The sequence below is a fragment of the Rhopalosiphum maidis genome, chromosome 1, assembly GCF_003676215.2.
Source record: "Rhopalosiphum maidis isolate BTI-1 chromosome 1, ASM367621v3, whole genome shotgun sequence".
Classification (NCBI taxonomy): Eukaryota; Metazoa; Arthropoda; class Insecta; order Hemiptera; family Aphididae; genus Rhopalosiphum; species Rhopalosiphum maidis.
Genome location: NC_040877.1, coordinates 46677048 through 46749136, shown reverse-complemented (window position 1 = coordinate 46749136; position 72089 = coordinate 46677048). Strand labels below are relative to the sequence as shown.

Below are 72089 nucleotides of genomic sequence, written 5' to 3'. Positions count from 1 at the left end.
AATTGATAATAATATATTTAGTAAAAATAACAATAAAAAAAAAAATATGATTGAGACTAAATTTTAAACACGATAAGACTTCAGAATCATTGTTGTTATAGTACAGGTGCAAGGTTTGCATTCACACACCTATTTTTCGTGAAAAGCCTTCTTTAGACTAAATTAAAATTAAATTAAGTCATAAATGTGCTCTAAATCTGATACGGAGTCAGTATTTTATAATTTATATTTTTTAAATTCTGTACTGAGCAATGAAATGAAATTAGTTTCAAAATGATGTGTATTTATTTTTGTGTATCTAAAATTGCCTTGGAAGAGTATATAAATGCTTCAATCTTCAACTTTGAGAATGGTTTCTGCCTTTCTGGTACACAATTTAATCTAGTTGATACTTTGAGAATACAAAAGTAAAAATATCAGTTTTCAAAATTATCGAAAAAAAAAATTACGAGATAAAGGTAATATAAATTATAATTCATATGCAATATAGTCAAATCAGTCGATACACATATTATTTAAATACTAATTTTTTGATAAAAAATATAATTTTTTTATTTTACTGTAATTCAAAAATGAATAATTATAAATACTTAAAAATGTTTTCAAATATTTAGATACATGAGCATTTTCGGAAAGTTATACAATTTTGATTGGGATTTTTGTACATTATTATTATTTAGTCAAAAAGCTTGAAAATATAATAAAAAGTTCCTAGTAAATTTTTTTCATACAGCAGTTTAAAAAAATTTAAAATACTAGTCACTTTTGGTTAATTTTAAAGTTTAAATTTTGAAAACCTTAGGTAAAATCACAAAAATGTACAATTATTTTATAAGTTACATATACAATATACAATATTCTTATTGTATACATATACAATAAGTTACATTTTATAACCTACCTTTTTTCGATATTTTTCAAATAACGTATAATATTATGAACAATTTATGAAAGACATTGTATTAAAATCAAAATTTTGACTACAAAATAATTTCCAAATTTTAGTGATTTAAGAATTCGTTAAAATTTGAACATTAAACACTTACAAAAAAATCGTGCCTAATATAGTATAATATCTATGTATTTTAAATTGCTATAAGTATAACTCTAGAACTTATTATGAAGAACCTACTACATTTTTGATTTAGAAAAATAATTCAGCATTTTTAGGAAAAACTTAAATATTAAAAAAATTCAAATGCCTGAAAATAGCTTTAAAAAGAATCAAAATATTTTGAAATTATTTCCAGAAAATCCTAAAATATTATTCATTTTTTAATTGTAACAAATTAAGTATTTGATTTTGTCTAAAACTGCATTTTTACAGCATTACGTGAATACCTATATACCTATATTATTTTATTGAATATTACCATTTTTCATAATTCTTTTATAATTTTTCTTGATTATTTTGAAAAATCAAAATTTAATTTTTGAAAGTACCAACTAAATACAATTTGGTAATAAAACTAACCACCGTGGATATTGGAGAATTTGTATACCTCCAAAATGTGATGACAAATGTCACACACCATTCGTACCCACACGTTGTCTAATGCCATGCTTGTTTTGGGGTGGGTGGCATTGTAAATACTGATCGGTGGATTTTATATGTACTTACCGTAGAATAATAGCTAATTAGTATACCTTTGTCCTATAATGGCTAATTTTAATAATTAATTGCCAATATAGGTTACTTCTACATTTCTACAATAATGTATAAGTATTAAGTTCCATTGATAATTAAACCTAGGTGTCAGTAAATTTTAATACATACAAATGTACAAATGTAAAATGAACAATTTTTGGCGGTAAATATACCTATCAACCAGACGCTACATTACCAATATAAGCAATATAATATTATATATTATATAGGTCCTAGATAATGCACGGAGAGGAAGTGCTTATGGTCTTGTAGATAACAATAATATATTATTAATTATTATTATAAATGATGATAAACATATTTAAGTAATAATAATATTACTATGGATTATTTTTACAAAACAAAATTGTCAGTATTTTTATAGAATTAAAATAAAAATAAAATATTATGTGTGAGCTATTGTAATAAAATACGGATTATAAGTTATAATTAATAATAATTTATATCGAGTCCTTAATAACAGATGTATGTGTGGAGTAGTAAAAAGTATATTTAAAAAAAATATATGATTTTTTAATTAAGTTTGTATAAATTCATTTATAATATTAACTTTTATCACGATATAATTATGTAGGGTCATCTCTCTTCATTATTTAATACGGAGGTCGTAGGTAGGTATACAATTATACTAATATGACTTATAAAATATTATGGGTTTGTAAAACTATACATAACTATATTTAATTATTATTTATTATACACACATATATATATTATTATACCTATACATATAATATATAATATATATTATATACTAGTGTAAATATTGTATTATGTGTAGGTCCTTATGTTTTTTTAGACTTTACACTTGATACCGTTACAAACGCACATTCTGTGTATATATGGAGTATAAAACTATAAAGTACTAGGTATAGTAAATACGTTAAGCGTGATATAACGGTGTCTGAAAAAGATTTAAAGGTAATAGGTCTATAATACATTTATTTATAATATATTAATCAAACAATTAAATAGCTGAAACTGAAGCCGCATAATATAGTTAGGTACCTTATATGAATTATGAATAATTGTATTAAATAAAATTAAAACATGCACTTTATCGTCAAATTATATTATTTTATATTTTATTTAAACGACTTCGGGTGGCGCCAAAATTATTATTTAAAGGGCATAGGTTCATAATGTCTGCATGCAATTATATCAGAGCAGTAACAACCCTTCAAACAAATAGGTAGGTAATAAAAAAAATATTATTATATAGGTAGCTATTGTCTATTAGCCACATTATACAATGCATAGATGATATGTATATGTATTTTATAGGTACCCACATACTATTATTATGTCGACAATAATTGACTATATAAAAACTCACCTTGTAGTTATAATTAGTATTTTCATAAAACTGGGGAGCCATTTCACCCTAAAATAAAATATTGCATTACTGCCATTATATTATATTAAACTTAGATCGGCGCCGGTGATTCTATTTACGTGAACTTGCTTCGTCATATTATATCGATCTTACTAAACTTTTTTAGTTTATTAGATAGGTAGTCTTTTTTTTCGTAGTACCTAGGTAATTAATAAATAAATCAGATTGAATGTGCAAGTTTTCATAATTACTATAAAAAAAAATATCAGTATTGTATTAATTGCATTTAGTTAAATAAAAAATAAAGATGTTAATTTATATTATATAATAATTTTATTGTAGCCCGTAGGTATTATATACATATATATAGATATATAGGGTTACTTATTAACATAATATTATCCAGTTCATTCATAAAATCTCAAGATGAAAAATAATACTATAAGTAGGTGCCAACGAATAAGAATTTGACCTTGAAGTACTTGTATAGAAATAACCGAAGTAAGACCCAGTTGTGTCAATATTAAGTTTTTGTAATTTTATCGTAGGTAGAATTATGTATTTACGTTTATAATGCATATATATAAACATTACTATTAACTAGGTATAGGCGTATAGCTACTAAGATATTAATACATTTATTTAAGAGAAAGTCGAAGATTTTACAAAACTCAAATCCAATATGAACACAAACAAATAGTCAATCAAATTATGAACTAACTATGCATAATGCATGTGTGTAGTTTATAGGTAACAACTAAAAAGTATCTCACAGATGTTATGTCATTTGGACAATAAGCTATAGGAATGAACGTCATTTTTTTTGATATTTTTTTACCCGATTAAATAGGTAGGTTATAGCCGTTTATATAGGTAAAACTGATTCCGAGGTACTAAGGTATAGGATTTATATTTAACAGTCATTGTAAAAAAATAATTATGTAATAAGAATTATTCATCTGTCCAAATGAATTATATCGTTAATTATTGCTGTGCCTTACATACCTTTAACAATCATAAACAAAAGTTATTATTTTTTATCAGTTTCCTGTTTCACCCAAGTACTATAATATATAGGTATTTACAGATTAATTAAGACCGTTTGTTGTACTAGACAGTAGACATTGAACACCGTTAAATGTGATTGTTTACTTCTAAGTACCAACAATGACTGTATGTAAATATGTAATATAATCGTACAGATAAGATACATAAGTACACAATCATAACATTAATATCTGGTAATCACTACTAATCTTCAAAGTCGTCATGTTAAAAATACCGAAATAATGCCATGTAAGAAATAAAAATGTTATTTTTCTATGAAAAAGTTAACAGAATAGAGAGCAGCTGTGAGCAGAGAGAGGAAGAGTTACAGACGTTACAGTCGTTATTGAGAGAGAGAGAAAGAGAGTGAGAGAGAGAGAGAGAGAGAGAGAGAGAGAGAGTGAGAGAGAGAGCACTTATAACGATCGAATACGTTAAATTTCCGTTAAAGGATAGAGCGTAGGGGGAAGTAGACGGCGGGATCGGGGCAGACATCGTCATAAACAATCGTATTCAATGCGGTGCGCACTGCGCGGCGGTGGAGACGGTGCGTTGGCCGACGCCCAAAACGGCAAGCGGCACGCGATTAACGATTGGGTTATTCAAATTCAAAAACGACGGTACGTTGTGCGGAAGGTGGACGAAAAAAAAACCAAAGGAAATAACCAGAAAAATCGTTATTTCGAAGCGTTTGCGTTGGCACCACTGCGGTAACCGGCCAATCGGAACGCTACAAGGGCGTCGGCCGGAGCGGGGTTGCTGGTGCGTCGCCAACGCCACAAAACCGACAAAACCGTGCCGTAGCCATTTTATTTCTCTGTAGCGTTCGAGACGGTCGCTGTGCTGTACCTCAATAATCTCAAGCTTCTCACTCGAGCACTTTTAATTTTTTTAATTTTTTAATTTTCACTTCAACGTTTAATCATGAGGGAGATTGTACACATTCAAGCCGGTCAGTGCGGAAACCAAATTGGAGCCAAGGTAAATATTAAAAGCGACGCGGTGTTCGGTTGATCGCTCGCTCAAACATGGCGGTCGGGTCAAGATACTTGGCGGTATCTAACCGGCGTTTTTTTCCAAAACACATATACTCGCATGTTTGGTTATTGTTCAGATAACAAAAACATAAACGTAACAAAAATTTAAATTTTCGAATTCAGCGGTTTCCTACTCGCAATTGGTAGTTTTTATTTGTTAGTCCGTGTAGGTGGTATTATATATATATATTTATATATATATAATATGCGATCTTATCCTAACCAGTTTTCAGACCATAGCGTGGTCAAGTTTGAAAGTCAACAAAGGATGTGGTCTATGCATCTGACAAGCGAAAAAACCGTTATCGTGTGAATCACCTACTTATTCTTGTCTATTTTCGTTTACTTACTAGCGTTTTTAATATTTATTTTCTAGTACCTTAAAAAAAAAAAATCGTATTTTATGGTTCTATTTGTTTACAATTTATTTTTATCATCAAATTGTATTCCCTTTATGCTGAAATATTTTTAGTGTGTACTTGAGTTGTATTAAGGTTTTATATCATTTAATATATTTTCACTATTGTATGTTTGGCATTGGTCAATTAATGACGATTTTATTGCTTTATTAAATAGATACTTAACAAACTAGATAGAGTTAATGTATTCACTCTTAGATATAATTTTTATGACCCACTAAATTTATAAGATATTTAAATTGCTGTTCAAGGTAGTTAATTTCATTACTACTATAATATGTAATTTTTAAAGGTTGTATATGATATTAATTTATTTGGACTAGCTTGGTATTTTTTATGCATCATAAGTCAACCGTAACATAATAATTATTATACGTTTTTATTATTTAAAATTGGTTTTCAAATTAACTAATTTAATTTTTGATTATAATAATAATCTTAAAATCTTAATTGTATATTTATATTTATATTAAACATACTAAACTCTATTATAATGTCCTTTAAAATGTTTTAATTGTATTTTATAATTTTTTTAGTTCTGGGAAATCATTTCTGATGAACATGGCATTGACCCAACTGGAGCCTACCATGGAGACTCTGATCTTCAGTTGGAGCGTATCAATGTATACTACAATGAAGCATCAGGTAGTGTTTTCTTTCAATTTGATACTTTTTAAATTCCCAGTTAAATAATTATTTAACTAATAATAAAAAATAAATTAAAGGTGGAAAGTATGTACCTCGTGCCATTTTGGTTGATTTGGAACCCGGTACCATGGATTCTGTCAGATCTGGACCATTCGGTCAAATTTTCAGACCAGACAACTTTGTCTTTGGACAGTCAGGTGCTGGAAACAATTGGGCTAAAGGTCATTACACAGAGGGTGCTGAGCTTGTAGATTCAGTATTAGATGTTGTCAGGTAAATTTTCAATTATATTATTATTATTATTTTCAATTATATTATTTTTATTATCAGAGTATTAATGTAACTACTAATCTATTTAATTTATAATACTATAGTTATGCTAATTTCTTTCTTTTTTTATTGTATGTATATTTTAATATGTAATATAAAAGATTAATGGGTGATCAAAACCATTTATGTAAATTTTTTTATAATTAATGTAACCATAATTCATTTTAATCATAATATGAGTTAAAATGCAATCATTTTATTATTTTTTCATTATAATTTACCTTTACTTAATCTTCTCAGTGTTTGATATTATATTATGATATAGTTTATATATCATTATTCAAGAATAATTTTGGATTTTTGTTTTTACATTAAGTTATAAATTACTATATTTCAACTATTCTTTTTTTAATAGTTAAATTTTTTTTTTAGGAAAGAAGCCGAGAGCTGTGATTGTCTTCAAGGTTTCCAACTGACACATTCCTTAGGTGGTGGTACCGGTTCTGGTATGGGAACCTTATTGATCTCCAAAATCCGTGAAGAATACCCAGACAGAATTATGAATACATATTCTGTTGTACCTTCCCCCAAAGTGTCAGACACAGTTGTAGAACCCTACAATGCTACCCTTTCAGTTCACCAATTGGTTGAAAATACCGATGAAACCTATTGTATTGACAACGAAGCTTTATATGACATTTGCTTCCGTACATTAAAACTTACAACACCAACATATGGTGACTTAAACCACTTGGTCTCTTTGACCATGTCTGGAGTTACCACTTGTCTTAGGTTCCCTGGTCAACTTAACGCTGATCTCCGTAAACTCGCCGTCAACATGGTTCCTTTCCCCAGGTTACATTTCTTCATGCCTGGTTTTGCTCCTCTTACATCTCGTGGAAGCCAACAATACAGGGCACTAACTGTACCCGAACTTACCCAACAAATGTTTGATGCCAAAAACATGATGGCAGCATGTGACCCACGACATGGACGTTATTTAACTGTAGCCGCTGTATTCCGTGGCCGTATGTCCATGAAGGAAGTTGATGAACAAATGTTGAACATCCAGAACAAAAACTCGAGCTACTTCGTTGAATGGATTCCCAACAATGTTAAAACTGCAGTGTGTGATATTCCTCCAAGAGGTTTGAAAATGTCTGCCACATTCATCGGTAACTCTACAGCTATCCAAGAATTGTTCAAGAGAATCAGTGAACAGTTCACTGCTATGTTCAGGCGTAAGGCTTTCTTACATTGGTACACTGGTGAAGGTATGGATGAGATGGAATTCACTGAAGCCGAATCCAACATGAATGATTTAGTATCTGAATACCAACAATACCAAGAAGCTACTGCTGATGAAGAAGCTGAATTCGATGAAGAACAAGAACAAGAAGTTGATGAAAACTAGACTTCTTTTAAACAATTAGCTTATAATTTAATTTTTGTTACATTTTTTTTAAAAAAAAATTCTGTATATTAATCCATTATTTTTTTATACTTAATGCTTTTTCATTCCATGATACATTTCCCTCATACTAAAAAAACACTGCTTTTTTTATTTTGAATTATTATAATTGAACAATATAGCTTTACGAGATTAAAATTTAAAATTATTTTCAAGCACATGAATATTATTTGTATTTCATTGCATTGATACATTATATTTTTAGACCTTTCAGTTTTTTCATAAGTGGATGATGGAGCACCAAAACATTAATATAATAATTATTATGTGATAAATCTGTATATTGTTTATATTTATTTATCATTATAATTAATTATATTGTTTATTGGTATGTTAGGTATTGAAATATTTTTATGTTGGTAGCTAAATATTACTTGCAACTTAAATTTAATATCTGATGTGACTGTTGGTTGTTTAAAAGTCAAATTTGAGAACTTAGTATTCTAGTTGATAATCAAAATATTTGTTTGACCTTTATAATTCATCTGGTTTGATTCACTAGTTTATTAATTACAATTAAAAATTGTTATTTTAATTATTTGCTACTAATTTAGTTGGTAAAAATTATTCAATATCTATCTATATTCAGTTAGACACTGGGACTTGAGAATTGTACTTATTGGCTGACTTATATTCAGAGTAACTACATGTGGAATGTAATGTTTCATTTTCACCAAGTAGGTGTGTTTCGCAAAAGGGAAATGAAATTTTCATGCAAGTTTAATGTACCCAAACGATTTGAAGTAGAACAGAACATTGGGTATTAAATTTATAATCGTGCACTGTCAATATTTTAATGCAGATAGTAGTAAATGCCTATGTTTGCACTTTGTCACTGCGAGTGGCATTATAGTCTTGGTTAAACCATTATTATTTTTAAATACCTAATTAGTGATAGGTTTGGTATCAAAAGCACAGATAGGCTAGTATACTCGTAAATATATCGTAATATGAAACCATCATTTCACTCCTTTTTAAAAACAAAAACAAAAAAAGCTGAATAACAAACGAATAGGTATTTCTATTAATATTAATTTCAAATAGGTAATTAAGTTTTTTGATCATTATTTATTCATTACATACCTAATTGATGTTTGGTTACGTAATAAATTTAGGTTAAATAAGTTAGAATCAAAAAATTGTTATGGATTTGTTATTGGATTGTTTGCAATAGGTACCTAATGGTCTTAATGTATAGTGGTACCATTGATTATAAGTTATAATCAATAGTCAATGGTGTTACCTAGTACCTACCCTGCGTCTGGCGGACGATTGTAGTCGCGATAGTCTGTAGAATATAGATATAAAAGATATACACATACCTAGATATTAAGATCTAAGTACATTTATTGTATCCTGTATTTTAGTGCAACAAATTCACTGTTTACTGGTTACCTACCTTCTATCTTAGCTTTTATTTTTATGCAATACTATTTTAAACCAACATCAGTGCCACTGAGAGATGCAGCCGATGTAGCTATGCAGGAACTATTTTTCACCCCGGGAAAGGGCAAATATAAAGTGTTGGTTTATCTACTTTTTTTAAGTACCGTAATCCCTCACAAGGTGTATGGTGCATCAAGCATCAAGGGAAGTGCTTAACCTCCATGTTCGTACGTGTTGTTTTTTTTTTACTTTTAAGCCCAACGCCATCATAGGTTTTAATGTAATGTCTGAAATATAAAATTTACTACCTACCTAAACTACAAAACTACAGTCTACAACATATAATTTTTTTTAAATATACGTATTTACACAATGTATATACAACTATTTATTATAGGTACTTACTAATATACTATGTACAAATATATGTAATATGTATTTATGTTTATATAGGTAGGTAAACAAGAATTAGGTATTAACTTTTTTCCTTTGTGAACTGGATTTGTACAGCGGTTCATTCCTGAGTGTACGCAGACACTTTCAGCAAGATACCTAATCATAAATAATACGAGATCACTACGACGTTGAGCCGACAACTATAGTTACTATAGTACCTTTGCCGACAGCGTATCTAAAATTATTATTTATATGTTTAAAAATAAAGAATGTATTACTAAATTATAATTTATTTTTCATATTATTTATAATCGTCTAAAAAATATTTGTTTTAATAATTAAAAATTAAAAAATTGCATTTATAGATTTATATTATAAATTAAGTATACTTTTTAGAAACTCTATGGTGGTCCTATTAAATTTATCATTAATAATATTATTTAACCGTTTTTTATTTTTGACCATAACATAACCATTTATATCAAAAGTTGTTCAACAAAAAACACTCCATTATTATAAAATGAAATATGATGATAACACAAGCATCACTGATTCAAAATAACATTAGATTAGCCATTAGGTAACACAAATATATAATACTGGTTCGATATCTTATCCCAAATAATTGCTTTGATAAAAATATCGATATTATTATTATTATTATTTGGAAATTATGGATATAGGTACGCATAATATAATATCTTTATCGTAATAATAATATCCTACGTTGGCTTTTCGGTCGTCGGCTCACCGTCCTAGTCCCAAATAATACATATACATTCAAATTTATACTTAAGTTCTGTAGTTTTGTTCTGATAAATATTTGAGAGAGATTACTATTTTATTAACCACTAGTCACTATTAATTATTATTCCATAAAGTTTATTAACCAATAAATACATATAATATAAAACAACCGTATTTAGTATGTCCACATGGCATATGATATGATATTCACTGTAAAAAATAATATTATAGGTAGAAGCGCTATAGTGTACCTAGCTCTGGGTACTGATGCACTGGCAATTTATATACAAGTGAATATAATACTAATAGTACTAATAGTATTCAATACTCAATAGGTAATTTAAATAATTTAATTATCCTATTCTCCTATTCTCATCAATTCGTCATGGTCGGTTCCAAGGATGTAATACAAGATAAACTCATCTTATTATAAGTTTATTATGATGGTTTACGTACAACTGGTTAATTTTTGTCCAAATCAAATTAATTTATTATAGGCACCTACGTACCATATTACATAACTCGTATACTATAGATATAGTATTATGCAGTACTAGGGTTACTTACCAAGTCTGTAATTAAAAAAAAAAAACTTAACAAAAAGTAATAGAAATAGGTAGTAAATTAGTGACGCAATAATAAGTAGTTACAGTGGCAGCAGTGGCGCCGATGTTAGTTTATAATGGTATTGCATAGAAATACAATCTGAGATAGAAGGTATCAGTAAATATTGGAATTTGTCACACTAAAATAAGGGATAGAATTAATTAATTTCCTAACATCTATAACTTGTACAGTACAACTATTCTTACGGATTACCGTGGTCTGGGGACGTCCGTCACGACACAACCCACTTAAATTAAGTACACATAATACATCCGCAGTACTTATTACTTAATTAGTTACCTATTACATGTATATTGTATACTGTATACTCCGAATACTCGTATATATAATACAGTAACCAGCGGTTCAGCGCCACTGGCGTCTCTGCTGTGTGATGTATATTTTATTCAATATTGTCAACCTATCGTGTAAAAATTATACATTACAAACAACGATTTACCTAGGTACCCATTTAAAAATTATTTATTTTTATTTATTATTTTTTCTTATACCAGGGATACCATTTCGGGAGAGGTAAAGGCAGAAGGATTTGGACTAAATCACAGAATAAAAAATAGAATAGTTATTATTCTGTGCTTAAATCGTTTTTTCGGTCTAATTATAACATCGATGATTATAGACATATCACACATAGATAATAGATATTGCTATTGCTATTGGTATATTAGATTGCATTTATTTTATTGTTTCACTGTAATGAATTTATGATTCCATTATTATCGTCAGCAGCACAACAGTAAGTCGTAGGTATAGGTAGGTACATATCATTTTAGATACAGTATTAAAATACTAATAGCCCGTTTCGCACTAGTACGACATGACACGACAACATTTAATAAACATAGTATGTGATGGGGTTAATAAATAAATAAGTGGGTATGGACTCCGCTGTAGCAGATAGAGTTGACACATATCGCTTCGAGATATGTTTGATTCAAGATAACTAACTCGAATTTATATTAATTTATATTTTTAGGGGAATAAAAAAAATCGAGTTATCAAGTTTTTCGAGTTATCGCGACTCGACTGTACCTATATACTCATTTATTTTTAAAATAAACATAATATAATCGTTTATTATTCAATTATTCATATGATACATAATTAAATAAAAATTAAATTTACTACGGATTTATTCGTCGCAGGTCGGAGAAAAAATAATAATGATCTAAAAATTAAATTGTCTTCGTATTTAGGTACAAAAAGATTTTTGGGAATAATTTAACAACGTCTCGGGATGGTAGAACGACTGTGACGAAAAAGAATATATGACTCGTTCCGAGAATCGCTGCTGTGGTGGTAGAATTCATCACATAGCAGTAATATAATATTTTTGATAGAAAGACACGATGCGACTGCGTTCGCGTCATTCGATGCTTTCCGACGTATTCGACCCGTGCGCCTGTAGAAAATCGCAACTGTTGGTCTGCAGCGGCAAATCGAAATCGTCGCGAGATTGCCGATGGGCCGACAGAGCAATACAACACGACGAGTGGTCTTGGGCCACGAAACAGCAATCGCCCGTCAGGTTGCAGTGCGCCTGGTACACCATGGCGGTCGGCAGGATGACGAAGAACAGCGCGTTGATAACGAATTCCTGTCCCCTGTCCAGCAGCTGTATGTGCCGGCACTTGATTATGGGGTGCACGCAGTAACCGTGGTCGTCCCGGACCACCGGGCACGTTCTGAGTTCCGGTTCTTTGTACGCGCCCAGGTGCCGTTTGCCGAGACCGACTGTCCACAGCCAGTGGCTGCGGTACGGCGACACAGCTTTGAGCAGGCCCAGAACTAGCGCCACGGCCAGGTAGCCGATCAGAAAAATCAGACTGGCGGCCAGCGTGTTCCGGTCGTGGACGGCTTCCTCGGCGATCGCCGTCCTCGGGGGCACGTCGCCCAGGAACCCGGCGCCGGTGTACTGTGCCTGGCTCAACGATCTACTGTCGACAGCACATGGCGATTCTGCCTGGTAACACTTGCACCGTCTGTGCCACAGACAGTAGCAACCGGAACCTCGGACGACCTTGCACTTTCTGGACGCCACTGCGACGTCTGCGGCGTGTTCGGTGTACAACCGCACTGCGGAACAGTATGCATCCCCCCCCACCAGAGCTTGTTGTAAAAAATGTCAAAACTATTAAAAACAAATAATAAATCGTGTTTGTCGTCCCGAGGACTGGCACGCGGAAATGTGTAAGAGGCGCTGTAAAACGTCGGTTGTATCGTTGTATGTAAGTTCAATACGTATAGTAGTAATATATTATCTGACGAATATTTTAAAATATAAATATTACTCACCGGTCGCGACGCATTCGTCGGTATGGCATTCGAATGCCAATAAGATCTTTTCGGTCTGCTGGGGATGTACGACCGCTTGTCCCCGTTTTTTTCTGATTTTTTTCGAGTCTCTAGGACTAAAAGTGTCAATGAAGAAATCTGCCGTTTTCAAGCCTAAATTCGTCACGAATACGAGCAATTTCGCGGTGTTATTACAATCGTTGTCAAGAATCGCGTGTACCTCGCTTATCTGGAGCAAAATCCTACGGACATTTTATAATATTAAAAGTGTTACTTTCAACCATTGTGGCATTGTGATATCATAATATTCATAGTGTTTAATATGATGTACTAGTGTACTATTAGCACTATAACAAATTATTAATCAACAATTAAAACCATGGCAAATCGCACGTTTGAACCGATAACGAGAATAATTCATTATTACCACCTATACATGTATATATCATAATTATTATTATATACATAATATATTACTATATGAGGCCGCTTTTATAAAAATCCACGCTAAAACTAATTACTAGTTACTTAAATAACAAAGTTATCTATACTGAAATATTCATCCAATAAAACTATATTTTTCTAACTTTTTTACTGTATCTCGGAATAGCATATATTAATTTAATTTTCTATTAATACTCAAACTTCGCCGATAAGAGGATTCCGCAGCTATGAGTTGACCATTGTATTGCATGTGTTTATTAATGTATAATTATCCGAATGACCAATTAAAAATATTATCGGTAATACTTGTCGTTGATGACGGCGTTGTCGTCCAGTCTGACCTCTCCGACGCTCTGCACGGACACGGGTATTTCGGCAGAGGTCGAGACCGGCTGACGGTCCACGATAATGTGGTCGTGCACGTCGTCGAAACTGATGTCACCTTTCACATAGTCTTCGATGAACAAACGACCACTTGCGGCACCCGCCGACGGTTCCTCGCTGCAGTCTGCCTCGCGCTGCTGCAGCAATTGGACGGGCTGTTCGCCGAGACAGGTGCCCCGCGGCCGATAACACCTGTCCGGCTGTTCGTAGAAAGCTCGTGGTTCCACTCCGATTTTGTCGCATTCGACACCGCTGTTTTTAGACATCTTACTCGGATGGATCGCGAGGTACTTTCCGGCCGGTTGATCTGCAATAGGTGGCATTACTGAAGCTATACTCGTATATGTAATATGTATAAGATATAGAGGACGACGATGTCGATAATGATGATGGTTATGACTTATGATGATTAAGATGATGACCACGAGTATTCGGCGGAACCATCTTATACGTACGGACAATTTTGTGGAGGGAGGCATGGCGGGGCTGACATTTTGCTATTATTTAATTAAAATAAATTGCAAATAATTTAAAATAATATCTAATAAAATTGATATAATATAAATTATTAATATTTAGTAAAATCTCGACCTTTTTTGTCACCAAAATCATCTTAATGTATTATATGTAGTATCACTTATCGCGATGTCGCGTATAATATATTTATATTTATTTAAACGGGTGAAAAATCGTTTAATTATATAGTATAAAAAATTATTTAAATTGAAATATTAATATAATTTTATAAGAATAATGCCCCATACATGACAAATATTAAATAAATATAAATTGTTTTTACAATCAGATCGAAACGAAAATTAAAATACGCTTATTATTATATTACACGATTATAAATTATAATCTATAAATTAAATAATAATAATAGAACCCCATGATGTCGATTCAGTACCTAACTGAAGTTTGCTTAAGCTACAGTTGTCAGTTGATCAACGTAATTAGGTACAGAAAAAACATTTTCATAAAATATATTTAAGTGCAGACTCTGCACTGTACAGCACCTACTACCTAATCTTTTATGACATACCGTTTAAGTACGGTAGACCGTATTGGTAAGTTTTAGGTACGTTCTGAGGTATCAGGATAAACATGGCCATCAAATCGTTTTCGACTGTTTCATTTAAACCCTTGACCTCATATCGATACGATACCAAATTCTTCATAATGGTCTGGTTGCTGTTGGATGATCTGCGGAAATATATATTTTTTATATATAATATGCTTTTTATTTAAATTATGTTTATTTTTACAATGATGATAAACATTTTTGTTGGGGCAAGTAAATGCTGTTTTCGCTTTTTTTGAATAACTCCAATGTCAGTGGTAAGACCGTTTCCGATTTTTCTACTTTATAAACATTGAACCTGCGTATCAGTTATGAATTCATGATAATAAATAAATATCACTTGATAAAGTTGTATTTATATTATCATATTATAATTGTAATTAATGATTGATGATTCTCAACGAGTATGTGTGTTATTATTATCTCTATTGATTTTTTTTTGTATGATATACAAAAATTAGTAAGGCTGAAAGGTAAATGCTTTAGAAAATTTTTTCTACTACGTTCTATTATAATTTTAATTAGTTCAATGTACACGAATCAGTATTGTATTAATACAAATGGTCAATTTTTATTTTTATATTTTGGGTATTATCATATTATTACATATTTTTCTACAAAGAAGGGGAAAAGTAGATTATAGTAGGCGTTATATGGTGCAAAACAAAAACAGACTTAATATTAATCTAAATATGTTTAAAATGTCATTGTGTATCTGTAGTTAAAGATAATAATGTATGTAAGAGTTTCAATTTTTCATGAATAATATTTTTGAAGTACGATAAATTAATATAATCGTTATTCTTTGTTTTTGAATATCTGGTTTGGTCCAAATTTGGAAAATACAAGTAGGTATACAGATTTTATGAAAATTTTAAATATTTACAATTATTCGTATTTGTATTAGGTACAACATAATACAATCGATTTTCTCTTAAACCGTTTTGGTATAAATATTTCCGTTTTTTCCTCGATTGATATGAAAAATATTGGGAATTTTAAATTTTATCTCTCACACTGTACTAACTAGATTGTCTAGATCCAATTTTCTATCAGAGATCACCTTTAAAGTTAATATCAAAGCATTTTCCTCTATAAATCGTGTATAATATACACACACTGACACACTAAACAAACATATAACATATCATTGTAAAATAAATAAAATAATAAAAAAAAAAATTAAATTAAATTTTTATTATTATAAAATAATATTGTTGTAAGTATATTAAGTATTAACAGTATAATATTACCATAAATCGCTATATCTAAAACAATGCGCACTCTCGTGATAAGTATATGAATTCGCGTAACTGGGACTATTATTGTTGATGTTTTTACAATCTTGTTCGCCTCTTGGTTGAATAACAACATCGTTGTTGGTCGTTATTGAAATGTTTATTTTGCTCATTACCTCGGACGATCTTTGTTGACGTGCAGCATTGACCGAATCGAGACACGAACAACAAAAACCCTTTATAAACAGACGAATTTAGAGTTGTTATTTAGTAAACTTCAAAAGTCAATTTACTTGCATTTGAAAAAGGCACCGGTTCACTTAAGCCATAATACTGAATACCGCACGTGGGGCTAATGTTTCCAGAATCGCATCCAAAATAATTTTTCCTGGTCGCTTTACTGATCACTTCTTCTGTCGGTCCACCATTTACATACTTGAAAAATAATTAATAATTATAAACACATAATAATTGTGCTTAAAGCTGAATATCAACATAGGTAATCCACATTATTATAATATTAAATGCACTCTGATTATACCATAGTGTAAGTTAGCTATGCAGATATGAAATTATTTCCAAAATTTCCTGAATTTCTATTATGGCACTCCAAAATTATTAATTGATAACTTCAATATAATAGTATATTATACTGTATAGTGTTGTATATACTATTGTATACTAAAAATCAACAGGTTGAAAGCCGCAAGGGTTGGAATTAGCTTTTATGAGATAACCAACCAAAATTCATGAGAAATTGGGAATAACATTATGACGTAGTTTGTTTTAAAAGCTACAATATAATATATAGATATTATATACAATATAAAATAATTATTATAATTATATATTTTTTAAAACAGTAACTAAAAAAACTAAAATAATAAAGAAAATACTCACGTTTATGAAACGCAACTTGTAAAACTCTCTTGGTCCAGCTATTTGGACTTTTAAAACGATTGGTTTCAAGAGACGATACGTTGTAAAATTTGAATTTACTGAATCACGAACATAGTTAATAAATAGTACCTATAAAGTAAACATTATAATATAATATTTTGTGATTGAAAATAACCATTATATTATGTAAGTACACATTTTACATATAATTATAATATTTTATGTAGGTATTATATATATATATATATATATTAGAGATGGAAAACTCAACGCTACTAGAGGGCTAATATTTTTAAAGTGAAAATCTAGCAGGCCAGAGAATATAGAAAGCAAAAACCAAAAGAAAGGTCAATCAAATTTACTATTGACATTTATAGTTCAATACTACAAGGTACTAGGTATTCACATTTGGCTGTAATAGTTACATATACGCATATTGCATACATATTGTATTGGGGTTTGAGGGGAATGTGAGACGATAAGCCACTTAATGAACGTATTTAAAATGTACTCATAAAATAGATTATATTAAGATTATCCTCTATAATTAGTATGTTAAGTATGATTGTAAAATAATAAGTATATTTTGATATGAATAAGTTATAGTAATAACTAGTGATACAACTTACGTGAATAGTAGAAATGTTTTCGATTTCGAGATTCAACAATACCTTATTGTTGGTATCTATAGTTACGTCCGGTCCGGGTTTATCTAAGTAGTCGATTATTGTTTCGCACAAAGTACCGTTGCATAATTTTTTTACACATTTAAAATGTACATTGCCACTGATACCACTATTTGAACCCGTACAGTAGTAGCTATTAGATCCACCAACTACTCGAAATATTAAATACATAATTTGGAAGAGCAATATCGTAAATCTCATTGTGTACTGTTTAGGTACGCATAAAAAAAAAATATATATATATACGGATACAACCAAATACTTATGCCAATCTTGCAATACTGCGATAGAAACGAAAAAAAAAACCAAATTTAGTTGTTATTGTGTAAACCATAGAAACGCGAGATACTTACATTTATATCTTAATACATCAAGTGAGGTCAGCAGCGTAATTTACAAGTTTAGTACATTATAAAATAATATTATCAGTTATAAGTAGGTAACCGTATATTTAATGTGTCGATGAATCAAATGAAAAACATATATATATATATATCTTTGCTTATATAGTTTATAGCAACGACTCGCGTCGATTTTCGATATTTTATACGGTATTTGTTAGTTACTGATGTCTATGAAGATGTGTTTATATAGTTAAGTATTACTAGATTTAAATAAATAGTAACAATATAGTAATTATCGCCTGTTTATGTTAGTTTTCTTTGATAGCATTTGAATTATAATTATTCAATTTGAAGTAGAGCAACGTAAGCTTTGAAATACGTGAGACCTTCAAATATCGAAGGGTACAACATAGAAAAATTGTGTTTATTACAAATTAATTTTAAATTTTGACTCGAATAAGTTAGTAAACTTATAGTAGCTATTAGAAAAGAACATATGAATTATGACTATCAGGAATACCTTATATTGTATAGTGTTAGTAAAAAAGAAATTACTAGACACTATAACTATGAAAAAATAAACAATTTAGTTATTTAGAAATTTGTTTAACTTGTAAACCCCGTAGATGAATTTAATAATATGTCATGATTAATTAATAAAGAACATTTTTTTTTTTGAATTGTTATAATTTTATTTCTTATTTAGAGATCATAAAATAAATATAGCATAATATTAATTAAAAGTACCTATGCTAGTATGTAATAAATAATCGATATTGATACTATATTACATAATTGTGGACCTACGGTTTTAAAGCACTTGGACTTACCTGTTCAAAATTGAATTAATATTGCTTGAATTGCATTTAATGAGGATTAAGTAAAACAATTAAAAGATGGTTTAAACTAAGACATATTGAGAAAAAAAATAAATTTATATAATATATTTATTACTCAAAAACTCAATTTGAATAAATTGAAAAATTATTTTGTTTAATAAGACATAATAATATATTCCATAGTATATATTTATTAATTATAGTGAATCGTAATTTTGATTTATTTTTATTAATTATAATGGCATTCATAATAATTAACAATCCCAGTAACTTAAACAATAATAATAAATTATGTATAATACTATGTCTTATATTCATAGAACACAATGATATTTAAGTTCAAAAAGGTTTTAAAAGAATAGCAAATTGTAAAAGTATAAAGCGCAACTCATCTTAAAAATGTGACAAATGTGACGACACAGAGTGATGTAAAATCATGTTAAAATAAATATTAAGTAAAAAAAAAAAAAACCGTGAAATGTTAACATGTTCAATGAACATAAAATAGGTTGTCTCAGGTTCTGCTAAACTTCACAATTGTATGCATATTCAGGTTTATTGTGCATTATGAGCCGACCTTCAGCAAAAAAAAAATTGTCTGATTTAGTTTCAAATTGATTTTGGATCATTTCTTAACTGCAATACAAAAGGTAAAAACATTATTTAAAACCACATAATTGAATATTTATTAATAATTAAAATAAATACTCGATTTAGAATCCAAATTTGGAAACTTGTTATTTGTATATGTGTTCATACGTATTTTTGCTGTGTATTATTCAAAAATCAAACTCAAAGTCATATGTCTTGAATAATTTGTTACAGACATAATGACATTCAATCATGCGAAACTCGTTAACTGGTTTACTTCCCACAGTAAACTCCATGCTATCAATAATTATAGATGAAAATCAAATACATAAAAAAAGTTGGTATTATAATTGAAGACTATATGATTTTACAAAATCTAATTTATGAACTCTAACTGAAAGACGTACGATAGAATATAATCACGAAGCAAAAAAATATTTATTACAATTCTTACGTTGCTTCAATCAATTTCAGTTTAAGACACTTTGGTGTAAATTGATTGCCTACAAATCGTTTACTATTTAGATCTGTCTCTTTGATTTTTTCCCTTTAATCGATAATACCCAATAACAAATTATGCAATTGACTGTAATCTAGTGTTGGTTATTTCTTTCATATTTTAGTAATTTGAAAGTTATACAGTTACAAAAGTGCAATAATAATAATAATTGTCAACAATTATATTTGAATTTTAAAAAAAGCAAAAAATCCAAATTGATAAAACACGGCATGTTGAATTTATTTATTTAATTTAATTATTATTATTAAAAAAAAAATAATAATGTATACAAATCCTAACCTCAGAAAATTATTGTCAGTTACCTATTTTAGTTGTGTAGGTATTTCATACTTTTTGCAAGATAATATAATATGAATATTTTTATGACTAGGTACTTTGTTCTTTTTCTTATGCATTTTGTTTTGAGAATTTCAGTATTGTCCACTCATAATTAAGTCATAAGAAGTTTACTGATCTAATGAATATCTGATTGTGGTATAATTTTTTTTTTTTGTATATAATACGTATATTACTATATGTATATTGTGCTTTTGTCTTAAAAGAAAAAATAATATTGATAAATTTACATTTTTTTCGATATATTTTTTGACAATGTCTGAAACTTGAAGTTTAGTTTCTATTTCCATAAATATTTTTGTATTGCTATACAATTTTTATAGAACAGACATCTTAATACTATATTAGTATATTATTATTTAATATTTAAACAGATAATAATAAAAGGGTTAATGAAAGGCTAATGTAACTAAATACTTAGCAAGTTCATAAATGACGAATCCACAACATTCGTGGGTTCATAATGTTATACACCCTATATCATAGTTTGTAACGATTGTACACCTACTATATATTTGCTCGTCTGGAATATGGAATTCTATGAACAACTCTTAGCATTTAGATTTTTACATTGAATTATGTACTCGTACAGTGTCATACACGTGTATATAGCGTCTAAACACTAAATCGATTCGAACTTCATTTGAAGTTTATACAGCCCGTGTACTACATATATTACCAATGCTATTTTTATGGTATATATAAGCGTTATCTCGATTCCATTGTATGTAAATTATTTCGATTAAAAACAATAAAGCCTCATTACGGCTAAAAAAAATTTCAAAACTTTGCGCGCGCATTAGTGTTATCATTTATACGCTATATTATTACCTATATAGTAACAGCTGCGAAAGGTATAGTACATAATATTATATTATATAGGGGCACCCCGCGAAGCCGCGAACGCGTTCGCTCGGTATAGTATTGATTATTTCCTACGGTCGCCGACATTCTAACCGACAACCGTTTACACAAGTGGCGGTGGCGTATCGCGTATGACGACATCATTTTCGCTGTAAGGTCGCATGCAGACGGTTCACGCGCCCGAATTTATAATCGATATATTTCATCTGTCAATTCCGTAGAGATTTTCCCGAACGGAGGAAATAACGGAAAAACACGTAGAAACAAACGAAAAAAAATCATCCGTTTCGCTATTCACCACGATCAATATTCTACGATTAAAAAAAAAAAAATATGTGTTTATTTCGCTGCTAACGACAATAATAATCACATTATTATCGTCACACGTCCTCTGTATGTTAGCTGCTGTTTACGCGTCGCGAACGGTCGTCGTGGCCACTATTACAGTGAATCCTTTTTTAATCTAGTCCGCAGCGCTCGTATCCACGCACACTATCACCGTACACATAGAGCGTGTGTCAATACAATATTATAAATCACTATTTTTTCTATTCATTTATTCTACGCCTAGTGTGAACACGAATCTATTTTCCTCCTCAAATTTTGTCGGATATCCTATAGTGTTCGACCATTATGAGTCTCTCGGATTCGGGATGGTGAGTAATTATAATTATATTACTGTTACATAATATTGATATTGTTGATATTGCGTGTATGCCTTCAGTATTGTGTTATCGTAAATCTGTAATATCTAAATAAAGTTACAGTGGTTTTGCATAAATAGTAATAATTATAACATATAATATATGTGAATTTTGGATATTATTATTAATATTATACTATTTATACTTTTTACATTGTTAACATTATTTTAATAAGTATATTACTTTTTATTTTTTATTAATACTAGTATCCCATTTTATCAGCTCATCTTAGGTGTGGATTCGCATGTTCCAAAATCTGTCTAGAAAATGTTTGTAATAGGATTTACAACGCCCCATAATAGATACTATTTTTTATGCTCCTAATTAACACAATAGGTACTTTGTTACCAGACATTGTTTTTCGTGATACAAGTTTTAATTTTAAATAATATTTTAAAGTACTATTCAATAAAAATATTAGGTATCTGAAACATAATTACCTTATATTATTTTAATTGTTATCAATAGCTTTCGATTTAACAAGTTCATATGAGTACAAACCTATTATATAAGTAAGTACCCACTGAACAATTCATTGAATGGTGCTTATTATATAAATATAGACGCACGATGCACAAATACCGTTGTATGTTACTTTATTATTATTTTAATTCAAAAGAGTTTTTTTCTCGACATCTTATATTCTATAATAATGACGATCATGAGCCAAATTAATAAATACTTTTATTTGTTGGCAAAACATTTCTGGTTACGTGTTTTAGAATATTACATTATAGTTCCGCATTAAAAATTTAAATGTAAATTAAAATAACTTGTCTAATAAGTAAATACTAATAAAAGTAGCAACTAATAAGACTTATATTTTTGTTCAGGAATACGTATGATGCTCCGGGGTTGAATCGTTGGCAAAATAACGCCAATGGCTCAACTGTATCTAAAATGCAACACAAGTACTGGGTAACTAAACAGCAAGTATGTAAGAAATTGGGAAAAAAGGACGACGAATTCATAGTAGCTTCGGACGCTGAACTTGACGCCAAACTAGAATTATTTAAGTCTATAAGGGGCAGTTGTCAACATTTGCAAAGGATTGTCAATAAATACGATGAAAAAATTTATAGTGAGTATTATTTTTGTTCAATCTACAAACCATTTATTAAAAAAGCTCTCGCGTTTACAAAGGATATATCATCACATACCTAACCTACTATTGTAGTCATCGAATATTTTATATGCTTGCAAAATAGCGCGATATGTTACACACGAGTATATAACAAGTTTAATATTTTACATTTGCATCTTGAATGTAACTGGTAACTGCTGAAGTCCCTAGTATCTAATCTATACTTATTTAGTAATAGTATTAACTATCTTGGTTAAATATTTTAACCTACCCACCCAAGACTCACTTACCAACCCACAATTTTAGGCGGCTCAAATACACCACCTTAAGTGTGTACCCGGCATCATTAATCTTGATAACAAGAGCTTACAATATATTTTATTATAGCATTAATAACTATAATACTAATAAAAATTAATCACTAAATTTAAAAAAAATAGGTGGCGAAATAATTCCTTAATGCTTGTAAAATTATATTATTTATTTTTTAAGACTTAGCATATGAAGAAAATCAAATGGGCCTATTTTTAAAACGATCTGGAAACAAAGATCAAACCAAAGCTGGTGAAATGATGCAAATTTTGGGAAGTTGTATGGCACAGTCAGGACAAGAGAGAATTGGTTTACGTACGCCATTAGCTAGGTTACATCAGGTATAAAAACGAATATTAAAAAATCATAATCAATAATTATCTTAAAATTGTATAAAATAAATAAATAAAAGAAATAGACCTAAATTAAAAAGCAATGTAAATATAAAATACAATTTCAATATGAACAGTTGATTACTTATTATTATCAAAAAAAATTAATATCTATAATCGAGAAAAAATATAAGAGTGATATTTTTAAGTTTTAATTTATCAAAATATTAAAATAACACGATAATTATAAAATTTTTTATTTCATATTATTTAATTTTTCAAAACCAACTACAATATTATTAAATAAATAACAAAATAATTGATCGACATTATTAAAAAGTTCTAATGATCTGATATTTTGAACAGTAGTAAATTTATGACTCGATATTTTTAATCAAAAATATAACATTAAAAACTGTTATTAACTATATTATGGTTGAATTTTTAAAACAAATCTGTAATTAATTCTAAGTTTAATATGATAATTAACTATAAGAGATTAGATTTAGTCACGTGCTGTAAAATGTGGCGAGTAAATATAATTTTTTTATTAGGTATGCAGATTTGAAATCAATGATTTTTCGAAAATAACAAAATCACTGAGCTGATACAGTCGTTCTCCTCTACCTCAAATAAATTATTGAATTTTTTAAAATATTATAATCATTATTTATGATTTGATATTAATTTGTTATACAGGAAATAGAAACATTTTGTTTAAGAGCTGTAGAAGATACACAGGGCGATGTGAAACGTATGGAAAATGCTCGTACAGATTACAGGGCTGCGCTTAATTGGATGAAAGACATTTCTCAAGAATTGGATCCGGACACCAATTCACAGTTAGACAAATTTAAAAACGTGCAGACCAAAGTAAAAAAGTCTAAACAGCAGTTCGATCATCAAAAATTGATTTGCTTACAAAAAGTCGACCTGCTCGCCGCTGCGCGTTGCAATATGTTTTCACACGTCCTTATTTTCTATCAACAAAGTTTACAGCGATTTGCCGAATCTGTTGCAGCGTCGTTTGAACACGCGACTAAAGATTTTAGACGTAAGAATAAATATTGTAGGAGTTTACTTAACCGTATCAGTTATTGTAGATATTAATATTACATTAATTTTATATTTATCTTTACCATTACTTATTACACTTCGGCGACCGGGGTTACATCATATTATGGTGATTCAAATTTCATAAAATACTCATTATTCCAGAAAACATCAATGTCTTAAAAAAATATAAATTACAAATGACTTTGAATAATATTATATAAATCATAATGTAATATTTTTACTATTTTTTTATTATTATATTTTTTTTAAAGTTTTTTAAATGACAGCAAGAGTAAATCGTTTTTGAAATAATGAGTGTTGACGTTAGATGGATCAACCAGTATATCTATAAGAAGTGTTTATACCTAATAATCAACATATAGTTAAATATTTTAAAAGGGAATTAATAATGAATTTTTTTTTTGTTAATCTGAATTGAATTATATTATAAATATTTTAAACTTTAATTATTTGAAATACGTTATTTAGGTAAACCGATACTTTAAGTGTCAATTATTTTCAATTCTTATTTCTGTTATTTTATAGGTTACACTTTTGCATGATTTAATTATTTTTATTTAATAACTTATCTATTTTTATTATGTCAACCTCCATTTTAATTTAATTTTTAACATAAATAATCCTAAATAACATTTACTGTGTTCTCGTTAGTCGTTACTATACTATACTGTACTATATAGATACTGTACTATATAGATACTGTTTATTAATTGTATTTACAATATGATATTTTTTAACCATAGAGTACCAACATTACGATTTCAAGATGATTAAAGAGTTGCGAACGGAATCTGTAAAAACTACGACCAAGACCGACGACAACACCAAAGATTCAAGGTATATATTTTTTTGTATAATTTAATTTTGATATTGTTTATTTATTTATAATATATAAATCTAATATGTAGTCAATAACGCTAAGCTTATATTTTATATTTTCAATTAGTTCGTATACGGAATTGGGCATTGAAGCAACTTGCGACCAAGTCGAAGAAACAAACGAATCACCTTTGCTTTCGTTGTTCGACGGAAGTGACAATTTTGGAAATTTCTTATCAAATCCTTTTGAAAGTAATCAAGAAGAAAAGGACTCAGAAATTAAATCATACGGAACAGGAGATGAATTTTTACCGTCCCAATTATTGTCGGACTTGTTATCCGGGTCAACTGGGTCAAGTGCAACCGTTAATACAAGTACTACGAGTACTACTAAAGTGAGTTGATAATTTTGATTGACGAAAGCAAACACTTTAATATAGTTCAAACCCATAAACTATTATATGTATATCACTGTATAGAGTGATGTGTTTGTACATCATAAGTGGTTAAACTCGAATAAGAGGCACCAAAGATAGTAATATGTGTTTGAAATTTTTTTGAGAGGAGATTCGAAGGAGCATTTCTTAATATTCTTTGAAGGGGGGGGAGGAGCTAAGCCTCGTGAAGTCTCCTTCCCTCTAATGTCAGCCTATCAATGGGGGGCTGTCATCATGTATAGACAGAAAAAAAATTGTTAGTTTTATAAATTAATAATTTTTTACTACTAATTCAAGTTATTATACATACTCGTAAATGTTTTGATTTGATTGAAAAGTTACATGTTTTTGAAAAAATATAAACACGATTTTCAGAAAGTTCTCGTTAAAGTACTAAAAAATATTTTAAGCAATTACTCAATTTTATCAAATCTCTTACAAATGTTGGGTGACTCAAAGTTCAGCTTAACATCGTTGTTTATTTAATACAGTTTATAGAATAGACTGTAGGTATTTGAACGCATTGATTTTAAATCTAATCATACTCATTCATTCAACTTTTTTATATACTTTTCATTATACTAATTTTTATATTTTTACAGAAGTCGACCAGTTCTTCAAACTGGGCAGATATCTTTGCTGATCTTGATCCACTGAACGATCCCAGATTGTCTTCAAAACTAGATCCATTAGATCTACTTTGAAATATTTTAATTTTTAAAAATATTACTGTTTTTCTGTTAATGAATTTTACGTAAAAAAAGAAGTGAATTGTATTTTATTTACATAATATAAGTTAATCAATAATGTGAATGCTTATGTTTGTATAAAATAATTTTATACTAGCTTCAATATAAATTATGTTTAAAAAAATATAATTTTATGGTACAAATTGTGTTGGTAAAAAACATATATTTTATTACTTATAAATTTACGAATACTCATAAAATGCAGACAAATTTTTGCTGCAGAAATTTTGATTTTTTATTAAAAATACATATTAATTATACTGAAACCATAATATTATAATAATGTAAAAGATGTTTTTTTGTTTACTGACACGGTGGTTGCGTATTTCATGATCGAAAAAGCTATTATGGAAATATTTCGCAATCCTGATATTACATCAGTCAATTTTTTGTTTAGTTATTACGTTTTTTTTAAATCTCCAAACGTCTCATTAGTTATAATATATAAATATACATTTATTATATTAAAATTCAAATACCGTTAACATAAACTATAGATGCCTACTTATCGTCAAGTAAATAACATATTTTTAAATAATTTATGCTCAACATTGTTTTATTACTACCATAATATATATTTAAGTATTTTTTATAATTAATCAATGTGATATTAATATATAAAATTAATTTTATATTATTATAAAAATATATTGTCATTTTAAAAATCCAATTTAAGATGAAGATCAGGTATTATCTCGAAAAAAAATGGACCTTATGCTTGATAAAGGTACTTAAATTATAACTACACCTAGATAAATTTGATGTGTAAAATTTTCAAATCGTCGAAAATTGATACTTTTAATAAATTAAGTGTAGAAGTTTTGGAATTCAATTTAATTATTTTATTGAATTAATTATAATTTATAATTTAAATTTAAATGTTTAGATGACTCTTCCCCAATCCAATAAGCATTATTTCCCAAAAATGTCTTATGGCTTATGCTAATTATACTAAAAAAATGATTTCGACCTATTTTACTAGATGCAATTTTAGGGAAAAGGCTATTTACAGTTATATATATATATGAAATTTAAAATCTCAGTTGTGTTGACTTTCATAAAACTTTACAAATTATTTTGTATTATAGTTATCTATAAATAAATTTATTCCAAAAAATAATTTTTAAGATTTTAGATAAAACTGTTTAAATTTAACAATAGGTACAATTTAAATTCTATCTACACTTTTTAACAATTATTTTATATCAAAATGTAGATACCTATATTATTATAGTGTCATTGTATAAGGCTTTATTTTAAATATTATTTTATTATATTATTTTATATGAATAATATTTATTTTTGTTGCAAAAGATTTAGTATTATAGCGAGGGATTTGATTTTATGAAAAAAAAAAATTAATTCCTATAAATATATCATAGTATTATATTATCAATTATGTATATTGACCTAACAAAATAAAATAAAATTATGGTTGTTTCCATAACAACATTTTATAAACACTGTCACAAGTATAAAATAGTTGATCGATCAATGCATGCGATTATAATATTCATAGCACAAATTGAACATCGACTGTCGAACTATTACTATTTAATTTATTTTTACTGAACGTTGAAAATTGTAATATTAAGTCTGTTTTACTATTGAATAATGGCAGAGAAAACAAAATACAATGAAGATACGGTGGCGGTGTGGAAACTACCATTGGCAGACGGTATTCATGAAATAGAATTTGAACATGGTACAGCTACTGGTAAAAGGGTTATTAGATTGGATGGAAAAGTAAGACAATTTTAATTACTTATAATATTTTACTACGACTTACGATTAGAATTTTAGTGACGAAATCACACCAATAATACGATCAGAGATGTGCTTCGTATCTATTAACTACATAATTATCGCATGAACTGCACATCAGTCTAATCTTTGAATTCTAGTCGGACAATGAATAAAAATTGATCAACTAAATATTATTACGTGTGTAATTATGAAGTAGGCGTAATTTTTGCAGTAGCACTTAAATTATATAGACTATTGCAGAGGTGGCCAACTTTAATAGACTTGCGATCGACCTCCAAAATTTTCTAAGTTGTCGCGATCGACCAAAAAAAAAAAAAAAATAAAAGGTTGTCAATGAACAAAAAATATATTATATATGCGCATGTTACACTTTTTATTCGATATAAAAAAATATATTTTAATTGTTTTCTGAAAGAAATTCAAAAATTCAAGAAAACGCGAAAGGATGTTGTCATCGACTGGTTGGCCACCCCTGGACTATAGCACTACTGCCACTACTTACTAGTATAGGTCTTAGGCGTCTTGTTTAGTGATCAGTTGTATCCAGGTATCGTTGTCATCGTAAAAAATTGTTTAAGAATTTCTAAGTTCAGTGATTATGCAATTCGTGTACTATAATCATAAATAATCACTTCATTAATATTTTATCCGTCCTTCTAGAATTTACATTGTACTATTATTTATTTATTTCCACAGTTAAATTTTGATAAGAATATTATTAGTTATAAAAACTAAATTTTACTAAAAGTTATAAAACTAGTTAGTAAATTAAGTCTTTACGTAAACTTATCCAAATAATTTAAAATTCTGATTTGTAAATAACTTTAAACTGTTAACTTCGTTTTTACCTTTAATTTGCGGTATACATGTATCAGATCTGTGTTTTCATTTTTTTTTTAAATCTTATCAATAAAAACGTAACTATTAGCTTGAATACATTTAACAATATTAAAATAATATGGTTTAATGATTAAAAATTATGTTATTATCGTTCGTGATTAATTTTATTATGCATTATTGTTATTAATTATGTATAGAATATATCTGTTTAAAATTAACTATTTTATGTTAACTTATGTATATAGTTCTTCCAGCCGATCTTTAGCTCATTGGCCACAATAGCGTACCTATCATCCTATGTATTCAACTTATATATATGTAAAAAAGTTTCAACATGCTTAAATATCTGAAAAATCAAACCAAAAACTATGTAGTTGTAATATTGTACATCAGCTTACAATTAAGAGTATTGTTTAAAAAAATACAAATAGATACTAGTAATTGTTAAATTCCATTTTAACTGATAAACAAATAAAACAAAAGCAGCTATATTGATTGTTTCATGTCATAACAACCTTTCCATTTTTCATTTTTATTCCAATCCTGTCTCTTCAAGTCATGTTTTTATTTATATTGCCAATATTAAGCTTAGAATTTAGTGATACAATAATTATATGTTAATATTTAAATAATAAAAGGAAAATAAGAATGTTCAACGTTTTATATAAATTATAAATTTACAAAAATAATAATTAACAATTATAATTTATACGATGTATATTTTATGATAATAACAGATAGTGAGACGAAAAGATTGGATGTTTCGATTAGTCGGAGATGAAGTTTTTGATATAGACAATATACAATGCACTATCAAAGTAGAACCAGATGGGTTGTTTATGTACACATATGATTTATTAGTTGACGGAAGGAGCTTGGAAGATTTTTGCGAATATATCTCAAAAAATCGATCTACTTGGTTAATTACTGCAGAAGATGGTGTTGAAAATCGAATTATTCTTGGTGAGTAATATAAATAAGGAATTATTTGTCAAAAAAAAAAAAAAAATGTTATTGTTGTACATGTGATAACTCCCACAATTAACAAATTAATTAAGTAAACTCGGATTAAAATGAATAAATAATAAAAATTTGATTGGTTATTACTTATTAGCAATATTAAGTTATAATTTATTTTTGAGTTTAAACCAAATAAAATTTTACTCAGCTTTTTAACTTAAAATACAATTTATCTACAAAAAATAAATTTTTTTTTACTTTTGTTTCATATGCTGTCGATTTTCAGATAAAGCTTCTATGGATATTATAGTAAACGGATCTCAAGTTACAGACGCAATGGTAAAATCTATAATTCATTTATTTATAAAACAATAATAATATTTTATTAAAAATTTAAAACTAATTTGTTTTCAGTCTGAATTCATTGAAAATGGTACAGAAACACATTTTGCAGTCGGTGAAATGTTAGTAACAATACGAACTGAACATAGTTGTGATAAAAAAATTGGTGTTGTGCACAGTCTATTCGTTAATGGTGCTATGGTTACAGAATTATAATATTTTATGAATTATTTTTTTTAAACTAATTTAATGTTATTGTATAAGAAGTATATAAAATTAATTTGCTTGAAAAATTTTAAATTTGTTATTGTAATTTAGTTACACAGATTATTATAATATTTTATGAATTTGTTGCTTTATATACAAAAATAAAAAAGTATAATAATAAAATAAATAGATTCGTGTTATTAATAATATTATATGATTAATCAGTATTCATAACAATGCAAACCCCTCGTAAAATCCAAAAACTCTTATGCAGCAGTGTATTCAAATTGGCTTGAAACACACAATTATCGGTCATCGAATTTCCTCGTTTCGAAGTCACATAAGCTGGTATGGTAATTGAACTCTTAGGTAATTTTAGCAAGCGAGTTTCAATAGGAATAATAGCCAAAATTGGCAACTTTTCAAATATATTTTGAAAAGCAGATTCTGTCAAACATTGTTTGTCCATATCCCAACGTGCACCTTCTAAATATAATCCGGTGATGTAACATCCCTTAAAAAAAAAAAAAAACATAATATAGCTAAAAATAGTTGATACACGAGTTAGTCATCTACAGTCTACATAACTAATACCAGATTAAATATATCTTCACAACACTCATGAGTGATTCATGTGATTCAAATAAATAAATAAAATTGATGAAAATATATATGCAGTAGATTGTCATACCGATGATTTGAGTAATGAGTATAAACAATATACACTTTCTTAAACAATAATAAATTTTTATGAAAAATAATTCGTGCACTAACAAGTTTCTAGTTGTCATTTCTTTCAATAAAAAACTATATACTATGTTAATGTACCATCAATATTTTTTAATAATATATAACTGATCAACTAATTCTCAGTTAAGTGTCACTAATGAAGTGATGGGTAGCTCCTTATTCAACATATCAATGCTAAAATATTCTTATATTACACATAATTGTTGTCATTTAAATACATTGTACAGCAGTATTTTATAATTAATAAAAATGTAAACAGTTGCCTACAAGTATATAATTTGAAATTTTATACTTACAGCGTCTGGTTCTCGTTGGACTTCGCTTTCACAAGTCCACTGAGTAACAGATGTATAAAACATACTGTGTTCAATTGACCAACCGTATTTTCTACATGCCAATTGTATCAAAGATGTGAGGTATGATTTTGGTGAGTGTAACCCTGACAGCCACATGACTAAAGGTTCTCTAATTTGGCTCTGATAAACCATACAAAGTTTATGTATAAATTTAAAAATACATTGTACTTTAATATTGTTTATTTATTGCGATTTAAGCATTCAATTTTGTGTAAAACGTTTATATTTTACCCAATTCGAATATTGAAGTGTACGTTTTGTAAGGTGTTGAATATAACCTGGCAATGATTTAACCGACGGTGGTGATAATTTGCTCCAGCAATCCGGAACACGACCGGCGTATAAACACATTGAAACTTCTTCTAACATCGAATTCATTTCCACTTTTCCCAAAAATACCTATGTAAAAAATAAATTAAAATATATTAATACATAATATTTCTTTAAAACATATATATAAATATAAATGTCAAATACTAGCTTTTACCTTTGAGAGTTGTGATAGGTTGTTTCTTATTACGTCTAATAACGCGTTAATTTTCTCAAGTTCGTGAAGTAAAACTATAATATTAGGAGCAAAACATTTATCTCCGTAAAACAATTTTACTTTATTTATATTATAAAGTTCAGGCAATGATTTTAAAATGTCTTCAGTAGTATTTTGTACAACTTTATCCCAATCAGTGTTTTCATCATAAACTATATCAACACTTGGATATAACTTTATCATGTCTGTCCACAAAAGTCTAACCAAATTATTGTGGTATTCAAATAAAACATTTGAATTTAATCCGCAAACTTCCGGGTTAATAGACAATGGTAATTCATTAACTACTTCTATTGTAATAAACATAAAAAATATAATTTATTAATCATTAACTATAAATCAATATAATAAAAAAATTTATTTAACAACAATTGTAATTTTATCAAATTTTAATTTTGCTAAATATATAAAGCCGTCATAAGATATAAAATTTATTACGGGCTAGTATAATATATAATAGATGATCCATAGTTTGGTTCAATTAAATATAATTAACTTAAACTTCACCAGTCTCACAGCAAAAACTAAAAATAACACGTATAAAACATAAAACACGTATTTAAAGCTTTTTTTCTTGAATTACTTTACTCGTACGACCGTAAATATACTACAAACATAAATATATTGACACATCAAAAATCGTTCAAAAATTGTGATATTATATTAAACGTTGAGAATATTAAATTTTAAACTAATAGTGTCCGTATAGTAATTTTACAGTAGAAGGTATACTCATCACTATATCACTATATAAAGCATTCAAATATGAAATAATTAATAATGTCTGGTTTCCTATAAGCATTATATTTCTTGAGAATACATTTAAAAAATATCGTAATTAAATAGGTAATTCTCGGGTATTTTGGCATAAGAGAAAATTAAAAAGCTATTAAAATTACAAAGAACAGCTTCGACTAAGCCTGACTAAGAATTATGGACCAAGATCTATTTATCGATGTTAATCTTAACAAAATCAAGTCAGTTGTTAAAAAAATTACCCCTTCCCTTAAAAAAAAAAACAAATAAAAAAATAAAAAATATATATTATGTAGAATTATTATTATTTTATTTAAAACATTATATTTCTTAAATAATATTTACCTTTTAAACTGTGTTTATTACTTTCAAATAGTTTTCTTTCCGCCTCTATGTATTTTACTGGCTTATAACAATCTTTGCAGTTATAAAAGCTGAACGGTTGGTAAGAACTATGTATGAAATCACCAAAATATTCATCCACGTATGTCAAAAGAATTTGGCGGTCATAGTTATCGATTACTTTTCCTCCATATATGATTTCACCGATTAAATATTTAAATGTAGTCCAAGGTATTTCATTTTTTACACTTTTTTTCAAGAAGATAGTAATTATTAGTTGACACATATCATAATCAGAATATTCAAAATTGTATGGTATACTCCATCCAAATTGATTGTATTTTTGGCGTTCCTAAAATATTATTAAATTTATATCTTATATTATAATTTTAGCTAAGAATGTTTAATCTAAAAGTAGTTACTAATAATATTCCGTGGAAAAATAGTAATGTATATAGTAATGATTTGAAAGCAGGATGTTGATTTTTATCTTCTTGATCGTCAAAATCATATTTATCTAAAGTTTTCTGCATACTTATCCTCATATGATTCGAAGGTTCAATAATAACTATTTTGAATACAATATTGTACAATGTATAGGTCAGTATTTTGGAAATTTAGTACATATCAATACAACGTTACCTTTTAATGACCTGAGCAAGAGAGATATTGGAAATGAATCACTCGATAATGAATCTCCATTAAATATTAACCATAATCTAAAGTTTGGATGCCAACTTTCATTTGATTGTTCTAATATATATTCAGTTTCGTATAGAAAATGAACAGAAAAATTACAGTTTTGTACAATCAACCAATTTCCGCGGTACATTGCGGATTTCAAAGCTGAATAAATAACCTATTAAGAATATGTTTTGTATAATTCTTTAGTTAAACAAATATTTATTTATTAATAATTAAAATTTACGTCTTCATTGAAAGTTCCTAATGAAAGAACCTTGTACGTTGGACCAGTTATATCATTTTTTTCTGCAAGATTAGTCAGATCCTTTATCGGATCAGATCCGTTATTTAATATTAAAATACATGGTGTTAAATTTGAAAATTTTTTATGTATATTTTCAAGACTGAAAATTTTAACAAAAATTAATTTACAATTTAAAAATCATAAAAAAGTATTTATTTTAAAATTTTAGTTTGAATATTTGAAATTCTGAAATGCTAAAATACAGTAATACCTAACCTATGTCTCACGGGTAACACGTGGAATGCAAAATCCTTAGAAGTGGCTAGTGACCAATTTTAAAGTTGAAATAAAATTAATAAAATATACAATTATTTCCAAGATATTTAAATTTCCTTTTCTTTATTATTGTAACTATTATTGATAGCTTGTTGAAAAAAAAGTATTAACCTTTAATAATTGGTAACATACATAGTACCAGACCACACATTTACACGCACGGAGTCGTGAAATAAAAAAAATTTATGTTTTAATATTTTTGTGATTGTATAATAATAACTAAAAGGTAGAAAAACTCACTGGAGTATGATTTTTTTCAAAATAATTTATAACATATTTAAAATTGACTGGAATAAATAATTACCCCACACGTGTTATCAAAAGTAAAAAAAAATAATTTTTTGTTTTGATAAACTTATTAGTAATAAAATTAAAAATATATATATGAATGATTTTAGAAATTATAATTGTAAACTAAATGTATTTACTTTGTATTTTTGTTATTGATGCACTTCTCATGATTTACTTCAATCATTTTATAAACGTAATTTTCAACAGATTGATACACTCGATCAGTTCGAAAACATCTTATTAGCATTAAGACTTCAAAACATTTAGTTATTTTGATAGGTATTGTATTTTCAGATTCTGGATATTCTGAATAAAACCACTATAGAATACAAACATATTACTGAAATTATCTTAAAAAATATTAAAATAATAACCAAGTCTTATAAATCTAAATTTTAATAGTATTCAATTTAATACCTTGTAGATAAATTATACAGTGTTATTAGTAGTGTACAAAAAATATACATTTTTTAAATCATATAATTTAAAACCGTTGTATATTAATATTCTGTCTTGTTATAAATTAATAAAAATATATCTTACACTAATTACTTAAGACTTATTATAAATTAATAGCTGAAACGAAAATATTTTCAATATTTAGATGCTGCTGATAATATTTATATTCAATTATAATATATGGAGGATGTCACTCGTATTTATTGTCTTCGTTGTACAACTGCGTAACACAAATCTATGCTCAGTAGTTCAAATTTAGCTTCAATATTTAAGTGAATCGACCTATTATGAAACTTAATGGTAAGAATTTTATCTGTGTTTGTATGTAGAGTTTTAGGATAGTTAAATTGCATTTTTAAACTGCACTATTTATGTATGTAAAACTCGGTAATAAATTACTAAATTTACTGAAAAATCAAAAAAAATCCTTGGCATCTATCAAGTGTTCTTTCAATATCAAAATCCTGTGGATAGACTTCAACATCGGGATATGCATAGAAAATCTATGACTAAAACATTGGGAATTCTCTTACCTCTAACTGCGTTAGAAATCGAAAATTTTCCAAACCATCACATCCCACTATTTGTTTCATAATCTTAATATCTTTAAAAAATTCATAATTTCCTTATCTGATGTGATATTTAAAATTTTCTTTAAGCCTAATTTTGTTGAGTGATATTCCCATCTGCACTCCACACAACGAAAACTAATGAAAAACGATACCCCTGCATTATCATCTTAAATTATTAAAATTATAACCACTCTACGCCTATGTACTTGTTATTCTATTTTAACTCTTCAAATACTCCGCTTCTTAAATATTCAACTTATTTTTACTTTCTCGCAATAAAACATTATTCTCCTTATTTTATCTTTCTTTGACAAAATACGAATTTTAATATTTTATTTTTGCGTTAATAACCTTAATATTTATTTTCGTTATTAATATCATTATTGCTTCGATTAATTTTCACAATTAATGATATCACTACGTCAAAATAAACAAAAAAAATGTAGGTACATAATTAAAAAACATAATTTACCTCTTTCCAATTGACGGTGTTATTACAAATATGTTCAGTCAAATTCGAAAAATTTTTAAAGTTCGTGCTTAAATTAACAACATTTTGCCAACATTTATTTGATAACCATGTTGTTGGGTTTTTTATGGTAACATTTTCAGAGCCTATAATTTTACCTTTGATGAAGAATATTAATTCAGAATTCGATAAATGTCCTGCATCTCTATCTAACGTACACGCTATTTGAAATAAAAATAATAAGTTGTGTTTTTCATAAATACTGATACTACTAAATTCGTAAACATCATTTGTAAGTTGAAAAATAATATTTGATATCCTGTTCAATACATTTTGATCTTTTTTTGCTGAATCAATTGAATTCAAAAACAATTTCATGAACGACTGTATTGAAAATTGATACAAAGGGTTGATATCTTTTAATCCAGAAAGAGACATATAAAATAAAGTTCCTTTTTGTGATACAGATTTATAAACATCCCTAGACTGGTCAACTAAAGACATTAATTCAATAGACGATTTTAATTCTGTAGAACATAAATTAATTTTCAATTTTATATCTTCGAGTTTATTTAAAAGATGTGGATTATCAATCAAAGGTTCGGTGCAATTTATGATTTCTTTTATAAACGTATTTTTAAATTCTTCAAGTGCTTCCTTATTTTGATATATATTTTTTACAACTAATTCTTTCTTATCTTCTAGTTCTTTTATTTCATGTTTTATCACCAAATTTAGTAGTTGACTTTCCAATCCCTAAACATAAATGAAACAAGGTGAATACATTAACAAAATTAATATATCATTATAAATATACATAAAAACCAGGCTCGTGAGCAAAATTTCTTTAAAAATATTACTATTATAAAAAAGTATTATGCTTACTTGTATATAATTTTTTAAGTAGGTATGTAAAAAATGTTTATTAACTATTTATAGTTTTTCAATAACACATTAAATAACAGGAATCTTGTAAAAGTAAACTTTCTTTAAAATTTTAATTTAATATAACTAATAGCTGTTAATTATAAATATGCATAAAAAGGTAATGAGGAGGGTTTTACCCCCCGGGCTTGGGCTCGATAGAAAAATCTTTATTTTAAATAGCTAGTTAAATTTAAAATGGATAAGTATACGAAGCGACTAATGTAATACAATTATTAAAATATTATGTATAGTAGCATAATCAATATAGGCGTGAACCTTAAACAATTTTTTATTATATTTATTCATATTATATTGGCTTACTTCTTGTGTGATAGAACAATTTATTACAGTCATATTGGAGTAAATGAATGTTGTAATTTTTGGATTAGTTTGTTTAGTCATCAAGTATAATCTGAAGTTTTTATTGAACTTATATTTTTTATCATCAATCTCAATAAATTCAGAATCCAATGATTCCGCTAAATAATTAAACACAAACACATATAATCTATAGAAAATTAATATTTTAAAATAAGAACCTCTATTAAATCAATTTACTTACATTGTATATTTTTATTTAATAAATCTTTTATATCTAAATTTATGTTTTCAAAATCGATAAAAACTACTGGTTGTCCATATTGCAAAGCATTTTTAAAATGCACAAAATAATCATTATCACCAAATGAAAGAATTTTTAATGAATTATTTTTTTCATGGTTTTTAATCCAATTAAATCCTTGATTATGTGGGTCAATACAAAGAGGATATCGATTCGATTGAGTCATCAATATTCCATTTTGAATTGTGTATTTGTCACAAGGCAAACAATTTGAAATTAAACTATAAATAACAAAATAAAAATAAAAACAGTTTTAAAATGTATAATTATACTAATAATTATAATATAAACAATATAATATTAAAAATGCACGCAGTGTACATCAAATTCGTAATAAATTAACTGAAAATGTTTAAATATTGTAAACGTTCATTTTATTAAAAAAAATATTAACTACAAATAAAGAAATTATAAATTATTAATAAATTGTATTGATTTATTTACTCATATATCACTTTTTCATCAATTAGTTCTTTTTCTAGTTCAATGTTCAAGTCAATTGGTAATCCCAAATCAATAATATGATTGTACCAATCATTAAAAATGATTCTTTCACGATATTCTAATGAAAATGGACCAGCGTAGACTAAAAATGAAGCATTCAGTAAACTATTACCAATTATTTTATTTTTTATTATGGTTTGATTTTCTAAATCTATAATCCATCTAAAAATATTAATATTAAATTAGAATAAAATTGTAGTTACCAATATAAATATTTTAATCAACAAATTTAAGTTGTCATTATTTTTTACCTTTCGTTTACAGATTTTAGTTCTTTTATAACCTTGTCAGCATATTCAAATTTAATTTTCAATTTACAATTTTCCTTTTTAAGTTCAATATTTTCCTTAGATATGTCATCTAAAGATTTTTCTAAATTTGATATAGTGCATAGAGTATTTTCTAAACTATCTTCTTGTTCTTTTAGTTTTAAAGTAGAGTTGAGATAATCTTTCTCAAATTTATTTATTTTACTTTTTAATGGTATAATGTCTTGATAAATATGACAGTATTTTAAAATAGACTCAATAATATTTAATAAGCTACATTCCACTTTGCTAATAGTTTGAATATCAATTGTTTTTTTCAAAAATTTTAACTTTGTTCGTACTTGAGTTTGCTGTCTTTGATTAATTTTATTTGCATCCAATTCTTGTAAATTATTTAGAAAATTTGGATCTTCAATCATATCACTTAAGCTTTTCCATGTATTCATATCTTTAAGACCTTTTAAAATAGCTACACATTCAAGTAAAGTCATAACTGATTCAGATGGTGTGTCTAGAGATCTAAAATACATTAATATTATTATTTTTCATTAAAACTTTTTCATACTATGTTTAAATATTGTTCATGATTGTTATTAAAAATTATCTAATATTTTCTATTAAAAATTATGTGATATTAAAAATAAGAACTACTTACTTTAATTCTGTTAAATCATCTGAATTAATTTCATTCAATAAAGTTTTAGTAGTACTTAAAACAGGTAATGTTTTATCAATTAACTCTTTCATTTGTTTTTTTGTGTTTACAATTTGTTCATTTTTTAAACTTAATTTGTCAGTATTATTATTCACGATAAATTTTATTTCTTCTACAAGTATACGAGTTTCATTAATTTGTTTTATAAAGTCTTGACACATTTCGTTCTTATGTATTATAGATAAATCTTGCTCAAGTAATGTTTTATTTATTCTATCGAGATCTAAAGTACTCTCTTCTATTTTTTTTAATCCACTCTGGATTTGTTGAGACTTAAAAAAAAAATACAATTTAATTAATTAAAATATTAATTCTAATATAATTTAATTTAAACTTATAAGAATATCATGAATTATTAATTTATTTATAAATCATTTATAAATTATAGATAATCTAGTGGACCTTATATTATACTAAATTCAAACAGATAAATAAGTTATAGTATCATAGGAATAAGATTAAAATAAAGATGGTTGTTTACAATAGACGGCCGAGTCTATGTATCTAAATAATACAACACATTATACAAGAAAAAAAGTTATATTTTTAAGTGTTATATAAAAATAGATGATAATGACAACAAAGAATAAAGTTAATAAAAGTAAAATATCTACAATTATTGGTGAGCTACTGAGAATATTAATCAGATACCCAAAACATTATTTAATTGTGTTCAGTTTCTTATAGGTTATAGAACATAACCTATTCTAACATAGAAGAGCTACTTTTTGTGAAACTATTTGAAAAATTTTCAAAGAAAAATAAAGCATATGTACCTTCATTATTAACAATAATTAAAAACCTATATTTTTTTAATAGCCTCAATCTTTCAAGTTGAAAACCAAGTTTCAACCCATAATCTGAGATAACACGTTGATTAATTTATAATTTCAAGATACAAAAAGAATGTTAAAACATTTTATTTTAATATATAAATAAGAATGTAATACATATAAGTAGTATGCGATTTGTATTTCAATAATTGAGTTTTTAAAAGCTTATTGCAAATTACATACAAAAATTAAAATATTTAATAGGTATGAATGGAAAAAATAAAATTATAAATACTTAAGTACAAATAGTTTAGTATAAATAACCATCATACGATTCAATTTAAATTTCTAATTCAACTTAAAAGCACTTACTCTACTTATTCAACTCAATACTTTATATTTTAATAATGTTAAATCTGAATTATTAAAACTACATCTATTAAAATGTGATTTTAGTCTATAAGTTCAAATATAATTAATTAATATAATACCTTAATTATTGATAAACTCGATTTTTTTTTAACTAATTTCTTATAAGTTTGAGTACAGTCTACTAAGTGTTTCAATGTGAAATAAATCTTTTGATTTGTATGCTTGAAAAATGTTTTCGCGTAGACTTCTGCAGATTCATGCATATAAACACTTTGCTTTATTACATTATTAACGTAAACATCTGAAATAATTTGATCCTAAAAGTAACAAATAAATAAAATATACATTATATCATATTTGTAGGTGTATTTAAAAATAAACGAAACAAACTGTATTCTAAGTATTTTTAAACGACTATAAGATTAAATATATTATATACCCCAGTTATTGTTAAGTCGTAACTAGGTTAGGTTAATACAATTTATTATAATAATTTATAAGTAAAGCACATAGTAGAGTTTGATAAGAAAATGTCGGTTCTAAATAAATTTTAATAATTTTTATTTAGTGTTGTATACTGGCATGGAATCATGATCCTTCTAATTAGACATTTTCGCTTACTTGGCCATACCTGACACCATAAAAATATCAAGTGCACAAAAATACGTAAAAGTACTATTATTGTAGCCGACATCTCCTTTGTACTATATTGAAAAATAGTTTTAAATATCATACGTTTATCAAAACTTTTTCCACCACAGCATTTAATGCCTCCACGGGCCATTTATTAATCCAGTCAACATAAGTTTTATTCACGAAACCAGGGTAATTTCGAAATATCAATCTAAGGTTGTTTCCAGGCGACATTAACAGCACAATATGAAGATTATTTAGACAATTTTTCAAGAACATGTCCCAACAAATGTTCCTAAATTCAATGAATAATCAAAAGTAATAGGCAAATAATAACCATAAAAATATGTTATTTTATGTATGATAAAAAACATACGTAGTGAGTTCACTCGATGTGTTAATATTTATTTCTTTAAGACGCTGGACGATTTCTAAATTCTCTTTTTTATCTAAGTATAATGAAGGCACAAATCCATTCGTCAATATATTATTGATAAATTCTAAAATTCCTGTATAAATCATACGAAAAAATAAAAACAAATGTTTCACATTAATATAATATAATGATATACAAATTAAATAAATGTATGCAATTATTTTTAATGAATTAATGTTTTAAGTCTAAAAAAAAGTGAAATAAAAAATAAACGTAATAATATGATGTATTATTATTTATTAGAGGTGTTTTTAAGTTATAAGTTTTAAATTATAGTACTAATAATTGTATTATTATTATTATTATTATTTTTTAATTACCTTCTTCAATAACATCAACTTTGTCAACTATAAAAACAGTAGGCTGGTTTTTTACTCCTACATTCAAAAATATATTTTTCAAATCTTGTTTAAACTTTAATTCATTCATTTTAAAATCTTTTTTTGAATGAAATGAATTATTTATAAATATTTCATAGCCTACAAATATAAAAATATTTGTATAGTATATGAAAATATATACTATACTCAGTTCAAAATTAGATCGTGACTCGGCGGCCAACTTGTGCACGTGGGTTTGGTTTTACTATACAGCAAGCGTACAGTTAGTTGACTTGGCAGGGTTGACAAACTGGTGTTGTCTGCCCACACTCGACGAAAACTGGTCGTCATTTAGTCACGATCTCATTTTGGATAGAGTATAGGTAATTTTTAGAATTGTATTACGATTAAAAATATTACTAATTATGACGTAATGTTACCAGATGTGAATGCAGCTAACTTAGAAAGTGATTTTTTTCCATTTCCACTAGAACCGATCAACAGAACATGTCCTCTATCTATTCTAAGCATACGATAAATTCTTATTAAATGATCTAATGCATCATTGAAAAGTATCATATCTAATAAACCATGATATTTTTTATATTCTAAAAGTATCTGAAATATATTAAATTATTTCATTGTTACACTAATTAAAATTATTACTAAATACAAATGCTTACTTCTTGAAATAAATAAAATACAGAATCATAATCTATTAAATCTTCATATATTCGTATTTGATTGTTTGCACTAACAGCATTCCTACAGTCACCGAACAATAGAGGATCTCTTAGAACATATTCCATTTGTAAAGGAAAATACGATTCTAGTTCTTGAGTAAGATGACGTTCAATCATTTCTCGATCCTGAGAAAAATGATCAAACCTTTTTAAAAAATAATTCTTGGTTCTATAAAAATGTTCTGTCAAATTGTTTTTTATTTTCAATTTCGGATTTATACATTTTATTAACATACATTTATATATTTATAAAGCAAACAAAGAAAAATGTATTTTTTTAAATTTAGATTTGTAGATTTTAATTGAAAATATAATAATACTTGTTGATAAATTAATCGATCACATATCACTCTGGTGAACTCGTTCCTCCAAACTCGTACAAAGGACTCTGTAGTCGTAAATGTGTTGGGCAATATGCGGGTCATACCATTAACGATAAAACTTATGTGACACAAATTAAATACATAAATGAATTTTTCTGGTGTTTGATGAAGGTTTTTAAGTACCAACTAAAATTATAACATAATTATTTTAATTGTATATGATTATAGGTACATAATTTATTTGACATATTATTCAATAACATTAATATTAAACTAATTTGATTTATATAAAAAATAAAAACATACTTTATATAAATTTACTGTCATATTTATAATATTATGAACTGCAGATTTTATGTTTTCCGTAAAGGATTTTGTATGTCCAGATAAAATTGAATTGAAAATATATTGAATCGTATCTTCAGATGGAAACGGTAATGAAAAAACTGAACATAGTGACAAAAAACGTGTATCTAATTCATTCCGACCACCTCCTATATGATTCATGGCTGCGAAAAAACCTACAATTCAAATTGAAAACTTATAAATAGGTTTTGTTAATGTTGTTAATTAAATTATTGATACATACATATATCCACAAGCTCTTTCCAATCGAAACATTTGTGTCTATCGTACATTCCTTGTTTATCAAATATACTTTTCAATAATGCAATAGGTTGTTGTGTGCCACATCCATCCATCTAAAATTCAAATTTATAAATTCTTTTATCATAATATATTAGTGTAATAGCGATAATAGTTATAAATCAAGACTAATTTATATAGAATTAAGTATATTTAATTTGATAACGTTATCTTTCTTTCCAACACAAGTTAAGAAATGTATAAATATTATGTATTCATATTTTTTAATAATAAAAATTTAAATATACCAAAATATGTAGGTACATGCTTACTTGAGGCAAATTTAAATCATCGATAAAATAAACTAATCGCTTCCCAATTGGTGGACCGTATGTTTTTCTAGAATGCCTTTCCAAATTTGTTTCTAAATTTTGTTGAACATCTAATGACGAAGTTCTAGCAGATAAATTTAACGCCATTTTAATCTAAAAAATATATATATAACTACATCAATTATTACACTATTGAGTTAACTTTTATAATCTAAAATTTTTAAATCAGCGTTACACTGATGTATTGGTTAAAACTGATTTATTATTTCATATATAAATTAAGTTTTTAAAATAAATATGAACACTTGAATAATTTTGTATAATAATCAACTTTTATGTTTAATCAAAATACATTTGCATACAATTATTGAAGACAAATAATTGTCATTTAATAAATTAAAAAACATTATACAAAATTATTTATAATTTATTTATTTCACATTTATTTGTACATGTAATAAAGTTAGTTTTTACCACATAATAAAATAAATATATTAGTACAATGCTATTTACATAATGTTTCTGATCAAGATTACGTATGAAATATTTCATTGTTGCTGTTTTTCCAGAACTCATGTCACCAACTATAATTGTAGGGCGTTTAACCTATAAAAACAAAATAATATACAATGTGTAAAAAGTAAAAAATATCGTAGCAAATGTTTACCTTTTTAAATATTGCACTCCTAAAATAATACTAAAAAAAAATAAAAAATGTTATTGGTATCATGGTTGTATATAGAATATAATACAGTTATGTATTTAATAAATATTAATGATGAATATTGTATAAATACTTCGTTTATTAATTTTAATATCCACACCAATCTTGTAGATTCCACTGTGGGAACAAGTATATCGTTAAACGTAATCGTATCGTTATGAATATACTCTGGGATTGCCTTTTTCCACGAAATCCATTCCAACGTATTAAAATCTAAATAGTAGTCATACCAAGTAGGCTCATCGGAAGGTATGTATTTCAAATTTTTTTTTAACCGTTCGTGAGCATTAGGAACATTTACAAAACCAGATAATTTTTTAACGTTTTCATCAAATATATGACGAGATGTTACATCAGTTAGTAACGCACCAAGTGATAAATATAGAGCTTGGATAAAAACGGCTTCTAACACTCCCATACCAGCTACAAACGAAATCATTGAAGTCAATGGAATAGCAATATCATTGCTAGTCATTGCAGTTCTTTTACGGCCGACTTTGTTCGAATCATTATTGTCTGATGAAACTAAAGGTAATATTGTATCCAAAATAAAGCAAAGTTGAGTAATCTAAAAGAGTTATAAAAAATAATCCATTTTTTTTTAAATTCCATTCTTAATGATTAATTAGAATATATACGTAATATATGTAATAATACACTTTTAAATCTATATTTACCATATTTAATTTAGTTTGTGAAACAGCAGTCCTAAGCGGAATTAATTTGTTTAAATTGTTTTCATCTTCAAAAATTAAATTCAACAAAACGGGTACGTATTTTTGAAAACATTGATCCAATGCTGTTTGTTCTATTAAACTTCGTGGTTCTAACCACCGTACCCAAAAAGGCATATAACCAAGATTATTGGGATCGACATACACTATACCCATTCTGGCTATCGTAGATGGAGCAGAATATGATAAATGGCCGACTTCAAACAACAAATTACATTGTGGTTTTATCCTATAAAAAAAAAAAAAATGATAAGCGTAATAATATTATTTGAACTTATAACAAAAAATAAATACATTTTTATCTACCTTTAAATTATTATCAAAAATATATAATTAGATTTGAGTATCTGCGAAAGTAAAAATTGATCCCCGAAAATAGAGATAACATATATCTATATAATATAGTATTTAGATGTAGTAATTTTTTTCATTTTATTACGCTTATATTTAATGAAAATTAAAGTTGTGGCAGTGTAAAACAATAACCCACCTAATCTTTTCTCCATTTGATAATGTTAACAATCTATTATCATCCATGACAGGGTTCAAGTCATCAACCCACATTGAATCTATATCACCGTCAAACAAAATAAAATGATTAGACTGATTATTAGGGACAATTGGTTGATTGATGTTTCGCATAATATTTGTTAATAATCCATCATTCCAGGATTTTGTTATTGGATCTACATAACCGTATAACTCTAATTTAGTAAATGCTTTCGGGTTAAGAGTTATGAGTTTTGTTGATATTTTTAAATGATTTAAAGTTTCACATAGCACGTTAATTATAACAGATTTTCCTCCACTTGTTGGTCCCATGATTGCAATTGAATTCCTATTTTCTAGAATTTCCATAATTTCGATAATTTTTTCTATCTGAGTGTCAATTTGTACAAATTTTTCACGTTTCAAAGCCATTTCTATAGCTTTAGTAAAATCAGCATTTGTTGTTTTTAAATATTTGACGTTTGGAAATAAGTCAGATAAAAATGACAAAAATAAAGCAATATCTTTATCAATTAATTTAGGCAAGTTTAAATCTCTAAAAAAAAAAATACAAGCTGTATTAATTATTTATTCAAATATATTTTTAAATATAACGAGAATTTTATGTATAAGATATACTTTAAAATGTATTTTTTATGTTAAAAATAAGTAAAATCCACTTAAAACTATACTCTTAACAGTTATGTACTAATTTTGCATATATATTACGCCGTTTAATTAGAATAGTAGTTACTCTAGTTCGTAGTTAGATATTTTTTATGAAAAAAATATATATTCATTTTATAGATAAGCCATGAGCCTATCGTGTCCTTCTTAAAATTTATTGTATGTTAGTTGACATTTATGTTTTTAACTCAATAAATAATTATTTTTTACTTAAACTATCCAAAACTATGGTAATAATATAGCCTACAATAATTAGTAATTACATTTTTATTTAACTATACCAACCGTAATATTTTCATTATTACTAAACTCTCTTCAAGCTCTGGTTGTTCGGTTAGTAAATGTCTTGCAGTCTTAATGACTAGTTTTAATGATCTCAAATCAAATGTGTAGTTTAATGGATTCGAAAGACCATCTTTACATAATTTATATAGTAATGATATTTTCTTTGATAAAATCTAATAAAATAAAATAATAATAATTCTACTGTTTAAAAAAAAAAAAAAATTTTAATTCAGAATAATTATTTTCTAAGACCTCACTTTAGCTTCCAAAAATCCTTCAGAATATAAAATAGTGAAGCATATCAGTTCAAAATCTGGAAGAAGACAAATAACTGGTCTAAAATGACTTTTTATTATTTCATCAATCTCTTTTTTTTTCACATTAATTTCTTCGATATTTAAAGTAATAAATATACCGACTTTTGGACTTATACTTATATTGCATTCTTGGAACTAAATAAAATCATCAATTATTATAAATAAATTATAATATAAAAAATACTTTTATAAAAAAAATATTAAAACCACATCACATTATTTCCATTTTTGTTTCCAAATAGTGTCCATTTCGTGGATAATAGTAAAGTTGATATGACAGACAAAGTTTTTTGAGAAATTCTAGTGAACTTAGTAAACAATCCCCAAATTTTACTTTGGCAAATTCCATTTAAAAACTGACTAAATGTCTGATGGTCTAACCCATCGCTACAATTAATAACTTTACATAAATTGCCAAAAATTGTTGCCATAGCCATAATAGTATCGGTTTTACCAGTTCCACTAAGACCTGTATAAACATTACACTGAATTAAAGATATAATTTTTTGAGAATTAAAATACAATATAGCTAAATGAAATTTTAGAAGGTGATTATAATAATAACTTTAATTGTATTACTAATAAAGTATTAAAATGTACATTACAGATATTTGTATATAAAATGCGCGTTTAACACAAATATAAATTAATAATTTAAATAAAATGTTAACTTAGCTATCGAGAGGTTAATGACTTCATTGTATTAAATAATACAAATTATAAATAAATAAATTATTAATGGAAATATTTATTAAGTAGTTATTTTTTATACTTTAAACTTTTATAACTTATGAATTATAATCATATCTACATCTACATCTTTTCTTACCATAAGTTGCACCACCTAAGCACATCATTAATGCTTGGGTGAATGTTAAAAATATACGATTGGTTAATGGGGTTATAACAATGTTTTTAGTTGATCCCGTAAATTCATATCCATAATCAAAAAGACCTAAAAAAAATATTCAAACTATTATAGTATTTGAGAAATATCATATTATAATACATTATATTTTATAATTGTATAATCATCTTAATAATTAATATTAAATATTTAAGAAGACACTACACCACATTGCTGTCTCCGTCTTACAAATGTAAAACATAGAAAAAAATTTTTTGCACGGGAAAGAACCATTCAGGCTATAAATGTTAAGTAAGAAATTAAATTTTCACCACATAAAAAGGAGAAAATTATCTGTGAAGTATAGTTTTTATTTTTTTTTATATCACCTAAACAAAAAAAATTCTTGTTGTTTCAAAATCCATTTTTTAATTTGATTTTTGTAAAAAATAAAAACGATATTTCACAGCCAAAGTTCTCCTTTTTATGTGGTGAAAATTTCACTTCTTAGTTATGACTAGCTTTCTCATCGGTTCTTTTCCGCGCCAAACAATTTTTGCTATATCTTACATTTGTAAAACGGAAACAATAAATGCGAGTGCAGCGTCCTTATACGTACTATTGGGGAATAGTAAATTTCCATAAAAGAGAGTGTTAACTCCTACAAAACATAGTATTAATCCCTACAAAATAATATAATAATAAAAAAATATGGTTATTTTATCAGGAAGCAAAGCAAAAACTAATGATAAATAATTTTGATTCTTGATTCTTAATAGTAAATAATTGCAGAAAATATTTTGTACAATAATTAAATGTACTGTCCAATAATACTTTTTCGTTAGAACAGAAAAATTTAAAAATTTTTATGCAAGAAAATATTATATCACGGGTATCTTGATTTGATAAAACAAATTGTTCAAAATGATTTGTTTTAATATCCATTAAATGTATTGTATCATGAACTTCGTCAATACTTGTAAACAAAAATGGCAATATAGATTTACACATATTATACACATTTCGTCTAAAATGTATTTTCTAAATCAATAGGATTTAGTTGTGATAAATTTTAGCTCCAAAACCGTGTATTCGAGTAAAAATGTGTATGATATTACCAGAATTTTTTTTTTTAAGTAGAAAAGTCCATATAGAGGAGATTACATTAGGCTGCATTATTAATGTATTAGGATTTTACCTGAACACTGTGATAAGTATAAATTGTCCTTGCTTTTTATCCAGTATGTTTTAATTACACTGTCCCATTCGAATGATTTTGCAAAAATCACACTAAAAATTGTATTCAATATATAACACCAATGTAATATGTATAAATAAGTAATTAGAAAATTCACAAATTGTTTACTTGTTTATAACAAATGATTCAATAATGTCCCTATGATGAATATCTAAAATTATTATAGAACTATATTTATTTCTTCTATTTTCCAACATTTCTTTTCTACTTTGTAAAACTATATCATTGATTTTTATATTCAATTGATTCAAATATTGTTTCATGCTTAAACGGTTACCCTAAAATCAATGTAGACATAAACATTGATATTTTTATTAATATAAATAGTTTATGATAATATTAAATTAAGGTATAGTAGACTATATATTATAAGCTGTGTATTATTTAAATTGAGACAAATATAGCTTACTAATTCAATTTCATTAAAAACATTTTCTACTTCAACTGTCCACCACACATTATCTGATGTTAAGCAAACTGATAGTGGAAAATTATTTATCCAATCAAATCTATTACTTGAACTTGAGACAAATCCTAAATCCAATATAGCTTTTTTAATCATAAAACGATTTGATTTTCGCATTTGATCAATAACTTTATGCATCCATCTGTCTACAGTATTTTTAATTATCACAGCATTTTTAAATACTAATACTTCATCATTGAATGTTTCCATTGCTGTAACTGTATAACTTTCATCTTTTACGTCGTAGATAAGACTTTTAATATTATCAAATATCTAAAATAAAAATATAGTTACATTTACTAATCATTTTTATTTATCAAAATTTTAGCTGGTACACATTTACAATTTTTATACCTGAATAATATATTCCTGGATAACAATTGGATTAGAATTACCATAAATGAACAACAAATCATTATCTGATATAAAATAAAATCTAGGAAAATAGTTTCTTTTCTCAGTAATGTAATCATTTAACTCTTTTTGACTAATATCTAAACGAAATTCTAACCATGATAATTGGTTAATGATATTTGGTGTTAAACACTGTTCAAGAATCTTTGAATTTCTATTTGCGTTGGCCATTACCTATAAATATAATGATTCAATATGTATTAACAATAATATTAACATAAATTTTACATTATAAATTATAATAATAACTTTTCAAAAAAAAATAATTTTTCAATTTTTATTAACTTATTTATTTATTTCAAACAAACTAAGCAACTAGCAACTTTTTGGAGGACAGTGATAATTGCCTTCTCGTGGTGTCCTCCGGTAATGCTAAATTACTATCATAAAAATAATATTTCTTTGGCAATTTCTGGATACACTTTAAAAATATAGATTAAATTTATGGCCCAATCTCCGGGTAGTAAAAGGTAAACCAATATTTTATATGAAGCAGGTAGATAAAATGTGGCCTAATTACCGACCGCCCATAATAACATACCTCTTGGTAGAATTTGTTCAATTCATTGAATTTTTCAGTTTTTTCGGGTAAAATATTTAAAATGTCTTTTCCAGCATATATTTCTGAGAGATAAATCCATTTTTGCTGTACATACCACCATTTATTTAGAACTTCATTTACAATCGATAAATTTTTCTGCCACGTTTCAACTGTTTCTAAAAATGGTTCAACTGAACTAGAATAGATTAATAATAATTTATAAATAAATATTAAATACTTAAGACTCATAATAGTAGATATTTAATTTATTGTATATTACTATGAGTTCATCATTTTATGCATTGTGATTTGATCATTTTCCAAAATTTGTAACACATGATGGACTCCACATAGTTTATGTTCAATATGTAAAATTACATTTGAGAATTTCTCTATATTTAGACTCATTGTATTCCACCGCTATAGAGTATTAATTAATTTTATTCTATAAGATATTTATGCTTGATAGTACTTAATTACATTGTTTTTGTTTATTATTACCTCATTAATTTCTTTTAATTGTTGTTCAATACCGTTTTCATCGATTGCTTTACATAATACTTTTTTAATAATTTGTTTATGTTTAACAGTTCTCATTTTTAAAATAATACCAAAAATTAGAATTTCTTCATCAAAATTAAAATAAATACCTATACAAATATACATATAATTATTAATTAATAATCAATAATTATAAATTATAAAATATATTATATTTATATTTATATTTAATTTTCCATTATTAATTAACTTAGTTGATTTTTTTGGATTCTAAGTAGAGCAATAAATATATTATTGCTTTTACATAATATTTTTTTTATATCTGTCATCGTTTTTTAAAGCAATTAATGCTAATTCTCAAATTCTATAAATGACTATAAAAATTAATCACTTGGTAAAGATATTTGTGAATGTTTTACATAGTTATTGTATAACTTTTAAGTTAAAAGTTTTTATTTAAAGTTATACTATTTATTTACTATTAATTTTATGTTATAAATAAGATAAGTATGTATAAAACTAAAACTAAATTATATGTTAAAATTAAATTATTTTCGTTGACAATGAAAACATAGTAGAAAACAGTAATTCAATTTAAAAATAATTTACCAATAGTATCCAACATTTCTTTCCAATGTCTAGGTTTAAGTGCCTCATTTTTTAATTGAAGTAAAATTGGAACACTTTGTCTTAATTCCTTTAAATAATTTGCTAAAATTCTTGCTGGGTGTGTATCTTGTGCTAAGACTGGTAGTGTCTTAAATTTTAACATAAGGGCACCAAACGCTTCACGAACGAATTCTATTTCAATTTCAAACCATGGTATTTTTGACCACCTTTCAATATCTGACTTTTGTGTTTCGTACAGTGAGTATACTAACTTCATATATTGAAACTCAGAATAATAACTATCAAATCGGTCTGTATTTAATAATTTTAAATTAAATAATTCTTCTTCCTTGACTAATTTTTCTTTTTTTTTCATAAACTTAGTAAAATTGTTATCATATTCCTAAGACATTAAGCATAGTTGTATTATTAAAACAATCAAAAATTAAATTACAAAAATAATAAATATTATACAAACATTCATTAAGATAAGTCCTAAATCTAAGTCATCCTTAACTTTCTTTAAGCCACACTGGTCATATTTTTCTAAAAATGTATCTATTTTAACTGAAAACATTTCAATACTTATTTTAACTGTATGGGACCAAATGACTTTGGCTTTTTCTAGAAATAATTTTTTTTCTGAAGCAATATGTTGTAACATTGTCCATTCATCTTGTATATATGAAATATATGTTATATCTTCGCGAGGCATAGTAACTCCCATTTCTTCTAAAATATAAATACGATGGTTTAAGTTTTGAAAAAATATCTCAACATTCACTTGTTCTGTTCTAATCTCTTCTATTATATAAAGATTGTTGTAAAAATCTTCACTATTTCTTAAATTATCGTTCTTCAGTACTTTAAAAGTCTGTAATTATTTTTACAATACATATTAATTTAAATATATTATAATGTAAATGTATATATTATACCAATAATATTAAATACTATATTGTTTTACGATTTACAACATAATTTCCATTTAATAGTGTAGATAAATTGTATTTTGTTTAATATACATGTATAATATTTCAGTATAATTTAAAAAATAAAATAAATTTATGTAATGAAGAATGACCAAGATAAGCCTGGTAATATTTAGTAATATCATAGTCCATAAAATAACAAAAAAAAATATTACCCAGTACCCACGTTTAAAGAAAATTGTTTAAGAGAACGTAGTACCCACATGTGTTGTCTCCGTCTTACACACGTGCGACATAGTAAATTTTTGTACACTAGTTTCAATATTGTGCTTTTAGTTTTGATATTAGAGTAAACTGACCTATTATAAAATTCAAAGGTAAGATTATTTTATCCAGGGCCCGGCGTAGCCTTTTATTTATATTATTATTTTTAAGTAAATTATGATCTTTTTTAAACTGTACATTTTAAAATGATCATAACATGCTTAAAAATAACAGTATCAATAAAAAGCTATGTGGAGCCCTAGATAATTATCTTACCTTTAAATTGTATAATAGGTCAGTTCACTCTAATATCAAAACAAACAGCACAATATTGAAACCGGTGAACGAGGAGAATTTGCTATGTCATACATATGTATGACAGAGACAACACATGCGAGTTATACATCCTCTTAACAAAATTACATAAATCTTAAGACATACTCAGTTATTCAAAGAAATATTGATTGAATTAATGTTATATAATAATTTAACGTTTCATAATTTTATTTTATTTTAATCCACTTTTTCTAAAACACTTAGATAAAATTATTTTAAAAAGTATGTACTAAATTTAAAAATTCATGATTTTAGTGACTTTATTAATAATTATAACTGATTACTGATTGTTTTTAATTTTTAATTTTTAACTATTTATAACAATTCAGTACCTACTTACATCAAATTTATCCCCTTGCCGATGCATCATTTCTCTTGTAGATTTTATTAATTGGTCAGCAAAATATAATATCAATTCTCGTGTGTATAGTTTCATTTGATCTATGATTGGATTGAGATCTAACCTAAATTAAATACAATTTAAAAAAATTATAAACTGTTATTAAAATAGTTATTTTAAAACCAAATAATTTAAAGGTGAAATAAAACAGAATTAGTGATCTGATAAAAAAATAATTAAGAAACAATTTTAAAGAATGTTAAAGAATTAAATTAATTTCGATCAAACTATTGAAAAATTAAATATAGTTCAAGTATCCATATATAATATGATATTTTATTAATATATATTTCATATACCAGGTGTTCATTAAGTTTAGAAACTTCTAATTACTCAATACATATTTTATTAACTACAATATATCAGATAACTGCTGTACATTTATAATGTAAAATACTAATAACCTCATTAATTGTATCATATTATTGTTAACCAGTCCCAATTAGTTTATAATCGTTTTCAAACTTATTAAACACTTTGTATATCATATATTCATAAAAAATTAAAATTTTTATCAATATAAATTACAATTTAGTGAATAGTTAATTTAATTAAATAGTGACTTATACAATATTTTTAATAATAAACATTAAATACAATCAAGCAAGACATAATTCATACACTTTAAACGTACTTGACACATTGTATTTTTTTGTGTGATGACATTGTTGAAAAATATAATAGAAGTCGTTTTAAGTCATTAAAAATGTTTTCATAATCCTGAATAGATGTATCTGTAGTTAAAAACCCTTTATTTTTTATTTTTGATCCTTTCCATAAAAATTTAAATCGTTTCCATCTAAATAAATTATAAAGATAATTTAAAAAAAAATGTTTATATTTTTCTTTGATAATATGAAACTAAAAATATAACTAACTAACTAACTAACTTAATATATATTGAAACATATAGTGTAGATTTATAGCTAATATAAATTAATACAAATTTAATTTAGAAACGTATATCTAAATAAATTACTACTGTGGCACTTTATTTAATTTATTAATAAATAGTTGTTTTTCATATTTTCATAAGCAATTAAAAATACTATTCATTAATTTGTAATATATTTCACATACTTTTTTAAATATTTATTTACATAAACCATTAGACTGTGAGAAGTTTTACGAAGAATTTCTATTTTTTCTATAACAATTGTATTACTTATTATTTCATCATACAATGTATTTTTATTGTTCTCATTTTTCCATTTACTGTTTTCCGAAAAGCAATCTATACAGGATTCTGTTTGCCAAACAGGCAAAACTTTTAACCATGTCAAGCACTTAGTTACATTTCTTAAAATGTTATTATAAGTGACAAACAAATTGGGAACTATATTTATTTCTTCGTCGGTTACGTTTACTGTCAATTTTATAAGTGAATTGTCACTTAATAAAGCATTATTATAATAATCCAAATTGTTTAAATACATCCTAAATAATATAATTCTCATAGAATAATTATTATAAATTGATTCTTAATCAATTAAGTAAACTTACTTAAAAATAGAATTCATTATCATATTTTTATAATTTAAGTATAACCCAAACATAGGTTTACAAGTACCACTCTTTGAACCGAATAAATATAGTTCTAGGCATATTAAACATTTTGAAATTGCTTGGTAATTGGTAATGATGTGTCGAAATTCTTTAAACCCAAAACGTTCATAAATTATAGGTAACATTTTGTACTTCTAATATGCAATATATAAACATAATAAATCCATTAAAAAAAATATGAAGCTAATATTATTTACATGTTTATAAATATAATAATTACAATTAACGTTGAATCATTGTCGATTAAAATATTTAATGGGAATAAATTCAAATTTTCAAACGATTTTACCAATTTTGATATGTGACATTCAATCTAAGGAAATAAATATATTAAAATGTTAATAGTTTATATCTATTCCATTATAATTGATTTACTGACTATTTTTATGTTGACCAACTGATTTTTCGTTTTATTGATTAAAATCATCCCATGATTTGTAAATGTTTCTATACTTATTGAAAGCCAATTATAACGACAAAGGCCTGTATAAAAGTAATCTTCAATATCTTTCAATTTGTGTTTTAATAGTGTAAGCTAATAAAAACAATATTTTTAAATAAGTATATTAGAACTATTTACAATAAATATAACTAATTTTTTAATTAACTTGGAATCATATACATAATATTTAAATAGACTATTATAAGGGTATATGTACTATATAGGTTTACTAAATCAAATTCAATTTTATTAAAAAAAAAATAATTCTCTCTTTAAATGTATTTTCAAAGAAAACTTACTTCTAAATCGCTCATAGAAGAAATAAATGTATTATATGTATTAACCACGTTTTTCACTTTCATTATGTCATCCAATAAACTATTTTTTTTAGCTAATAACATTTGTATTTCTCCAGGTAAAACAATTCCCAAGTTTTCCATCATCTCTGCTTCTTCAATTAACTCAAAAACTTGATCCTATGTTTAGTAAATAAACAATTTGTAAAGAAATTATTTTAAAAAATTTAGTTTACTAAAAATATATTTTTTACATTAAAATTAGTTTTAAACATTAGTTTACTATCAGATAGTATTTGATTTGATTTTCTAGAACACTTTAACCAATCTTTTAAATCTTCGATTTTAAGTAAATTACTTTCAGAATGACTTTGATCTAGATTAAAATTGAATACAAATATTACATAAGTACATATAATTGAACAATATATATTACATATTAAACATTTCAATTATTCACTAAAAATTATTGGTTATAAGTAATTATTTTTTTATTTTTTTTTTTTTTATATTATCATTTAGAATTAATGATTTTATATTATAATGAAATAATATTTAATTTAATTAATCAACCTGTATTAGTTTGTGTTCTAATACAAACTAGTATGTTACTATTCATTTGGCATACAGCCAATAATCTTGCTTTATTTGTCCAATCAATTAATTTTAACTGTTCATACGATTTCATTTGATCAACAATACTTTCATACATTTCTACAACCTACAATAATTTAACACAACGTTGTTAACATTTATACTTTATAATTTTAAAATGCATTATTTTACCTTAAATTTTAAAGGCATATTAAATTCATTAACTGATTGGAAAACAGTTATTGGCTCTTTAATTTTATCGAATAACATTCGTACCCAAAATATAGATCCAGAAATTGGAGGATGGTATCGAGAAATTGGAGGATTATTTTGGTGAGTCTAAATAAATTAAATAAATAAATAATAAATATAATATTATATTATTATTATTAAATTAATAATTAATATATGTAATGAATCATATTATACAAATAAAACCGTGTATACAATTCTTACCAAAAAACATGTTTCAATTGTTGTTAACTCATTTTCATACTGTCTTAAAATCGATTCATACTTGGTTTTAAGTTGCTCTTTGAAAACAGGTCTTGAGGTAAACTTCTGAAGTTTCTCCAAAATTAAATATGCCTCTTTACACGACCTTAATTTAAAAATAAAAATTATAAAAATTGCTATTTAATTTTTTTTTAAAGTATGCTTTGACATTGAATCGTTATTCAATTTATAATTTTTAACTAAATATATATACATAAATAAGTCATCGAATGATTTAGATACCTTAAATTATTAAAACACCAGTCAATAAAAATTTTGCATTCTTCTTCAACTCTTAATACTTCCAAATTAAATTCTTTTAAGAATAAATTCCAATTTTCTACATTATCTTCACAAAATAAATCAAAATCAATAGCATCAAAAACTTTGTAAAGCGATTTTACTCTACTTATCATAACATCTAAACCAATCATGTCTTTAATGACTGATCTTAAATCTGATCCCAAAATGTTCAAAAATTGATTAATTGTCTAAAAAAAATAAATAACTGTTAATTTAATAATTATTATATTTGCTTATAGAATTTATTTATATATAATTGTAGAAAAAAATCTATTTTTGAATTGTTTATAGAGTCAATGCATAAACATGACTGTTAAGTGTTAATTTAAATGTAACAATTACACTAGAAGTGTAAAATAAGTATTAAATACGTTATCAGAAATCACATTTTCGGTTTAAATATCGTCTACGTGCTGAAATACTTACTACTACTATTTCATGAATATCTTTTGCTATACGTTTAATGTATTTTATTTTGTTAAACAGTACACATTTATCAAACTCCCATCGTTGGAATTTAGATTTTTCAATAGATCTTCTAGTTTCTAAGTATTCTGCCGACCAAACATCCAACATTTTAGTGGCATTAAAAGACATTTCTGAAATTTCTTTGATATTCTTATTTCTAAAAAAATCATTTCATGTAGTAATATTTAAGTAATTGTTTTAGACTAAGATATAATAAAAATAGCCATTAGGTATATTTTATTATTTAAAATAATAAAAAGTAAATTCCAAAAATAATGTAAATAAGTGAAAAAAAAACAATTTAATATTTTACAAAAATGTATATTTAATATTTATTTAAGAGAAAATAGTAGATACTTACTTGAAAATTAATTTTAAGTCACCTAAATTTCTTCCAACGTTTTCACATAAGCCATTTGAAATTTGCAAAAGCAATCTTAACATATTTACGTCTTTACCAAAATATGGCGATAAAACCCATATAGTTCTTAAATCATCAAACCAAATAGGTATAACTTTAATTATTGTATTAAAATCTGCTGATATAAAATCCTAAAAATTATTAAAACTTGACTAAGAGAGTAAATATTTTTTATACATTCAAAGTATTAACACAACTATAATCAATTTAAAAAAGATGAGCCAGTAGATATCGCTTTGCTGTATAATAGAGATGGAGATGAGTAGGTCACTAATCACTATAATGGATGTGTTAGATTTGAATGCAATTACAGGTATCATTGTATACGAAAAACGATTCTGAACGGAGATGGTTAGTCTAGGATAATTAGTAAGATATATTATATTATTACCTATATTTAAATTGTAATATATCGTTATTTCACTCGATTTCGTAAAACAATAAATTTCATACACTCATAAAATTTTTTCTATATTGACGGTATAGTTTTTTTTTAACAGTTATTTGAATAAAAAGTTATGGAGAACCTTGTGTTGGGTTCTTTAACCTTAAATATAAATCAAAAGAATTTTATGAATTTTCAACTTCAAAATTTCTAGCAAATTTTCGCGATTTTGACATATTTTGTAAACATTTGAACTTTTCATGCTTATATACAAAAATTGTGACTAACGATTTTTATTTTTTTTTTTATTACAATAAGAACAACTTATAATAAACCTTGTGTTAAATTTTAAAGATTTTTTGGAAAGCCAAAATTTTTTTATCGGCATTTCAAGAAAAATTTTTAGAAAAATCAAAAATTTCAATGGTCTATAAATAGTTTAAAAAAATTCTAAATATTTTAAAATTTAATCTTAAATATATAACAATAATATAAAAATTTCAAGTATTTACAATAATTTGTTTTTAAGTTACAGCAAAATCAAAAATCGATTTTGTCGAAAAGTGGTAAAAATTTCCGTTTTTCCGTTACTTTTCAGGGTTTTTCCTGACGCTTTTAAAAACTATTGGAAATTTTTTACTTTTGACCCTCCAATACCAACTAGATTCAATTTAGTTTTCAAAGAGAGGCTGAAGTCAAATAACAAAGCACTATTACTTCTCCAAAACGTAATTACAGATACAAAAATTTAAAAAAAAATAAAAAAAACACACATCATTGTAAAAAATCAATACATTCATTACACCGTTCAGAATCTAAAAAAAATGAAAAAATATTTTTTTTTATCATAATAAATTGTAAATATTGCAAAATGTATCTATCAAGATATAATGTATAAAAGACATATAATGTTGTACCTGTAATAAGTGTACCACAAGACAGCTAGATTATATTTCCGATTAGTGTAAATTAATATAAATACCTTATAGTGTTCCATAATAAGTGAAACATATTTTAAATTATCTTTTGCTATTCCACACGAACGAATAAATTGTAACTTAGTAATTTTAAATTCATCCCAAATGTTTTTAATTGCTTGTGTACAGTTAGACGTTTTTTCTACTACATCCAGAAACAATTTTGTATCTTCAGATTCAAGTTCATCTATAATCGATCTAACTGATGCTTCACTGTTTTTCCAAAAATTAAACTCTGATTGGATAGTCTCTCGCTCTTGAAACTATTTATATTTAAATAATTAAAAATTTAATTGATTATTTATGTTTTTAAATAATTTAACTTTTTGGTTTTTCACAATCAATCATTAAACAATGAACCAACTATATAAATTCTAAGTAGCTCAATATTTTAATAAAATCGTGTTCTATACTACAGTTTTTAATTTAGATATAATTACAATAATTACCTCAAAAATACTAGAACAGAGATTTTTCATTTTTGAATTCCAATTTTCTAGTATATTAACACATTGAAGAATCATAGCAGGAGTTTTTTCAAGAGCTTCAGCTATTTCTTCTACATTATCCTTGGTAAGACCGCTTAAATATTCAGTGGCTTTCAATGATTGTCTTTTTAGCATGTAATCTATTGTCCTAACATATAATTTAATCTATAAAAATCGTGATCTTTAATAATTAATACAAAATATTTATTTCATAAAGTGAATTAATTTCTGTTTTACTTTCATTATAGTTTACGTAATTTGTATGACTTTTTCATAATTTTTTTTTAATGCTAAGAAAATAAAAATATTAAAGATATACATATGTATATCATCTATACATTACTAGTTACTATTATATTTCAGAAAATTAATATTAATATGTAACATATACACCACTTTGTTTATGAATTCAAATAATATCTTAAACAAATAGGTACTAGATATTAAAACAAAACATATTACACCATACCACTTTAATTTATCTGATAAACATTGCAATTCTATTAAGAAATGATGTTTCAATGGTTCTGATGATGTCAGTTTATTTATATCATACGATGGTAATGATTCAAGAATAAAAAGTTCGCTTAGTGATATAATTTTTTCTAAGTCAACAGAATCAAGTCTTTTTTCATAATCATCTGGACGCTCTTCGCTAACTAAACATAAATATACGAATTATTATGATTAGAAAAATGTAATAACAACACTAATAAATAATAATCAATAATAATAATTTTTTTCTATGAATTAAATATGACTTACGAATTTCATAATCATGTTGAGCTTTAATTTCACGAGTTATTCGTACAAATGTCGATGGAATACTTGCTGATGTCAATGTTTTAATAATATTTTTTTCAGTGCGAGTAGTAACACAATCGTGTAAAAATGGATCAATTAAATGTTTTTTTACAGTTGGTATCCAAATATTTTCCAATTCTTTTTCCATAGTTTTAATTAAACACCCAGATTTATTACCAATTAAAAATTGGCTAGGCATATAAAAATCAGCTTCTTCTTCTAAATCGTAAACTGGAATAATTGAGTTTGTATTCTTAACAAAATACAAATATCTGAGATCAGCATTAAGATTTCCAACCATACATCCAAAATGAACATGCAGTTCTGGTAAAGTAATTATTTTTTCTTGGATCACCTAAATGCAACAATGTATAGGTAATTACTAATTATTAATACTTATATATAATTTATATATGTACTGTATAAGTACTATATAAGTATATATATATATATATACTGAGTAATTAATTTATCAAAAACACGCATTATTTCAATTTATTAACATTTTTGAAAAAAATTATATTTTTTATATAATTTAAATTTTTTTTGTTTTTTGAATAACAATATTTATTTTTAATTCCATATTCTGAAGCTGAATATTTTTAATCCAATAAAATACTGGATACAAAAGATACACGAGAACTAAAATTTAGATTAGCGTCTAGTAGTTTTTGAGTTACAGACGTTACAGTTATTTAAAGTTGTGGTAAGCGGAATAGTAGACAAAAATGTTGCGAGGTATTCCCGTACTTCTCCACTCGTCTCATCAACTTTAAATACTTGTAACTCATAAACTAATCCTCTAAATTTTAACATTTTTGTAAAAAAAAGCTGGATTAAAAATATATTACTCCAGAATATGCCATTAAAAATGTATGTTGTCATTCAAAAAATAATAAAACTTAAATTATAATGATATAAAATATTAAAACATATAATTTTATTACGACTAGAAATTATGTGTAAAAATATTTTAAAAAACAATAATCACTTTGCAATACTGAGTTTGGTTAGAATCACCCAGTATATTATAAATATAAATAACAAAAACTCGGTCGCCACTAATCAAGAATATAAATATGTTTGAAGAATAACAATTTTATTTTTTTTATCAAATTAATCAGTTTGAGGAATTTATATCGATGAACAAAGTGCGATAAAAATAATTTATATTATAAATAGGATTTATAAAAACGTGTAATAAGTACTTTAAGTTATTTTTATTTTTTGAACAAGGAATATTAAATATTGAAATATCATCAACAGGCAACATTTATAAACAATAAGTTTTCTTTTTTTATCAGAAATCAATATACATACATATAGGTAATTTTCATATTAAATTAATTAATTAAATAGCGGGAAATTACAGGATGGGAAGGTACTCAGTAGTACCACTTGATAGATAAATAAGCAGGTCTCTAGGCCAAGACCGTTTTAATCTTCATTGAGGAATGACAGAAATTACACGAGAAGAAAGTCGATTATTAGTGGATTTTTATGATGGATTAGCTTTGAGTGGAATGAGAGGAAATGGAATTTAGTCAATTGAGCTACTGTTAGAATTTTTAGATCATTATGAAAATTGGCATTTTCGTGTGTACTATACATATAAAACAGATAAGATGATTGACGAGGGCATCTGAGCATATGGACTGAAAAGCTTGGATAGTTCTAAGGTTTGATGGTTTGGCCACCAAGCATAACTTACTATTTACATACTTACTTTTACTCTTTTAAATAGTTTTTCGGAATATTTTTTTACCCCATCTTCGTCAGCCATTTGTATAGCTAAACATTAAACAAAAAAATGATAATTTAAGCAATTAAAAACTATTAATGTTTACACGAATACCTATTTTTAATTTTACTGAAGTTTATCTTTTAAAGATAAACTGCCTATAATCTAAAATATGTACAATCTTAAATATGAAATAATAAATACCTTTACATTATCAAACATTTAAAGGGTTTTATTTGAAACTCAAATTTTTTAGGGATTAATTGTGCATAGGCAACTTTTTGACGGTAATCAGGCATTTTCATATTAATAAATATGTAAATACTCAATTATTACAATTAATGCATATATGTGCAGTGGCGTGCTCAGTTTTTTTGAAAGGGGGAGGAATATTAATTTTTAACTTGTCATAGACACTTAATTTTTTTTTCATGTAGATAATAAATCATTACTAAAAATCCAAAGGGAATATATGACACGCTGATCCCCCCCCCCATGAGCACGCCACTGTATGTATAATTTTCACTTACCTATGTAATTATATTATAATCGGCAGATGGTTATATATGTTATAATATAACTATCACATTTATCAACTCAGATTTATTTTTAAATAATTAAATTTAATATTGTACGTATACAATACTATAGAATTCCGAGACTATGCAATATATGTCTACTGTTAGACATATTATTTATATAGTAGCAAATTGAACAACAAACAAACTTAATAATATTCCAATACCAATTTACTTAAGGAAAACTCGATTAATAATATTTACGAATTACAAAAACCCATTCTCATGATTATACAGTATACATTTTTATGCATAGACAGTAGCCATTTATTTGGTCAGCGATATAATAATTTAAACTATTTGAAAAAATACAAAAGTAGGTACCAGTATCTGGGCTGGAATAACCATCTCTAGACTTTCCGTCATCTGATTCATTGTCAGTATCTGTGGCTGGCGAGTCCGCGCTGGTTAATGTGTCTTCTCTGTGGACGTATTTTTTCTTTTTCTTCTTATCTTGATGGTGTTTTTTCTTTTTTTTTTTACTATCAGACTCTCTCAACGATTGAATTTCAAGCTCAGATACTATAAAATATTAATAAAATTAAGATAACCTAACAGTTTTCAATAATCAATATAAATAGCACATTGAGATTTATCGTTTATAACGGTGGCAGTATAACACGAAAATTATTTATACGATATTTAAAAGAAAAAGTTAAAATACAGGAGGATGACGAAACATTATTTTGACAATTTAAATATTTCACTTATAAACACTTATCCCCAAACTCCCTTAATAAACCAAATTCAAATGTAAAATTGTATATATATTAAATTAGTATTTATTACTTATTGTATAAGAAAACTTCCTAAAACCCTTTTTTCAAATACCATTACCATATGTATGTGTTTATTATAGTGTGTATTACAATTAATTTACAATCACCAATAATTAGTATTTAAACAAAACCAGTCGTAATATTTCAAATTAAATAATTAAATACTTACGTTCTTCTTCAACTTCAATTTCCTCTTTGATGACTTTTTTTACCGTAGTTATATAAATGTAAAATATATTTGTGTTTGTATTTCTGTTGACTGTCGAAGATTCGAGATACTGGGTAAATTGCTGTCTTAACAACCCTTCATCTTTATTTAGAGTGTCTCCAAATAGTTTAACTGTCTCTTTTTCAGTTCCAATTTCAAAAACATTATTTATGCATTTTACAAACCACAATAATCTAAAGTCCATTATTCCAAAATATATTTTTAAAAGCTACTACAGTTATATCCACAAATTAATTCATTTTGATATGAGATATTAGTGTAGGAAATATACTAGGACTCCATTTTAAATTTAATTTGTCACTATCTTAATTGTGCTTAAATTACATTCCACGATAATTCTAACTTCGTTAATTATAATATTTTAAATAGTTTTATAATTTTTAATTAAAACATATTCATAAGTAATTCATTACTAGAAACTACTAACATATGCTATTTAAAGAAAACATTTTAACTAAAGTTGACATAAAAAATATATGTTAATAGGTACTTTAGTATAACACAACGTAAATACAGACTCTTGTATGCACTAATGCACTTATACTTGTTTACTATTATTTAAATAGACTATCTACATAAATAAATCGATAGTTCGCAGTAGACAGTAGGTACAGTCATTGCTGTGTATATACATTATCGTCTGTCACGGATAAACAACAATTTAAATTACCTGGCAACAAAACGAAAGAAATATTGGTCCGTAACTACAACAGGTCGATTCTAGCTCTAGTGATGTATAAGTTATTTTTTTCATAACATTTTATAGTGAATAATAGACATAATATTACTTATAGTAATAAATAATAACGTAACACCTATTAATTAGTTCAGTAATTCACCATGTGCAATTTATAAGAACCTTTTTATTGACCTACTGCTTGTAAATCTATATAATATGTAAAAATGATTTAATGAAAACCTGTTTTTCATTGTGGTACGCCTCATGGGGGTGAACATGATTTGAACAAAACTTACCCCCATGTGACATCATCTATTGAACAAAATTCAAACTACATAACAGAATTAATATTTACAAATATATATATATAACAATAGCCATCGTCATGACTGCCGTGATCGCCTGAAATTGTGCCTATAAAACTATACAAGACATGTTAGTTATACCTACCTAAATAAAAAAAAGTAATAAACGAATAATCAATGATTAAAATAGATTTAGTGATACTACAGAAATATTTTGGACAGTGGCGGCGCTACACGGGGGCAAGGGTATTATTAACAATATTTTTCTCGAAATATGGTATTAACAAATTAATGGGTGATCGAGTAGCCATACATAAATAAATACGTTCTAAATTTCTTACATAATAAATTACTAATTAGATGATCGATTTACGTCGACATTTAGTTCTTGCAAATGTGTCAATTAAATCCTTGCAATTCAATTCGTTTAACATTTCATTCTCTATCTAGAATAATGCTTAACTGTTCAACTTCTCATCAAGTTTAGTGGACCTTAAATAGTTTTTTACGCGTTTGAAGCATGAAATCGATCTCTCGGTAGTACAATTGGACAATGGTACACTCACGAAAATTCTTAATGCTGTGTCAATATAGAAAACTTTAAAAATAATAAATTCTAATTATATTTTAAAGCAATGCCATTGTTTTCAATAATTTAAAATTGGCTGTTGTGGTTATTAGAGTTTTTTACAATAACAAAAAACTATATAATAAGTCTCACCAAGTCTGCAATATGTAATACCATCAATATCGAAAAAAAAATCCCTCGAAAAATATGATGCCTCTTAAAATTTGCCGTTGTAGGCACGTGCCTATAGTGCCTGCATATCAATACGCCACTGCATATATAGTATGTACACGAACGATACGTGATTGGTTGAATTAAGAATAATATTATAATACGGTGAATTGATAGATCTCCGTAAACGTGAATTATTATATTATATTCGACGGTTGTATTATATATTATATGAGTTATTAAATGAAAAGATAAAGTAAAAAAATAATAACAAAATCATCTATGTACGAGACAGGACACGGACGGTGCGCGGCGGTATGTTGCCCGAGCACGTTTTCGCTGACAGGCGAGTGTCGCGGGTGTCGCGAGATTGGGTCGTCGATGCGGTCGATCAATACGACGGTTTGGCGGGCGCCCGGCAGCTTTCGGTTCGTGTGCGGAACGATGGTGGACGTTGACGACGGCGAACGGCCAGCGGTACCGACGTGGGCAACGATCCCGCCCCGGCGGTACACCATGTATGCATCAGACGGAGGCGGCAGAGACTTTTTGGCACGAGGCGAGTTATGACGATTTATTGTTATGAGCTAGGAACACGGACGTCAGCGGTGCCGGACGGCCGGGTCGCGTCCATCCGGTGGTCGCCGATTCCGCAGCCTCAAATCTTCTTCACTCGCCCCGTGCCGTTTTGTTCTCCGTCGCTCGTCGAAGAGCCGTCGTCTGTACCGCCGTCTGACGCGCGCATGACATCGCGGCCAAAGCTGTCGGGCCTTGCCTTGCCGTCTACTGGTCGTCGTATCGTGCGTCCGAGCGAAACGATCTCGTGTCACTTGTCCGTTCGTGGGCCGGTCGAAAAACGTTGCGGAGTTGACAAGTGGCCTGTAACACATTGCTTTTTTGCACCGAATCGCCATCTCGTATCCACCCCCCCCCCCACCGACTAGTTCCGTGTCATCCTGTCGATGTATTTTTTTTATTACTATTGTTATTATTGTTTTCTTGTTATTCTTGTTCAAATTTTCATTTTTTTCTTCATTTATTAAATGTATTATTATACCAACTGTTAGCCCATACGGCAAATTTTTTCCGCAAATAATTTTCTATCTCATTCACTTTGCTATTTTTCAAAATTGTTTATACCATTTTGTACACTGTTTTATTTATCAAAATTTATTATATCTACTGTTAGCCCATATGGCAGATTTAATAGATATAATGTTTGCCTTATCACGATATTTATTGTCGAAAAAAGAGGCGAAGTAGTATAGTTACACAAGTAGGTACTTAATATGTAATTCGATATTAAAACAAATATGGTTTTGTTTTATTCAGACTCTGACGTTAGCGTTACAAAGCAGTAGCACACCGACGGCGGTTTCAAACAAAATCGGTTGCCCGGATTCAACAATGTGGTGCGCGATCAAAGGTCGGTGTCGAAATAGCGACCAAATCAACACGGCGGCTGCCGATCCGCTGACCGAATGGTGAACAGGCGTGACGATCGCCTTTAAAAATCGCGAAATCTTCGCGGAGAAACGAAAGAGACGAACGGTAAAGGTATCGACAACGGTGTCGGCGGTAATAAAGCGTACGGAGACCAGGGGGTCCGATACCGTGACGATCAATTGCACCGCATCGCCGTCGGAAAATCGCGCGAAAGAAGAGCCGAAGGTCGACGTCGCGCGTCCCACTTGCGGCGTTCCGGGCCCCGTGCTGTACGCGGACCTACGGATTAGCGGTTTAGCTTCGGACGGCACCGTCGTGCCGGTTCGCGGCCGTCATTTCGTCGAGCCGTGCACGACGTCCCCGCGCGACTGTTCGTCGTGCTGCCAGACGGCGCCGTGCAGTTCGCGTCAGGCCATTGCGATCCGCCGGTCAACGACACGTACATATAGTCTGTCGGTCGCCGAGAGAGAGTAGTGGCGGCACCGGCCGAGCGGATTTCGTCGCTATTTCGACACCGACCTTTGATCGCGCATCACATTGAATCCGGACAACCGATTTTGTTCAACACCGCCGTCGGTGTGCTACTACTTTGTAACGCTGACATCAGAGTCTGAATAAAACAAAACCATATTTGTTTTAATATCGAATTACATATTAAGTACCTACTTATGTACCTATACTACCTCGCCGTCTTTTTTCGACAATAAGTATCGTGATAAGGCAAACGTTATACATTACTTTTAATGATTGTATTGGTATTACGATTTAACTAAATCTAAGTAACGAGGCGAGGTACTTATGATTAATATATTAACAATTTAAAAATCATATAAATTGTATTCGCCGTCATCTATAAGTTTTAGGAAATTTGTTTAAAACGCCGTGCCTTGTTTATACTTTATTCTGAATATTAATTCTAATTCTATTTTTTTATTATGCGATCGTTATTTCGATATTATACAACATTAAGTTTATAAAATATATCCTCATGACTTATGTATTTTGGTAGTATCCAGACATTGCTTAACTCGCTAATACATTGAGTCGTTTGTTTTGCAATTTTTTACTACGGTACCCTCCGAGTGTTTTATCTTATTAAATACATAAACAACAAATAATGAATATCGAAAATTAGATACAACTGAAAATACAAGTTATCTATGACATAATCCAGAGCCGTGCCGTGGAGGCGCCTAGGGGGCATGCGCCCCAGGCGCATGGTTTAAAGGGGCGCCAAAAAAATTTAAATGCATAATGATAAATAAAATAGGGGCGAATATTTTTAATTTCCCTTGGGCGCCAAATCTTAACAGCACGGCTCTGCATAACACAGTGTACGCGGACGGTCAAGGTTAAAAAGAATAAAAAGTAAAGGGCACTATATAGTCACCTCGAAATATAATATTCTATTGAGTCTTGGCCGGTCGGAGATGGACGAATATCGCGAGCGTTTTTTTTTTACTGTGCGTAACGATAGTAACGGACGACAAGCAAATGTGGTGTGCAATGATATTGTGCTCGATGACAGTGGCGATTAATATTCGATTAAAGTGCTGCGGAATCAGCGATCACCGGCGACATAACTCGGCCGTCGATAGCCCAAGACGTAAAGACGTGACGGAAAGTACACCACCGCACAGGTTCTGATAATGGATAATAATTATCGCCTCGTCGGTTATGTCCACGATTAAAGATATATCTTTAATATATGTCTATAATATTATGTCTACATCCGGTCGCCGTCGATGTCGCGCATCAACATCGTACCCGGAAATTCTTGATTGGTACAGCTGATATTTATATTCTAACCAAATCACCCCACACAGTCTCTGCCAATTAATATGACACTATCAAAGTCAAACGCGCCTCTACTATTAATCGTTTACCGCTGTCCGCTGTCTTATTCACCAGTAGTCTCACTGTCATGATATTTTATATAATTGGTTGCTTTCGGTGATTAAGGATCCGCATGTGTACATGAATTATTATTGTTTTCGTTAGTATTGCGTGGTTAATTACTGATTATAATATTGCATTATAATATAGTATATATTATATATATTAACTTAAATCCATTCATACATAAATTCGGAGCAGAGTAATGATTTCATTGGCACACTTGGCTATACCCTTGCCACGCCACTGGCTATATACCTATTTACTTATAGTACTTTAGTGTTTAGTAGTTAGTATTATTTCTAATTATCGTATGTTGGCTATGGACATAATATAAAACGTAAACTATTTATTCATATTTATATTATAATTTATGATAAATGCTTATAAAATAATACGCTAACTAGATAATGTTTGTTATTTGTTTTCTTTAAATAAATATAATTAACTTATTAACTATATACCTATTAAACTGTTTATTTCTTATTATTGTTAATAATATACATCAGTTTTAATTATAATTACTGTAGTACTTAATTTAATTGAGTCTTAAAACCGTTCTGTAAAATGTTTACAAATATTTAAAACCGTAAATTTAGAATCGTTCATTGAATACGTATGTTGTAGTTTTTTTCACGTAGATTTGTCAATGCTCTCTACAAAAAGTTTTTAATTATTTTGTGAAATCTTAAGTTTATTATCAAACAAATATTTTGATGAATTTATTTTTAAATGAAAAAAAAAGATATTTTTTTTGTTCTTAATATTTATAAGTTATAACATTCAATCAATATTTGAACTTACCGTTGTATGCAAAAGCAAAAATAATCCACTCATAAAAAAGTGGTTCAAATATTTTTTATGAACTTTCTGTAATGAGCCATGACGCTGTTCAGATGTTGTATGATCCAACTTCTAAAATATTGCTTCTCTATGAAGAATTAGTTCAATATAAAATCTTTCTTGATTTCGTTTTTGAAATATCCTAAATAATAATTACAGTATTACTTATATAAATAAAGTGACTAATAAAAGAATATATTATTATATTTCATAAAACATAAACAACGTGGCAATGAATTTATTATACAAAATTATTTTTTACAATTCTTACATGAAAACCAACTCAATATTTAAATTTTTAAGCATAGTATTTCTATTTTGTATTTGTAGATATTATCAATAAATTCAATATCCGAAAATAAAATACGAAATCGTATAAATTCTAAAAAAACTATTTGATTAGTAAATTTAATACGCTATCAGAACAGTTTTATAACAACAACTAATACTTATCAGAAAAAAACAAAATTTCTATTTTCAATTTTACAAAATACTATCTGTAGTCTATACTTAACAATTTAATGAATTGTTTAAATATATTGTGTAGTAATTGAGTAAGATGAGTGAATTGCTTCAATATATTAAATAGCAGTAGTAATATACCCGGAGGTTTGATTTATACACTCTAAAATCCATATACGTGACAAACGTGGCATTTGAATTAAGTTTATCATCTGTTTTCAGTCGTTCGTGTCGTCCTATCGATGTTTTTATTTCCTTTTTTATCACTGTTATTATTGTTTTCTTGTTATTCTTTTTCAAATTTTTATTTTTTTTCATTTATACTATGTATTATTATATCAACTGTTAGCTCATATGGCAAATTTTTTTCCTGATTAATTTTTTATCTTATTATTTCATTGTGCTACTCACCAGAATTTTTTATTCCATTTTGTACACTGTTTGATTTATGAAAATGTATTATATATACTATTAGCCCATATGGCAAATTTTTTTTCTGAAAATAATTTTTTGTTTCATACATTTACATCGGTTTTTCTTATCAAAATGTATTACATTATTGATAGCTCTTACGGCAAGTTTTTTTCAAGTTCGGCAAGTTTGAGTTTTTCTATTTATATCAATTATATATACCTTGATTTGTTATAAAAATATGAATAAATTGAAAATCATATTTACACAATGAATTACTGTTTTATTTTATATTTTTGAGTATATAAATCAATTATTAAAAATTAACGACTTATAAAATCATTAAAAAAAATCCAAAGTTTATTGCAAG

General features: G+C 26.9%; 6 protein-coding genes and 1 pseudogene across 6 annotated transcripts; 3 read left to right on the top strand and 4 right to left on the bottom strand.

The window, feature by feature from the left end:
• The first annotated feature begins 4849 nt into the window (after positions 1-4849).
• LOC113550571 (tubulin beta-1 chain) lies at positions 4850-8061 on the top strand. The gene is made up of 4 exons (XM_026952500.1): positions 4850-5033; positions 6045-6153; positions 6234-6429; positions 6859-8061. The coding sequence occupies exons 1-4, from the start codon at positions 4977-4979 to the stop codon at positions 7838-7840; spliced, it is 1344 nt and encodes a 447-aa protein (XP_026808301.1). The 5' UTR covers positions 4850-4976; the 3' UTR covers positions 7841-8061.
• A 4358-nt stretch (positions 8062-12419) lies between these two features.
• Positions 12420-18285, bottom strand: LOC113561276. Its single transcript, XM_026967604.1, has 9 exons — positions 18028-18285; positions 17399-17527; positions 16796-16933; positions 16514-16734; positions 15445-15558; positions 15222-15382; positions 14099-14483; positions 13349-13590; positions 12420-13129 (listed from the first exon to the last, which is right to left on the bottom strand). Exons 1-9 carry the CDS (start codon positions 18283-18285, stop codon positions 12420-12422), a joined length of 2358 nt encoding a protein of 785 aa, XP_026823405.1.
• Positions 18286-19791: 1506 nt separating this feature from the next.
• On the bottom strand, positions 19792-20773 carry LOC113561268 (annotated as a pseudogene).
• An 892-nt stretch (positions 20774-21665) lies between these two features.
• Positions 21666-27136, top strand: LOC113560771 (islet cell autoantigen 1-like protein). Its single transcript, XM_026966831.1, has 7 exons — positions 21666-22234; positions 23116-23363; positions 23859-24019; positions 24710-25064; positions 25831-25924; positions 26034-26301; positions 26946-27136. The coding sequence occupies exons 1-7, from the start codon at positions 22212-22214 to the stop codon at positions 27045-27047; spliced, it is 1251 nt and encodes a 416-aa protein (XP_026822632.1). The 5' UTR covers positions 21666-22211; the 3' UTR covers positions 27048-27136.
• A 1481-nt stretch (positions 27137-28617) lies between these two features.
• Positions 28618-31258, top strand: LOC113560772 (fas apoptotic inhibitory molecule 1). The gene is made up of 4 exons (XM_026966832.1): positions 28618-28838; positions 30437-30662; positions 30946-30998; positions 31074-31258. The coding sequence occupies exons 1-4, from the start codon at positions 28707-28709 to the stop codon at positions 31215-31217; spliced, it is 555 nt and encodes a 184-aa protein (XP_026822633.1). The 5' UTR covers positions 28618-28706; the 3' UTR covers positions 31218-31258.
• A 167-nt stretch (positions 31259-31425) lies between these two features.
• On the bottom strand, positions 31426-39372 carry LOC113548387 (dynein heavy chain 10, axonemal-like). The gene is made up of 14 exons (XM_026949245.1): positions 39319-39372; positions 39008-39229; positions 38504-38784; positions 38263-38420; positions 37018-37770; positions 35652-35833; positions 34888-35047; positions 34602-34818; positions 34382-34527; positions 33963-34311; positions 32802-33151; positions 32546-32713; positions 32255-32434; positions 31426-31722 (listed from the first exon to the last, which is right to left on the bottom strand). The coding sequence occupies exons 3-14, from the start codon at positions 38727-38729 to the stop codon at positions 31426-31428; spliced, it is 3186 nt and encodes a 1061-aa protein (XP_026805046.1). The 5' UTR covers positions 38730-38784; positions 39008-39229; positions 39319-39372.
• Positions 39004-46089, bottom strand: LOC113561259 (dynein heavy chain 10, axonemal-like). The gene is made up of 17 exons (XM_026967580.1): positions 45970-46089; positions 45366-45860; positions 45236-45265; positions 45082-45174; positions 44569-44721; positions 44241-44352; positions 43958-44172; positions 43649-43837; positions 43269-43454; positions 43026-43203; positions 42586-42744; positions 42206-42338; positions 41932-42124; positions 41316-41513; positions 39992-40323; positions 39319-39855; positions 39004-39229 (listed from the first exon to the last, which is right to left on the bottom strand). Exons 1-17 carry the CDS (start codon positions 45970-45972, stop codon positions 39004-39006), a joined length of 3432 nt encoding a protein of 1143 aa, XP_026823381.1. The 5' UTR covers positions 45973-46089.
• Positions 46090-72089: the final 26000 nt, after the last annotated feature.

Excerpts from the sequence above, each read along its gene's own strand:
- LOC113550571 (XM_026952500.1), top strand. The coding sequence starts at position 4,977 with ATGAGGGAGATTGTACACATTCAAGCCGGTCAGTGCGGAAACCAAATT. Across the intron at positions 5,034-6,044 it reads GAAACCAAATTGGAGCCAAG|TTCTGGGAAATCATTTCTGA; the intron begins GTAAATATTAAA and ends TAATTTTTTTAG. Across the intron at positions 6,430-6,858 it reads TCAGTATTAGATGTTGTCAG|GAAAGAAGCCGAGAGCTGTG; the intron begins GTAAATTTTCAA and ends TTTTTTTTTTAG.
- LOC113548387 (XM_026949245.1), bottom strand. The coding sequence starts at position 38,729 with ATGACTCAATCGAATCGATATCCTCTTTGTATTGACCCACATAATCAA. Across the intron at positions 32,714-32,801 it reads ACCTATCACAACTCTCAAAG|GTATTTTTGGGAAAAGTGGA; the intron begins GTAAAAGCTAGT and ends TTTTTTACATAG. Across the intron at positions 32,435-32,545 it reads CACTTCAATATTCGAATTGG|AGCCAAATTAGAGAACCTTT; the intron begins GTAAAATATAAA and ends ATGGTTTATCAG.
- LOC113561259 (XM_026967580.1), bottom strand. Across the intron at positions 42,125-42,205 it reads ACATCGAGTGAACTCACTAC|GAACATTTGTTGGGACATGT; the intron begins GTATGTTTTTTA and ends CATTGAATTTAG. Across the intron at positions 41,514-41,931 it reads TGGAAAAAGTTTTGATAAAC|GATCAAATTATTTCAGATGT; the intron begins GTATGATATTTA and ends TGTTACTTTTAG.
- LOC113560771 (XM_026966831.1), top strand. The coding sequence starts at position 22,212 with ATGAGTCTCTCGGATTCGGGATG. Across the intron at positions 22,235-23,115 it reads AGTCTCTCGGATTCGGGATG|GAATACGTATGATGCTCCGG; the intron begins GTGAGTAATTAT and ends ATTTTTGTTCAG. Across the intron at positions 25,065-25,830 it reads CGCGACTAAAGATTTTAGAC|AGTACCAACATTACGATTTC; the intron begins GTAAGAATAAAT and ends TTTTAACCATAG.
- LOC113560772 (XM_026966832.1), top strand. The coding sequence starts at position 28,707 with ATGGCAGAGAAAACAAAATACAATGAAGATACGGTGGCGGTGTGGAAA. Across the intron at positions 28,839-30,436 it reads TTATTAGATTGGATGGAAAA|ATAGTGAGACGAAAAGATTG; the intron begins GTAAGACAATTT and ends TGATAATAACAG. Across the intron at positions 30,663-30,945 it reads TGAAAATCGAATTATTCTTG|ATAAAGCTTCTATGGATATT; the intron begins GTGAGTAATATA and ends GTCGATTTTCAG.
- LOC113561276 (XM_026967604.1), bottom strand. The coding sequence starts at position 18,285 with ATGAGATTTACGATATTGCTCTTCCAAATTATGTATTTAATATTTCGA. Across the intron at positions 15,383-15,444 it reads CAAAAATGTTTATCATCATT|ATCATCCAACAGCAACCAGA; the intron begins GTAAAAATAAAC and ends ATATTTCCGCAG. Across the intron at positions 13,130-13,348 it reads CGACGAATGCGTCGCGACCG|TGCGGTTGTACACCGAACAC; the intron begins GTGAGTAATATT and ends ACTGTTCCGCAG.